Source organism: Molothrus ater, chromosome Z (assembly GCF_012460135.2).
Source record: "Molothrus ater isolate BHLD 08-10-18 breed brown headed cowbird chromosome Z, BPBGC_Mater_1.1, whole genome shotgun sequence".
NCBI classification, from domain to species: Eukaryota; Metazoa; Chordata; class Aves; order Passeriformes; family Icteridae; genus Molothrus; species Molothrus ater.
Genome location: NC_050511.2, coordinates 46,591,759 through 46,653,592, shown reverse-complemented (window position 1 = coordinate 46,653,592; position 61,834 = coordinate 46,591,759). Strand labels below are relative to the sequence as shown.

At 51.2% G+C, this 61,834-nt stretch overlaps 4 protein-coding genes across 4 annotated transcripts in view; all 4 read left to right on the top strand.

Annotated features, from left to right (window-relative positions):
- The first annotated feature begins 1,103 nt into the window (after positions 1-1,103).
- LOC118699671 (serine/threonine-protein kinase PAK 3-like) lies at positions 1,104-10,527 on the top strand. The gene is made up of 13 exons (XM_036403768.1): positions 1,104-1,368; positions 2,295-2,332; positions 2,718-2,840; positions 3,344-3,466; positions 3,693-3,873; positions 4,820-4,883; positions 6,138-6,186; positions 7,316-7,428; positions 7,953-8,070; positions 8,717-8,816; positions 9,246-9,442; positions 9,901-10,038; positions 10,438-10,527. Exons 1-13 carry the CDS (start codon positions 1,104-1,106, stop codon positions 10,525-10,527), a joined length of 1,599 nt encoding a protein of 532 aa, XP_036259661.1.
- A 5,991-nt stretch (positions 10,528-16,518) lies between these two features.
- On the top strand, positions 16,519-27,667 carry LOC118699670 (serine/threonine-protein kinase PAK 3-like). The gene is made up of 13 exons (XM_036403767.1): positions 16,519-16,543; positions 18,409-18,522; positions 19,449-19,486; positions 19,872-19,994; positions 20,847-21,027; positions 21,974-22,037; positions 23,292-23,340; positions 24,470-24,582; positions 25,107-25,224; positions 25,871-25,970; positions 26,400-26,596; positions 27,056-27,193; positions 27,578-27,667. The coding sequence occupies exons 1-13, from the start codon at positions 16,519-16,521 to the stop codon at positions 27,665-27,667; spliced, it is 1,350 nt and encodes a 449-aa protein (XP_036259660.1).
- A 7,733-nt stretch (positions 27,668-35,400) lies between these two features.
- LOC118699669 (serine/threonine-protein kinase PAK 3-like) lies at positions 35,401-44,811 on the top strand. Its single transcript, XM_036403766.1, has 12 exons — positions 35,401-35,665; positions 36,592-36,629; positions 37,015-37,137; positions 37,990-38,170; positions 39,117-39,180; positions 40,435-40,483; positions 41,613-41,725; positions 42,250-42,367; positions 43,014-43,113; positions 43,543-43,739; positions 44,199-44,336; positions 44,722-44,811. The coding sequence occupies exons 1-12, from the start codon at positions 35,401-35,403 to the stop codon at positions 44,809-44,811; spliced, it is 1,476 nt and encodes a 491-aa protein (XP_036259659.1).
- Positions 44,812-52,519: 7,708 nt separating this feature from the next.
- The window catches only part of LOC118699668 (serine/threonine-protein kinase PAK 3-like), a 9,410-nt gene continuing 95 nt past the window's right edge, over positions 52,520-61,834 (top strand). Inside the window, exons 1-11 of the mRNA XM_036403764.1 lie at positions 52,520-52,784; positions 53,711-53,748; positions 54,134-54,256; positions 55,109-55,289; positions 56,236-56,299; positions 57,555-57,603; positions 58,733-58,845; positions 59,370-59,487; positions 60,130-60,229; positions 60,659-60,855; positions 61,314-61,451. Coding sequence (XP_036259657.1) covers positions 52,520-52,784; positions 53,711-53,748; positions 54,134-54,256; positions 55,109-55,289; positions 56,236-56,299; positions 57,555-57,603; positions 58,733-58,845; positions 59,370-59,487; positions 60,130-60,229; positions 60,659-60,855; positions 61,314-61,451 — 1,386 coding nt within the window. The remainder of the gene's footprint in view (positions 52,785-53,710; positions 53,749-54,133; positions 54,257-55,108; positions 55,290-56,235; positions 56,300-57,554; positions 57,604-58,732; positions 58,846-59,369; positions 59,488-60,129; positions 60,230-60,658; positions 60,856-61,313; positions 61,452-61,834) is intronic.

Here is a 61,834-nt window from a genome sequence, read left to right as displayed (position 1 = left end):
CATGGCGTTTCCCTGCTGAAATCCCAGCCACGGCTGTGATGTAAAATGTTTTGAATAACAATGCTGAAAGACGCATGGCCTTGTCTCTGTACCTAGGAGAAAACTCTAAATGTCATTGAAGTCGTGCTTCTCCCTGTTTGCTCTTGGAATCTCTGCTGGTCAGAGTGACCCTGAGATGCGTTAGAAAGTCTCTTTCCCCAGCCCGGCAGTTGAAGAAGGAGTCGGAACTCTTCTGTTCTTGGTCTCAAGGTTGTTTATTGTTTCTTATCTATAATATTCTTTCTCTGACCCGCCAAGGTCTGTCTAGCAGGTTGGGTTGAAGCACACTGCCCACCTCAGAGGCAGTGTTGTCTTTTTATACTAAAAACTATGTGTACACTATTTACAATAACTTCCCAATATCTATCACCTATGTGAGACAGTGAGCTTCTGCTCTAAACCAATCTAAAAGCGCCATCATCACCCAGAAGATGGAGGCTAGGAGGAAGGAGGAAAAAGGACAAGGCACATCCAAATTCCTCCACCTTGAGACCCCCGAGCCGTCACTTTAAAAACCTCAAAAATCTCTTTTTCACCTGGTGACAAACGACCTATTATTCTACTTAAACTCTTTTGACTTGTAATTCTTCTTATCAAGATTGGTGATTGTTTTTTCCAAGGGCTAAATCAAAGGCACAGGCGTCTTGGGCTCTGTGCCAAAGTCTCTGAGCCCCCGGGCAGCGGCTTGAGCCCTCCAGGGCAGGCAGAGGAATTTCCTGGGTTCTGATAGTTTGCTGCTTTCTAGAACTAAGGGAGGTCCCGCTGGAAGAAGCCTTCTGGTTTTTGCTCGGAAGCAATAGTGGCCAAAGAGCACTAATGTGGTTCTTCGCATCCTGCTCCCTTCTCAGTGCTCAGCTTCTCAGTTTGGGCTAGAGGGGCTTAGTGTGTTTTTACTCTTAGATGCCTTGAGCAACAGGTGATGGACTAGGAGGGCTTTTTGTGTGGCTTTGTAGCAGAGGAGAACGCTGCAGGCTTTTTTTGGCATTATCTGTAGAGAAGGTGTGGTTCTGTGCATGAACTCACAAAGCAGCCCAGGGCACTGCTATTGTGATGTCAGCGGCCGCATGGCAGCGTTGTCAGGCAGAGTTGCTGTGCCGAGGCCCGGAAGGGCTCAGTGTGCAGAGCAGCTCTGCGGCACGCTCACTGCAGGGGAACCTGCTGATCGACGAGGTCTCTGCCAGCAGGACTCTGAGTTTTTTGGTTTTCTCCCTACAGGCTTTGTCCCTTGCAGATTGAGCAGCACTGCTCCAGCCATGGAGGGAGTGTGTGCTGCAGCTTTCACGGCTTTTACCGTGGCTTATTCCGGGTACTTTTTCACCCACCTGGCACGTAAGTAGATGTTTTTGTTCAGTGCAGCATATGGAAACCCAAATGCCACACAGAGGCCTTCAGTTGGGTAACGCCCCTGCCCACAGCTCCAGCTAAGAAGGGCGTGTCTCTAGCCAGTGGGGCATGGGCAGCATTTGTGATGTAGCCTGCGGGGATTCCGCTCCTGCCGTGCCACAGCCTGTGGCAATGGAGTCTGGAGTCTCCTCAGATTGCTGGCTCAAGCAAGACAACTTCCAGGATGGGAAGACTGGGAGAGTTTGGCAGGCGTCCTTGTAAAAGCTGTGCACTGCTCTCCAGGACTGAGGCAAAGTCCCTCAGTTCAAGGCTTTTTGTCTGCATTCCCTCATCCCAGCATGTGCCTGTGGAACTTGACACTTCCTGTGCGCTAAAAGAACCATTTGTTCTGTGATGAAATCACAGAATGAGCTTGGTAAAGGCCTCTGAGATAGACATTTCTGAGGAGTCCTTGTATGCTCCCACACACAGGAGCTGTTCCTGTGCTGTGTCATGATAGAACTGCCACCATGGCTCAGAGGGACTTGGGTGAAGCCTCCTTGGGGAAAGGTTTTCAGTAAGCTCACGGCAATTGCTGCATGCAATGTCTTGAGAAGACTGAAATAGAGGAAAGAGAGGAGCTGTAGCCGCTGCCGGGTGAGGTGGGGCAGAAGCAATGAGTGTTAGAGAACCACTTGTAGACTTTCTCAGTCTCAAGTTTCTATGGGTTGAGTGGCCAAAGAGGAGAAAAGGTAGACACCAGGCAGTATTTTGTGCTGCTGTTGTCTTGCTTGCTGTGTGCCACAAGGGATGCTGCTGGAGTGGTGTAGTGAAAGCAGAATGCTCTGTCTTTGGGTTGACTTTTGGGTGGGCATGGCCAGCACAGGCAGTTTTCTTAGAGCATCTGGTTCTTTTTCCCTTGTGTGTTGCAGGTCACATCAGCCGTGCCTGGAGAGAATCTGGTCTTTGGGTGAGTGGCAAAGGAGCCTCTGGCCTTGGTAGCATTTGGCCATTGCGGAGCAAGGTGTGAGCTGGGCCTGTTGCGGTCCGGTGCCAGCCTGGCTGGATGAATGAAAGTACAGCCCAGGCCCTTTGCAGCAACAGCAGCAGCAGGAGGACCCAGGGCTGTTTTCTCCAGTTCCTTTCCAGAACTTTTAAGCAGCTGAAAGTGGTGGCTGCCCTGATGGAATTTCTCCTGTACAAGAGAGCGCAGTGCCATCTAGCTGGCCCATTTTACTGGAGTCTGAGCACCTTAGAATCCCATTTCTCTGCAGATGCTTTCTCCTGAGTGCATCTGGGTCTAGAGCTGAATATAAAGGAGGTTACGTGTCCCTGACGCTGCTGTCTGTCTGCAGAGCCCTAAGGGAACCTCGGAGCCTCCAGTGGCTATGTGTCTTCCTGAAGAAGAGGCCCAAGGGGAGGAAGATGCCCAGCAAAGTGTACCTGCTGCCACTGCAGGGCCTGAGCATGCAGCATCAGTAAGTGGCAGCTCTGGGCAGTCCTGTGGCTGGAGCAAAGCATAGCTGCAAGTTTCTGATCAGACAGCACCTCCCGTGCCTGGCATGGACCATGCTGAGGGCTGGAATCTTTCCTGCCCTTCCCGCAGGCAGTGAGGCCTGGAACTTGGAAGTTCAGGGATCACCTTCCTACTGTTCTGAACGGGGCTGTGAATTTGTCTTAGCAAGAGACAGGAGGTAGCATTAGGATGTCTTGGCATGCTGCTGGGGTACAAGTGAGGCCTTTGGTGGCCAGTGGCTGTGCAGGCTCTGTGTCCCCAGTGAAGAGAGCAGTGCAAAGGTGCAGTTCAGAAGCTTGCAGGATAGGAGGAGACACTGTCCCCAGGAGGGACCTGGCCCTGCGCAGTGAGCAGCTGTCAGTAGCTAAAGGAACAGCTGAGATGCAGCGGGGCCTGTAGCTGAATATAGGTGAGGTGGTGAATGCCAGGTTCTTTCCTGTCCCTCATGCTGCTGTGTGTCCCCAGAGCAGAAGGGCAGCGTCAGCACCTGCTCTGGCTGACTCTGCACCCGAGGAAGAGGCTGAAGAGGAGGAAGGTGCTCATGAACCTGCCCCTGCTGTCAGCCCAGGCCCAGAGCAAACATCATCAGTAAGTGCCTGCTTTGGTTAGCAGTGAGTGTGGTGCCATTTTGTCCGTGGTGTAAAAGCAGCCTTTGGATTTTGGGCCTTGAGCTGGAGAAGCGGGCTGCAAAAGCTGAGAGGTGAAGAGCCCTGGCTGTGGCCAGCAGCATCTTCCCAGGGGCTTGCATTTGAAATGGAATGGCAGGGGCCCCTCTGCCAGGCACATTTGTGACCTCACTCCTTTCTTTTCCCAGAGCTCCACCTCCTCTGTCCTGGCACCTGCAGGAGCTGCAGCAGAAGGCTCTGAAGGAGCCTCCAGTCCCCAGGCTGGCAAGTGCAGCGTGAGCAGCTCGTGCATCTGGAGCACGAGTAGCTCCTCTGGCAGCTGGGAGCAGCTGGGAGAGAGGACAGAGGACAAGTGCCTGGCCATGCTGAGTACGTCCTTTGTGATCCTTGTCTGCTGGAGCAGTGCCCTGTGTGTGCGTGTGTCGGCATGAGCTGTCCCAGCTCCTGTTCCTCCTCAGCTGAGTGCCAGCTCCTGAGGCCTCCACACAGGACCTGTTGTTGTGCTTTGAGGTGGTGAGGGGTCACTGGGGTGTTGCTCCTGCCTCTGAGAGCAGCTCAGCCTGGCTTGGCTTTGCCTGAGCTTCCCTGGAGGCAAAAGGCAAACCAGAGGTTGTTTCTGGCTGAGCAGGAGGCCGTGACCCAGCCAATGAGTAGGCCTCAAGGAGCTCCTGTGGGGCACGGCCAAGGTCATCTTCAGAACTCGGCCTGTCCTAAAGGCTGAGGCACCTCATTCCTAAGGCCCAGCACATTAGTTTGGAACATGAGCTGCTGCTCCTGAAAGGCAGAAGGCCATTGTTTAGGCAGAATTGTCCTGCTTAAAGCTGCAGACTGTGCTTCTACTGGAAGCACTTTGCAATATTCTTGCTGTTCTGCAAAGGGCAGCAGTTGAGAACAATTGATTCCAGGAGCCAAGATGCCTTTGATGTTTGCAAGGATTAAAGCTTTGGTTGAAGGTCACAGAGTGTTGCTTGCCAAGAACAGCAAGGTTTTGTTATTCCTGCTGCCCTTAACATTTCTAGACAACAACCAGTTCTCTTGGTTACAGGTTTCTGATCCCTGTATCCTCTGACTGTTTCTGCACGTGCTTAGATTTTAGTTTAGACTTCTAGTTTGGTGTAGGCCATCTGTGCTGCAGGGCTGCTCGTCTTGCTGCTGTTGTTTCTGAGGTGGTGGCGGTGGTGGTGCGGTGGTGGTGTTGTTTGCCGACTGCCTGAGTTGAAAGGGCCCAGAGTCGCAGAGAGTGGGGCTGCCTTTCTGATCTGCTGCAGGGTGGGATCTCTTTTGAAGTGAGCATCTTTCCTTGGGATTTTTACAGAGATGCTGGTGAGCGAGGGAGATCCTGAGGCTGAGTACACAGAGCTGGAAACCATTGGCAAAGGGTGAGCGCAGCCACAGTTCCTTCTTCAAAGGCAGGGCCTGTGCATTTTGCTGGTGTCACATCTCCCCAGAGCGACGTCAGGCAAGCTCCAAAGCTGTTCAGACACTGCGTTAGGATGATGCCTGATGATCTCTCAGTACTGGTCAGCATTTACAGCTGTGGTCCGAAGGCATGGCGGCAAAGACACCTGGATGCTGGCAATGTCTTTTCTGCGGCAGAAGAAAAGAGCAGCACCTGGCAGATCTCCTGTCCCTCAAGTCTGTTGCACCTGATTGCCGCTCTTCCTAGGAGAAAGCATTTTTGCATGTTTCAAAAGAATACAGAATGCGTGGGAATGAAAGGAGGAGAAACTTTGTTGCCTCAGAGGTCAAGTCAGCAGCTGACAGCTGTCAGGGAACAGCTCTGGGTAACATTTCTTTCCAGTATTTTGCTGAAACCAAGATTCAGTGGTCTGGATGGCCACCACCTAGTCTAGCAGGCAAAAGCAGAAAGGAAAGAAGCAGCTCTCTTTTGTAGCTGAGGTGGCAAAAGACAAAGCTTCAGGGCAATGGCCAGTGCCAATGCACTCCAGAGGAAAAGGCATCATCTGGCTGATGGCAGAACCCTGGTGATCCTGTGGGGTTTAGGCCTTTCCTGCAGAGAATCCACCAAGCTGTTCCCTTTGAAAGCCGGCTCTGCTGACTGGAAATGGGACTGATTTGCAACATTTTCCCTGTGAGAAGGCAAATGTACAAGAAGTCTCCAGAAAAGCAGAGTCCTCCAGGTGTCTGGTGCACCGAAGAGAAGCAGCTGACAACAGCTCTGGACTCAGAACGCCGCTGTCCAAGGATCCTGTGTTTTGAGGACTTCTCCATTTGTGTGTGCAGCAATGGAAGCCTTTCCCTACTCTGGCTGTGGCTGCAGCTGTGGCCGGGCACTAACTTCCTTGCAAGCTGGAGAAGGGATCTGTGTCTGGAGGCTTTCCTCCAATGGCTGTTCCGTGGCCTCAGGCTTCTCAGAAGGCCTCAGTAGTGGGGCTTGAGTTTGGCAGACAGGCTCCAAGGAGAGGTGGGAGAAGGCCCAACTGGCAAGTTCCTGGAAAAATCCCACACACGTATACAGATACAGAAAGAGAAAAGGGGGGAAAGACCCAGACAAGAATCTGTCCTATTCCATTTACTGTTTGCCCCAGGACTTATTTGCCATTGGACTGCAGTGTCTTGCACTGGCAGGGACTAAAGGACTTCTTCTTTCTCCGCTGCTGTTTTGTTTCTAGGGGTTTCGGCACGGTGTGCATGGCAGTGGAGACTGCCACAGGAGAAGAGGTAAGCGCCAAGCAGCACTGCAGCATCTGCAGCTCTCGAGTGCCCTCCCCTCTGCTGTGAGCTGTGGCTGAGCTTTGGGTGGCCAGGAGAGCTTTGCTGCAAAGGAAGATGAAGTGCAGAGCAGTGTCCGCCTGCCAAATACAGTGGGGACAGATTTTGTCCTTCTCAGCTGCCCCTGGGAATGCAAGGAGGCCAGAGGAGGACACGCTGGCTGCGTCTTAGTGCCCAGGTGGTGTCTCAGAGCATGGCACTGCTCTTTGGGGCTGCAGGGTTCCTGAATTCTCTTTTCTGGCTGTTAGCAAATACATGGGAATCGTGCTGGTAGTTCTGTAGGCACCTGCAGTGCTGCCCTTGGAACTGTGCTTAGACAGAGTGGTCTGCAAGGAGACTCTCAAGGGCCTAAGCCCTGCTCGTAGCCCGGTGTATATCCCTAGATGATCATGCCATGGGTTATTTCTTTTTCTAGTCGGGCAGTAAATGCAAATGTCAGTGGTGTGAAGAAAAGTATTTGAGTGGAGCAAAATGAAAATTCCTGAAGTGAGGAAGTGCTTGGATTGTGGTTTTTGGAGGTGTCCTTAATGATGTTTTCATCATCGTGGACTTTTTTCATCGTGAAGTATGTAGGGTTGTATTTCTTAGGAGGAATAGCCCTCAGGATGTTGTTAGGACAGCATTTTATCTGCCACATCTCTAACTGTTTGCTTTGTTGTTGTGCAATGGAGAATGCCAGTGACTGCTGGAGTAATGATCAAATCCCCTAGAAGTGCCAATGGTTTCCCAGCAGTTTTGCTCCATTTTTACTGGCACAAAATGGCTTCCTGCTTGCAAGAGGTGTGTGAATGAGCATGGGGATGATAAAGTAAGGCCATGGGAGAAGACTGGCCCTGGGCACAGTGAGTGTTGTTAGACGGCTGAGGTGGAGAGCTTAGAGCGTGTTTCTGCCAGGTTTCCAGGGCAAAGGGTATGTGGCTCTGTGTCCTGGGAGGTGCCCGAGCAGGCGGTCTGATGTCCTGTCACAAGGCAGCTTGGCCCAGCCCAGCACTATCATCCCATAATCACTGTCTCCATGTTGCCCTTGTGGTCCTGTGCCACAGACTTCTTTGGTTCATGGTTTTCCATGTCGTTTTAGGTGGCCATAAAGAAAATTAGTCTCCTGCAAGAGAGCGGCAGCGAACTGTGCCTGAATGAAATCCAGGTCATGCGTGGCAATAAGCACGCCAACCTTGTCAACTATGTAGACAGGTGAGTGGTTCTGCTGTTCTGCTCTGAAAGGTCATTCACATCCTGCAAGCCAGAGGTTCAACCACTCCTTTGGTGGATGGCAGAGGATGGAGCTGTTCATTCCTGTTTCTGGGCTGATCTACAGTGTCTTGGGAGGAGATTGCATTGGGGCTGCATTACTCTTTCCTGGCATCCCGAGTTTGAAGGGCGCTTTCAAAGGCCAGATTGGCCCTATCTTACTGAGCCAACAGCCTCAAAGTTCCTGTGCTCTCACCCCATGGTTTTGTTGGGTTTGGGGTTGGATTTTTTCCCCATGGGTCTGAAGTGCTGCCAAAGCACTGCAGATTGTATTTCCCTTGGCCTGTTCGTTGGTGTGGATATACCAAGCAGTGTTTTAGACTGCCCAGAGTTCAAGGCCTGTAGAGCGTAGTGAATGACTGCTCAATTCCTCCTGTCTTCCTCTGAGAGAGACACAGAGAAACAAGAATCCATGTGGTGGTTTGAGTGCACGCCTTCATCTCCAGGCTGCTGTTTCCTCCTTTCAGCTACCTGCTGGACGAGGAACTCTGGCTCGTGATGGAATACATGGACGGAGGTTCCTTACACGATGTCATCAGGGAGACTCGCCTGGCAGAAGGAGAGATAGCAGCTGTCTCTCGGGAGGTAAGGGATGGTGCCTCTGCTTCCCACGCCTTGGTCGGGATGGTCCTTCCAAATGGGTGACAAGGAGAGGAGAGATTTCATCTTCTGAGCCTCCTTGCTGCCTTTCTCTTATGACTGGCAGTAGCAAGAGCATCTGAAGTGCCTGCCAGTGTCCCTGCCCTTCTTCTCGTGTGTTTGTGTTTGCCTCTCTAAACTCTTGCCTGGAGCCTGTGTGTGCTGCATTGCTTCCCCGGACGGGCAAAGTTGCTGGTGGCACAATGTAAAATAAGTGGCACAGACAAAGATACACACTGGGCTGTCATGGAGCTCAGCCTCGAAGAGAGCCTTGCACCAAAGGGGTGTTTGCAAAAGCATCCACTCTTGTCTGGCTGGAGAGAGCACAGCCACTGCAGCAGTGCTCCTTCGGTCTGTGGTTGCAGGGCAGTGGCCGGAGGAACAATTGTCCTTTCTCTTTCAGAAGCAAACACACCCTCACTTAGAAAGGCACTGCTGTCCTCGTGTTGGAGCAGCAAGCTCTTGCCCTTGCCAGCAGCCTGTCGTGCCATGGCTCAGCATGGCCCAGGAATGTTGCAGTGTTGCAGATGTGCCACTTCCCCGCTTGTGGGATGAAATCCACTTAGGCTGGTGTTTCTTTTTCCTCTCTCAGTGCCTGCAAGGCCTGGATTTCCTTCACTCCAAGCAAGTGATCCACCGGGACGTCAAAAGCCACAACATTCTCCTGGGTCTGGACGGATCCGTCAAGTTGGGTGGGTGTTGTTGGCCAGGCTCAGCCGTGGCAGGCTGCGGTGTGGGGCTGCCTTTGGGTGACTGCCGGTTCCCTGCAGTGGTGCCTGTGGCAGTCCAGGCTGCCCTGCTGCAAGCACAGAGCACAGCCCCAAGGTGCAGGGAGGTGTTGCTGGGAACAAGGGCTCAGGAGTGCCTTTGGCTTGTGGGTGTGTCCCTTCCCAAGCAAGGCACTTACAGTCTAATAGCTTCAGGGCACTAAAAGCCAGTGCCTGAAACCTGAGGCTTTTGATAAGTGGCCAATTTGGTATTTCCTGGGCTGCAGGCCAGAGGAATGGCAGCATGGCCCCTTGATGGCAGGCGGGTTCCACGCTGCCCTCTTGGACATTGGTACAGTGGGGATTTCTTTGGTTTGCTTTCCTCGTTCACACTGGCCTGTTTTTTCTCCTCAGCTGATTTTGGCCTTGCTGCTCAGCTGACCGCTGAGCAGAGCAAACGGAGATCAGCTGTTGGGACTACTTACTGGATGGCTCCAGAAATCTTCACCAGGAAGCTCTACGGCCCCAAAGTGGACATCTGGTCCTTCGGCATTGTGGGGATCGAGATGGTGGAAGGGGCGCCTCCTTACCGGATGAAAACCTCCCGCACGGTGCGCTGCAACTGCTCTCAGATACTGCTGTCACCCAAACACAATCTGCTCCCATTCTTCTGCCTGGCAAGCTTGCTAACACATGGAAATGAGAGGTTCCAGGCTGCATAGTCTCTCGTGCTCCTTGTCCAGATCGTCCCCTTGCCATTTCAGTGCACGAACCGCACAAAAAATGGTGATGCCTTTTGCTTGACGGAAGCTTTGACAAAAGGGCAAAGCTGGGCTTTTAGTCCCCATCAGCCAGTGAAATCAGGGGTGAAGGCAAGAGCCTTTGCCTATTGGACTGGCTATGGCTGCCTGTGGCTTTGTGTTCTTTCAGTAGGGGTAGGAAAGGTATCTGCCAGGCTCTGGCAGGGAGTAAAGTGCCACGGGAGAGTGGAGCCTGTCCCGTGGGGTGTGTGTGAGCAGTTTGGGGTGCGAAGGAGACAGGTAGAGCGTGGCATTTCCTTCTTCTCTAGGTTCAAGAGCTGATCAGCAGTGGGGGCAGGCCAAAGCTGCAGAATCCCAGGCAACAGTCAGCGTGGTTGCGAGACTTTCTGCACTGCTGCCTGGAGAGGGACGAGGACAGGCGCTGGTCTGCCCAGGAACTGCTGCAGGTAAAAGGCAAAGCGGCTGCAGGCTGCGCCAGCTGCCCGCTGCCAGGGGCTCCTCATCTGCTCAAGTCCAAGGCGTCTGATGGGGCCCGCTCCTAAGAATCTCCTAAGAATTTGGGGGCTTGCAAAGGAAAACAAAGGGGAATCCTGGCCTAGGATGCCTTGCAAGGAGCCTTTCAAGGTCACCTAGACCAAATCTTCTTAAGCTGAAGACATCTGGATTCACGGATTTGTGGGATTGGGAGCCATTTTGCCTCATGTAGCAAGGTCCTGGATGTGGAGACCGTGGTGCCCAGAATGCCCTCCTTTTCTTCTCTCTGTATCTTTCTGGTAGCCAGAGAAAGCCTGTTTCAGCCTGTGAGGAAAGTACAAGTTCATGTTTTTCTTTTTCTCTTTGGGCAGCATCCGTTTGTAACATCAGCCAAGCCGACCTCCGACCTGACGCCTCTGATCATGGCCACGCAGCAGTTTATGGCCAACAGGAGATACTAGCCCTGGAAGAGGCCATTGTTCTTGTTTGCACTTTGTAGTTTGTAGATTATAGCTCGTAGTGTGAAGTTTCTAGTTTCTAGGTCATAGTTCGTAGTCTCTTTATTTTAATAGGCAAAATAAATACTCTAAGAAATAAAACCTTCACTGTGCTGGAAGCTTCCCTTTGTTCTCACCCTGTGAATAAGCTCTAAATTTGCTTCTGAATGGTCAGGTGTTTCTTCGATGTGGGAAGACACATGGATGGGATTTGTGGCACGGTTTGGAAGCGTGCAAAGGTCTTCTTCCTTCAGTGCCTCCAGGCCACAAGCTCTTGTGGAGACACAGGCATTGCAGCTGTGACTAGAGGAGCAGAGTAGGGCAGAATGGAGCAGAGCAGTGGTGTCACTGCTGGGGATGCTGCTGTGGCTGTGGGCAGAGGGGGAGGGAGCCGGGCTTCTCCAGGGGCTCAGGCGCAGGTGAGTGTCCAGCGGGAAGGCAAGTTCTGCCACGGGAACCAAGGCCAACATGAGGGAGTGAAAACTTGTGCAGTTGGGACCTGCCTGAGCCACTGTGGAGGCCTGTGGGCCTGCTAGGGCACTTCCTGGAGCTGTGGCCTGGAAGAATGTCCCCTAGACTTTAACCTCTCCCCTGGTCTCCTGTTTATCGTGTCAATAAACATTTGATACTGTGATTATTGAAAATCATTTACTTTGCTTTGTTTGCTGGTAACTGACGGTATATTTGACTACCATTTAAATTTAAATTTTAGTTGCACAATATTTGATAGACTTCCTTTCCCAGTTTTCCTGTTCCACCCCTGCTTCCTTGAACCCATTGTCCCTGGGAAGGACAGGCCGGGAGATGGAACCTGCTCAAGAGCAAGCACAGGCGAGCCACCAGCCATCTGCCATCTCCCCTCCTCTTCTGACCCCTTGCCAGGATGGCCCTGGCAGGCATCCTGGATTCTACCCTAACCCACTTTCTGACTGCCCTCAACCCTGCCCGCACTTTTCTCTTGTATTAGCAGTCCCCCATTTTTACTGCAATACATATTTCAGAGATAAGAGCTACAATAAATGTTGAGAAAAAAACAGCTGGAGGATCGACTCTGTTGCCCCCACAGGAGTTCTGTGCCCTGCACCACCGGAAGGTTCCCCCATTCTAGTCCCCCATGAAACCTTTTCTTTTGACTTGTGTGTTTGCTGAAGGCCACTTGGGAAAGGTTCCACCATAAGTCTTTTGGCTTTGATTTTGTGTTCTCTTTTGTTTTGTGGGTAAGTGAGGGGGAATGAAGTGGCGGGGAGCCGTCTGGGAGTCAGGCCCCGAGAAGTGAGGGGACATGAAAATTGTATTTACTTATTACTTGGATATGCTCTGCAATATGAACCCACCAGTTTATTTTAATTCTCATACTTAATTAAAATCTATTAAGTATTGTGCTGGTTTTAGTTATGAGAAGAAATGATTTTTACTATAATGGTTATACCATTCATTTTAAATAAAAGAAAAAGCGGTGATCCATGAGAGTTTGTCCTGGAGGGCACAGGCCAAAAATGAGCACACAGCCACACATCAGACAACAATGACCAACACCAAGGCTCAGGAGAAGAGAAGCCACAACGGATGACAGCCAGAAAACTTATGGTGATCTGATCATGAAGTGGAGAGGACTCTGGGGCCAACTGGGAGTGGCCATGCAGATCAACAGCCTGTCTGAACCTGTCTCAGGGCAGAGGGAAAACAGGTGATGGCTTTGAGATGGGCACCCAAAGCTGCCAACACTATCCCCCAATGCACCATCCAGCACCAAGAGAAGACTTGCTTAATTTTTTCAGTATTTTATCCAATTACACTTTTTTTTTTCTTTTAGCTAGTTTCAACTTCTGTACATAGTCCTCTCATTCCTTTGAGATTCCTACCTCTTCCTTTCTTTGCACCTTCCCCTCCCTGATTGTCAGCTGAGCTATTTACAGATGGCTTTTCTCACCTACCTGGTACCTGATGTGTGTGCCAGCACCAAAATAATTCTCCTTATTTTGCCCCTAACTGCCTTCTCATTGGGGCACTGTCACAGCTGGCAAAGCTTCAGTCTTTCACCTGTGTTTTTTGGCCAGTAAGTGGGTAAGGGCTGGCAAAGCAACTTCCTAAGGCCTACAGAGCAATGCACTGCAAGCCAGACCTGTTCTCTTTCAGGCAAGGCTTCTCTGAAAGGACTTCACAATTCCCATCACAGAACTGAGGCACTGTTGACAGAGCACTAGACTGTGAAAGGCTTTGAAAGGGGATAGGAAGCTCAGCTTGCAAATGAGACACAAGAAGCTTTCTCCCCACCAGACTTTTGGCATGCCAATAGCAGTGCTCCACGCTGGCCATGCGTCCCCAGGACATTCCCCATTTGCACACCCCTCCTGCTGGCAATGGACTCACTTTGGCTGTCATGTGGGGCAGAGAAAGGAAGAGGCAGCCAGAGAGGGATCCTCTCACTGTGTTTCAGAAAATGACAGCAGAGCAGCCTTTCTCAGGAAAGTCATCTGAAATGACTTAAGAGTCGCAATAGTCTGGATTGCCTCAGGGGTGGGGCTCAAAGACATCACAAAACTCAAGAGGCTCCAACCTCCTCAGCGTATCATTGCAGTCAAGCTACTGGCTTCAGACCAAATACCTTTCCTGACTTTACCTTACCCTTCAGTGCTTCTCAAACCCAAAATCTTTCTTCTTGTCTTCAGTCAGCCTAACCACTTCTGCCTTCTATGTCCACAGCTGGAGAGAGCTTTCCAGCTGCCACCTCTGCTCCTCTGTCAGCCCCTTTTGTCCCTGCTTCCAGGGGCCACCAACAGTTCCACATGCCTTTCTTCTGCACAATCATGCTCTACACATCCCTCACCAAACCTACACATACTTGCCCTGGTGGAGTAATTTTCTGCTTTGCTCTGAGGCGATAGGAAGAGGTCTCAAAGTTTTCCTAAGAAAAGTTTAGGGAGGAATCTTCCCCACCCCCTGTGGCAACCAGAGAGAAAATACAAAAATTTCTCAATAGTGCTTGCACCAAATGTATATAAAACACATGAACATGAATGTCTTAAAACTTAGCAAGATAAAAACATGGGAACACTCAATGCAGTGAAGAACAGCAGTTCTTCAGTCCTGTACCACTTCATCTTTCCATGAAACACCTCTCAAAGAAGAAAAGTCAGTCCCACTTGGACCTACTTCATACACAGGAACTATCCACTTTTGTGTTCTCTGCCTGAGAAAGTTTTGGTGATGCTTTAATCAAACCTGCAATAAAAGTCTGTATAAAGAAATGTAGAAGACATCAAGAAAGTGACAATCACTAATAAAACTTATTTGGCAAGAGTTATCTTCTTTCAAATATCAAGTACCTTACCAATACTTAGTCCGTTCCCAAGGTATCCTGTATCCTGTTTCCCTCAGGTTTCAGCTAAAAAACCTATCTGCTTCATAACACTGATCACATATACTTTTCCCAACTATCTTCCAAAACTATTGATATATTTACAATTTTGTTAGCACGAATCACAGCCATTTATCACATCAGTGAGACCAAAACAACAAACTTGCACCATGATGAAAGCATTTTCTCCTAAGGGTTACAGATTCTCTAGCAGCAGCATTTCTGCCTCCAGGCTCTGGTGGCAGACAAGGCTCAATGCCCACGGCTGCCAGAAGGAGGCACAGGAGGAGCAGTTTGCAAAGCTTCCTTGAGAATACAGGGAAAATGAGTCTCTACTTATTCCCCAATTTCTTTCCAGAGAGCCTCTTGGGATATTTGAATTCACCACCTTCTCCCAACTCACGTTTTGGAGGTGGTGCCGAGATTTTGTTTTCTCAGCCTACATCCATAAATTTTGAAATAAATTACAATAACACTGAAGGAGGTGAATGGGACATCCCCTGTTTCTCATGCATTGCTTGGGGGTTCTCCCCTCTCCAAGGGGTCCAAACTTTGCAAACCACAGCTTGTTCCCCAGGCAGAAGACCAGGGCTTTTCACCATGTGCTTCCTTCTCCAAAAGATTTATTTCATTCCTCCCCAAGAGAAAAATTCTCAGAACACTCTCTATTTCTTTGGGATCATTGTTAATTTTCCCGTGTAATTCAACCACTTCTGTTGCAGACTGACGTATCACTCACTCCCCGACTCTGCCTCCTGAGGAGCGAATTCCTTCTTTATCCGCGGGGAGGGCTTGGGATGAGAAGGAGGGGAGAAGATTGGCTGTGCACAGCGGAACCTGTCCTGCAGGGAGCAGAGGAAGGTGACATCCCCTCGGCGCCGTCCCGCCTCTGTGTTTGGGAGGGGCGGGCGCAGTTTGGGCTGAGGGGCGAGGTTGGGCTTTGAGGCATTAAAGCCCTGCCAGGGGCTGCGGGGCTGACCTTGCAGTCAGGGAGGCCCGGCTGTTCCTGGAGTCTGGAAAGCGCTGGTTCCAGGCCTTGCCCAGCAGTGTTAAATTGCAGCTCTAAGGCTCTTTGGCTTTGCAGCAGCGTCTTTCAGTGGTTTCTCATGTTTTGGGGGCTGCCTTCACCCCAGCATTCAGTTCCTGCTCTGGCCTGAGGCCGCCTATTGTTTCAGGCTTCTGAGGCAATTTGCAATTGGTTCAGCTCCTTTTCTAGCTGTTGGGCAACATTCAGCTCTCTGAGTCAAACCTCCATGCCTATGGCTACCAGGCATGGTCCTTCCCTGGGAATGTTTAATTTTCTTCTGCCAAAGGTCACCTTTTCTGCACAAGTAACTGTGGATGGTGCCAGTTTCCGTCAGTCCCCCTCTCTCTTTTGTGCTGGGCAAGTTTTTATTGAAGCTTTTAGCAAGTCGGTCACTGGAGAGCAGTTCAGATCAGTTTCTGCGTGGGATTCCATTATTTTGTGCCAGGAAATAGCAGCTTTGACTGAAAATTGATTTCTCCTTTATTATGTCATGAGCAGTTCCTGCTGTATAAAAGGCCCGTGTCACCTCAAGAGTACCCTGCTTGCTGTGCCAATTAAGATGTAAGGCCCCAACAACGTTGCTCTATGAGAGACTTTAAAAGGACTTAAACTTGTTCATGTACTCTGAGTTAGAAAAGCGGGAGAAATACTGACGAGACATTCTCCAGGAGCTGGAACAACAAAAAACTCTTCCCTGGCAACTTTTGAGAATCAGTGAACTTTGAAGGCAAAAAACCCCTTTGAGCAGGATTCAATCAACATAAAACTTTCCATGAAGCATTAACTTAGCCCATTCAGCTTAACAAAGTCTAAGCCTGATAGATTTTAAATTTCTCAAAAATCTGAGAGGATGGAATTGGGAAAAGAAAGAGCAGGAGAGAATGACAGAAAAGAACCAACATAGCTACCACTCCTGGTTCCAGTGGTGTTCAGCTGATAGAAATTCCAAGAGGAGGTAGGGTCAAGAGATGTGGTGGCCACACATCCCGAGGTAAATAGCCTTTGGCTTTCCTGGGGCCTTCCCCCACATGGGGCTCCCACTCACCTGGCCATTTAGGAGCTGGGTTAGGGGCTCCAGACACAGCTGTGGAGCCTTGCCTCTGGTGTGCCAGGGATCAGCGGCCACAGCTGGGCTGGCATGCAGGCCTGGGGGTGTGGGGCGTGCAGAGTAGGGCATCGCCTCAGCAGAGCAAGGCTTGGTCTGCCCCTTTCCCCACCTACAAGCGCCTGAAAGGGCTTGAGCCAGCAATGTCCTCCAGTGTCTCACAACAAGGTTTCCAGGTTCCTGTGCTTCTTGGCTGTCAAGACTCCAGAGATTTGTGGCTGGATATTAAGAAACTTGCACATTTGCTTCCTTCCCAAAGAGGCATCCTGAGCGTTGTTTTTTCTTTCTAAAGCCTTCCCTCCTTTCTATGTCCTCATCATGAGATAGTCCTGGTAAAGCCTCTCCTCTCTCCCCTTCTCCACCACAATGGAGGGGGACAATGGAAAAACCAATCTATGAGAAGCTGAGAATGTTAGAGTTATAATGTAGTGAGGGAAAAAAAAAAAAAAGCAGTTGATGACGACAATGGGAAGAAAATTGTGCGAAAGAGGTAATGGCTTAAGCAAGAAAGGTGCAGTGTCACACGGGGCCGCTGGAGCAAAGACAGGATGGCCAGGGCTTACAGCATGGTTCTGATGGTAGATGGGGGCTGCTGGTGCTGCCTGGAGCAGCTCTGGACCTGCAGTGGCAGTTTGCTGCTCCCTCTCCGCGGCAGTGCTGGTGGCAGTGGCGATGGTGATGGGTGTCTGTCTCTCCCTGCGGAGCTCTGTTTGGCACTGCCGCTGCCATCAGTCCGCCACGCCGGGCGTGTCTGTGGGAATGGGATCTGCCGCTTCGCTGCCTCTTCCTACCAGCCTGCTGGGCTGCACTTGGCTTGGCTGCACTCCTTTGGGCTTGGCTGAACTCACTTGGTATCAGTGTCAGCACTCTGGCTTGCCTTGTTCTGCTGGAGAAGAAAAACAGTCCCACATGCCCCCCTGGCCCTGATGGTTTCAGCTGTGTGTCAGAGCTGTCACTTCAGTGCCACCCATCTCAGCCCTGTGTCCTAAAAATTACTGTGGAAAGACAAAAGTGGGGGGAAAATATGGTGGTGGTGCTTTGGTGCCAAGGCCTCTCTGCTAGAGTGAGTCAGAGAGAAGGATCCTCCTTGCATTTGCTGTCATGGCGTTTCCCTGCTGAAATCCCAGCCACGGCTTTGATGTAAAATGTTTTGAATAACAATGCTGAAAGACGCATGGCCTTGTCTCTGTACCTAGGAGAAAACTCTAAATGTCATTGAAGTCGTGCTTCTCCCTGTTTGCTCTTGGAATCTCTGCTGGTCAGAGTGACCCTGAGATGCGTTAGAAAGTCTCTTTCCCCAGCCCGGCAGTTGAAGAAGGAGTCGGAACTCTTCTGTTCTTGGTCTCAAGGTTGTTTATTGTTTCTTATCTATAATATTCTTTCTCTGACCCGCCAAGGTCTGTCTAGCAGGTTGGGTTGAGGCACACTGCCCACCTCAGAGGCAGTGTTGTCTTTTTATACTAAAAACTATGTGTACACTATTTACAATAACTTCCCAATACCTATCACCTATGTGAGACAGTGAGCTTCTGCTCTAAACCAATCTAAAAGCGCCATCATCACCCAGAAGATGGAGGCTAGGAGGAAGGAGGAAAAAGGACAAGGCACATCCAAATTCCTCCACCTTGAGACCCCCCGAGCCGTTACTTTAAAAACCTCAAAAATCTCTTTTTCACCTGGTGACAAACGACCTATTATTCTACTTAAACTCTTTTGACTTGTAATTCTTCTTATCAAGATTGGTGATTGTTTTTTCCAAGGGCTAAATCAAAGGCACAGGCATCTTGGGCTCTGTGCCAAAGTCTCTGAGCCCCCGGGCAGCGGCTTGAGCCCTCCAGGGCAGGCAGAGGAATTTCCTGGGTTCTGATAGTTTGCTGCTTTCTAGAACTAAGGGAGGTCCCGCTGGAAGAAGCCTTCTGGTTTTTGCTCGGAAGCAATAGTGGCCAAAGAGCACTAATGTGGTTCTTCACATCCTGCTCCCTTCTCAGTGCTCAGCTTCTCAGTTTGGGCTAGAGGGGCTTAGTGTGTTTTTACTCTTAGATGCCTTGAGCAACAGGTGATGGACTAGGAGGGCTTTTTGTGTGGCTTTGTAGCAGAGGAGAACGCTGCAGGCTTTTTTTGGCATTATCTGTAGAGAAGGTGTGGTTCTGTGCATGAACTCACAAAGCAGCCCAGGGCACTGCTATTGTGATGTCAGCGGCCGCATGGCAGCGTTGTCAGGCAGAGTTGCTGTGCCGAGGCCCGGAAGGGCTCAGTGTGCAGAGCAGCTCTGCGGCACGCTCACTGCAGGGGAACCTGCTGATCGACGAGGTCTCTGCCAGCAGGACTCTGAGTTTTTTGGTTTTCTCCCTACAGGCTTTGTCCCTTGCAGATTGAGCAGCACTGCTCCAGCCATGGAGGGAGTGTGTGCTGCAGCTTTCACGGCTTTTACCGTGGCTTATTCCGGGTACTTTTTCACCCACCTGGCACGTAAGTAGATGTTTTTGTTCAGTGCAGCATATGGAAACCCAAATGCCACACAGAGGCCTTCAGTTGGGTAACGCCCCTGCCCACAGCTCCAGCTAAGAAGGGCGTGTCTCTAGCCAGTGGGGCATGGGCAGCATTTGTGATGTAGCCTGCGGGGATTCCGCTCCTGCCGTGCCACAGCCTGTGGCAATGGAGTCTGGAGTCTCCTCAGATTGCTGGCTCAAGCAAGACAACTTCCAGGATGGGAAGACTGGGAGAGTTTGGCAGGCGTCCTTGTAAAAGCTGTGCACTGCTCTCCAGGACTGAGGCAAAGTCCCTCAGTTCAAGGCTTTTTGTCTGCATTCCCTCATCCCAGCATGTGCCTGTGGAACTTGACACTTCCTGTGCGCTAAAAGAACCATTTGTTCTGTGATGAAATCACAGAATGAGCTTGGTAAAGGCCTCTGAGATAGACATTTCTGAGGAGTCCTTGTATGCTCCCACACACAGGAGCTGTTCCTGTGCTGTGTCATGATAGAACTGCCACCATGGCTCAGAGGGACTTGGGTGAAGCCTCCTTGGGAAAAGGTTTTCAGTAAGCTCACGGCAATTGCTGCATGCAATGTCTTGAGAAGACTGAAATAGAGGAAAGAGAGGAGCTGTAGCCGCTGCCGGGTGAGGTGGGGCAGAAGCAATGAGTGTTAGAGAACCACTTGTAGACTTTCTCAGTCTCAAGTTTCTATGGGTTGAGTGGCCAAAGAGGAGAAAAGGTAGACACCAGGCAGTATTTTGTGCTGCTGTTGTCTTGCTTGCTGTGTGCCACAAGGGATGCTGCTGGAGTGGTGTAGTGAAAGCAGAATGCTCTGTCTTTGGGTTGACTTTTGGGTGGGCATGGCCAGCACAGGCAGTTTTCTTAGAGCATCTGGTTCTTTTTCCCTTGTGTGTTGCAGGTCACATCAGCCGTGCCTGGAGAGAATCTGGTCTTTGGGTGAGTGGCAAAGGAGCCTCTGGCCTTGGTAGCATTTGGCCATTGCGGAGCAAGGTGTGAGCTGGGCCTGTTGCGGTCCGGTGCCAGCCTGGCTGGATGAATGAAAGTACAGCCCAGGCCCTTTGCAGCAACAGCAGCAGCAGGAGGACCCAGGGCTGTTTTCTCCAGTTCCTTTCCAGAACTTTTAAGCAGCTGAAAGTGGTGGCTGCCCTGATGGAATTTCTCCTGTACAAGAGAGCGCAGTGCCATCTAGCTGGCCCATTTTACTGGAGTCTGAGCACCTTAGAATCCCATTTCTCTGCAGATGCTTTCTCCTGAGTGCATCTGGGTCTAGAGCTGAATATAAAGGAGGTTACGTGTCCCTGACGCTGCTGTCTGTCTGCAGAGCCCTAAGGGAACCTCGGAGCCTCCAGTGGCTGTGTGTCTTCCTGAAGAAGAGGCCCAAGGGGAGGAAGATGCCCAGCAAAGTGTACCTGCTGCCACTGCAGGGCCTGAGCATGCAGCATCAGTAAGTGGCAGCTCTGGGCAGTCCTGTGGCTGGAGCAAAGCATAGCTGCAAGTTTCTGATCAGACAGCACCTCCCGTGCCTGGCATGGACCATGCTGAGGGCTGGAATCTTTCCTGCCCTTCCCGCAGGCAGTGAGGCCTGGAACTTGGAAGTTCAGGGATCACCTTCCTACTGTTCTGAACGGGGCTGTGAATTTGTCTTAGCAAGAGACGGGAGGTAGCATTAGGATGTCTTGGCATGCTGCTGGGGTACAAGTGAGGCCTTTGGTGGCCAGTGGCTGTGCAGGCTCTGTGTCCCCAGTGAAGAGAGCAGTGCAAAGGTGCAGTTCAGAAGCTTGCAGGATAGGAGGAGACACTGTCCCCAGGAGGGACCTGGCCCTGCGCAGTGAGCAGCTGTCAGTAGCTAAAGAAACAGCTGAGATGCAGCGGGGCCTGTAGCTGAATATAGGTGAGGTGGTGAATGCCAGGTTCTTTCCTGTCCCTCATGCTGCTGTGTGTCCCCAGAGCAGAAGGGCAGCGTCAACACCTGCTCTGGCTGCCTCTGCACCCGAGGAAGAGGCTGAAGAGGAGGAAGGTGCTCATGAACCTGCCCCTGCTGTCAGCCCAGGCCCAGAGCAAACATCATCAGTAAGTGCCTGCTTTGGTTAGCAGTGAGTGTGGTGCCATTTTGTCCGTGGTGTAAAAGCAGCCTTTGGATTTTGGGCCTTGAGCTGGAGAAGCGGGCTGCAAAAGCTGAGAGGTGAAGAGCCCTGGCTGTGGCCAGCAGCATCTTCCCAGGGGCTTGCATTTGAAATGGAATGGCAGGGGCCCCTCTGCCAGGCACATTTGTGACCTCACTCCTTTCTTTTCCCAGAGCTCCACCTCCTCTGTCCTGGCACCTGCAGGAGCTGCAGCAGAAGGCTCTGAAGGAGCCTCCAGTCCCCAGGCTGGCAAGTGCAGCGTGAGCAGCTCGTGCATCTGGAGCACGAGTAGCTCCTCTGGCAGCTGGGAGCAGCTGGGAGAGAGGACAGAGGACAAGTGCCTGGCCATGCTGAGTACGTCCTTTGTGATCCTTGTCTGCTGGAGCAGTGCCCTGTGTGTGCGTGTGTCGGCATGAGCTGTCCCAGCTCCTGTTCCTCCTCAGCTGAGTGCCAGCTCCTGAGGCCTCCACACAGGACCTGTTGTTGTGCTTTGAGGTGGTGAGGGGTCACTGGGGTGTTGCTCCTGCCTCTGAGAGCAGCTCAGCCTGGCTTGGCTTTGCCTGAGCTTCCCTGGAGGCAAAAGGCAAACCAGAGGTTGTTTCTGGCTGAGCAGGAGGCCGTGACCCAGCCAATGAGTAGGCCTCAAGGAGCTCCTGTGGGGCACGGCCAAGGTCATCTTCAGAACTCGGCCTGTCCTAAAGGCTGAGGCACCTCATTCCTAAGGCCCAGCACATTAGTTTGGAACATGAGCTGCTGCTCCTGAAAGGCAGAAGGCCATTGTTTAGGCAGAATTGTCCTGCTTAAAGCTGCAGACTGTGCTTCTACTGGAAGCACTTTGCAATATTCTTGCTGTTCTGCAAAGGGCAGCAGTTGAGAACAATTGATTCCAGGAGCCAAGATGCCTTTGATGTTTGCAAGGATTAAAGCTTTGGTTGAAGGTCACAGAGTGTTGCTTGCCAAGAACAGCAAGGTTTTGTTATTCCTGCTGCCCTTAACATTTCTAGACAACAACCAGTTCTCTTGGTTACAGGTTTCTGATCCCTGTATCCTCTGACTGTTTCTGCACGTGCTTAGATTTTAGTTTAGACTTCTAGTTTGGTGTAGGCCATCTGTGCTGCAGGGCTGCTCGTCTTGCTGCTGTTGTTTCTGAGGTGGTGGCGGTGGTGGTGCGGTGGTGGTGTTGTTTGCCGACTGCCTGAGTTGAAAGGGCCCAGAGTCGCAGAGAGTGGGGCTGCCTTTCTGATCTGCTGCAGGGTGGGATCTCTTTTGAAGTGAGCATCTTTCCTTGGGATTTTTACAGAGATGCTGGTGAGCGAGGGAGATCCTGAGGCTGAGTACACAGAGCTGGAAACCATTGGCAAAGGGTGAGCGCAGCCACAGTTCCTTCTTCAAAGGCAGGGCCTGTGCATTTTGCTGGTGTCACATCTCCCCAGAGCGACGTCAGGCAAGCTCCAAAGCTGTTCAGACACTGCGTTAGGATGATGCCTGATGATCTCTCAGTACTGGTCAGCATTTACAGCTGTGGTCCGAAGGCATGGCGGCAAAGACACCTGGATGCTGGCAATGTCTTTTCTGCGGCAGAAGAAAAGAGCAGCACCTGGCAGATCTCCTGTCCCTCAAGTCTGTTGCACCTGATTGCCGCTCTTCCTAGGAGAAAGCATTTTTGCATGTTTCAAAAGAATACAGAATGCGTGGGAATGAAAGGAGGAGAAACTTTGTTGCCTCAGAGGTCAAGTCAGCAGCTGACAGCTGTCAGGGAACAGCTCTGGGTAACATTTCTTTCCAGTATTTTGCTGAAACCAAGATTCAGTGGTCTGGATGGCCACCACCTAGTCTAGCAGGCAAAAGCAGAAAGGAAAGAAGCAGCTCTCTTTTGTAGCTGAGGTGGCAAAAGACAAAGCTTCAGGGCAATGGCCAGTGCCAATGCACTCCAGAGGAAAAGGCATCATCTGGCTGATGGCAGAACCCTGGTGATCCTGTGGGGTTTAGGCCTTTCCTGCAGAGAATCCACCAAGCTGTTCCCTTTGAAAGCCGGCTCTGCTGACTGGAAATGGGACTGATTTGCAACATTTTCCCTGTGAGAAGGCAAATGTACAAGAAGTCTCCAGAAAAGCAGAGTCCTCCAGGTGTCTGGTGCACCGAAGAGAAGCAGCTGACAACAGCTCTGGACTCAGAACGCCGCTGTCCAAGGATCCTGTGTTTTGAGGACTTCTCCATTTGTGTGTGCAGCAATGGAAGCCTTTCCCTACTCTGGCTGTGGCTGCAGCTGTGGCCGGGCACTAACTTCCTTGCAAGCTGGAGAAGGGATCTGTGTCTGGAGGCTTTCCTCCAATGGCTGTTCCGTGGCCTCAGGCTTCTCAGAAGGCCTCAGTAGTGGGGCTTGAGTTTGGCAGACAGGCTCCAAGGAGAGGTGGGAGAAGGCCCAACTGGCAAGTTCCTGGAAAAATCCCACACACGTATACAGATACAGAAAGAGAAAAGGGGGGAAAGACCCAGACAAGAATCTGTCCTATTCCATTTACTGTTTGCCCCAGGACTTATTTGCCATTGGACTGCAGTGTCTTGCACTGGCAGGGACTAAAGGACTTCTTCTTTCTCCGCTGCTGTTTTGTTTCTAGGGGTTTCGGCACGGTGTGCATGGCAGTGGAGACTGCCACAGGAGAAGAGGTAAGCGCCAAGCAGCGCTGCAGCATCTGCAGCTCTCGAGTGCCCTCCCCTCTGCTGTGAGCTGTGGCTGAGCTTTGGGTGGCCAGGAGAGCTTTGCTGCAAAGGCAGATGAAGTGCAGAGCAGTGTCCGCCTGCCAAATACAGTGGGGACAGATTTTGTCCTTCTCAGCTGCCCCTGGGAATGCAAGGAGGCCAGAGGAGGACACGCTGGCTGCGTCTTAGTGCCCAGGTGGTGTCTCAGAGCATGGCACTGCTCTTTGGGGCTGCAGGGTTCCTGAATTCTCTTTTCTGGCTGTTAGCAAATACATGGGAATCGTGCTGGTAGTTCTGTAGGCACCTGCAGTGCTGCCCTTGGAACTGTGCTTAGACAGAGTGGTCTGCAAGGAGACTCTCAAGGGCCTAAGCCCTGCTCGTAGCCCGGTGTATATCCCTAGAACATCATGGCATGGGTTATTTCTTTTTACAGTTAGGCAGTAATTCCAAATGTCAGTGGTGTGAAGAAAAGTATTTGAGTGGAGCAAAATGAAAATTCCTGAAGTGAGGAAGTGCTTGGATTGTGGTTTTTGGAGGTGTCCTTAATGATGTTTTCATCATCGTGGACTTTTTTCATCGTGAAGTATGTAGGGTTGTATTTCTTAGGAGGAATAGCCCTCAGGATGTTGTTAGGACAGCATTTTATCTGCCACATCTCTAACTGTTTGCTTTGTTGTTGTGCAATGGAGAATGCCAGTGACTGCTGGATTAATGATCAAATCCCCTAGAAGTGCCAATGGTTTCCCAGCAGTTTTGCTCCATTTTTACTGGCACAAAATGGCTTCCTGCTTGCAAGAGGTGTGTGAATGAGCATGGGGATGATAAAGTAAGGCCATGGGAGAAGACTGGCCCTGGGCACAGTGAGTGTTGTTAGACGTCTGAGGTGGAGAGCTTAGAGCGTGTTTCTGCCAGGTTTCCAGGGCAAAGGGTATGTGGCTCTGTGTCCTGGGAGGTGCCCGAGCAGGCGGTCTGATGTCCTGTCACAAGGCAGCTTGGCCCAGCCCAGCACTATCATCCCATAATCACTGTCTCCATGTTGCCCTTGTGGTCCTGTGCCACAGACTTCTTTGGTTCATGGTTTTCCATGTCGTTTTAGGTGGCCATAAAGAAAATTAGTCTCCTGCAAGAGAGCGGCAGCGAACTGTGCCTGAATGAAATCCAGGTCATGCGTGGCAATAAGCACGCCAACCTTGTCAACTATGTAGACAGGTGAGTGGTTCTGCTGTTCTGCTCTGAAAGGTCATTCACATCCTGCAAGCCAGAGGTTCAACCACTCCTTTGGTGGATGGCAGAGGATGGAGCTGTTCATTCCTGTTTCTGGGCTGATCTACAGTGTCTTGGGAGGAGATTGCATTGGGGCTGCATTACTCTTTCCTGGCATCCCGAGTTTGAAGGGCGCTTTCAAAGGCCAGATTGGCCCTATCTTACTGAGCCAACAGCCTCAAAGTTCCTGTGCTCTCACCCCATGGTTTTGTTGGGTTTGGGGTTGGATTTTTTCCCCATGGGTCTGAAGTGTTGCCAAAGCACTGCAGATTGTATTTCCCTTGGCCTGTTCGTTGGTGTGGATATACCAAGCAGTGTTTTAGACTGCCCAGAGTTCAAGGCCTGTAGAGCGTAGTGAATGACTGCTCAATTCCTCCTGTCTTCCTCTGAGAGAGACACAGAGAAACAAGAATCCATGTGGTGGTTTGAGTGCACGCCTTCATCTCCAGGCTGCTGTTTCCTCCTTTCAGCTACCTGCTGGACGAGGAACTCTGGCTCGTGATGGAATACATGGACGGAGGTTCCTTACACGATGTCATCAGGGAGACTCGCCTGGCAGAAGGAGAGATAGCAGCTGTCTCTCGGGAGGTAAGGGATGGTGCCTCTGCTTCCCACGCCTTGGTCGGGATGGTCCTTCCAAATGGGTGACAAGGAGAGGAGAGATTTCATCTTCTGAGCCTCCTTGCTGCCTTTCTCTTATGACTGGCAGTAGCAAGAGCATCTGAAGTGCCTGCCAGTGTCCCTGCCCTTCTTCTCGTGTGTTTGTGTTTGCCTCTCTAAACTCTTGCCTGGAGCCTGTGTGTGCTGCATTGCTTCCCCGGACGGGCAAAGTTGCTGGTGGCACAATGTAAAATAAGTGGCACAGACAAAGATACACACTGGGCTGTCATGGAGCTCAGCCTCGAAGAGAGCCTTGCACCAAAGGGGTGTTTGCAAAAGCATCCACTCTTGTCTGGCTGGAGAGAGCACAGCCACTGCAGCAGTGCTGCTGCAGTCTGTGGTTGCAGGGCAGTGGCCGGAGGAACAATTGTCCTTTCTCTTTCAGAAGCAAACACACCCTCACTTAGAAAGGCACTGCTGTCCTCGTGTTGGAGCAGCAAGCTCTTGCCCTTGCCAGCAGCCTGTCGTGCCATGGCTCAGCATGGCCCAGGAATGTTGCAGTGTTGCAGATGTGCCACTTCCCCGCTTGTGGGATGAAATCCACTTAGGCTGGTGTTTCTTTTTCCTCTCTCAGTGCCTGCAAGGCCTGGATTTCCTTCACTCCAAGCAAGTGATCCACCGGGACGTCAAAAGCCACAACATTCTCCTGGGTCTGGACGGATCCGTCAAGTTGGGTGGGTGTTGTTGGCCAGGCTCAGCCGTGGCAGGCTGCGGTGTGGGGCTGCCTTTGGGTGACTGCCGGTTCCCTGCAGTGGTGCCTGTGGCAGTCCAGGCTGCCCTGCTGCAAGCACAGAGCACAGCCCCAAGGTGCAGGGAGGTGTTGCTGGGAACAAGGGCTCAGGAGTGCCTTTGGCTTGTGGGTGTGTCCCTTCCCAAGCAAGGCACTTACAGTCTAATAGCTTCAGGGCACTAAAAGCCAGTGCCTGAAACCTGGGGCTTTTGATAAGTGGCCAATTTGGTATTTCCTGGGCTGCAGGCCAGAGGAATGGCAGCATGGCCCCTTGATGGCAGGCGGGTTCCACGCTGCCCTCTTGGACATTGGTACAGTGGGGATTTCTTTGGTTTGCTTTCCTCGTTCACACTGGCCTGTTTTTTCTCCTCAGCTGATTTTGGCCTTGCTGCTCAGCTGACCGCTGAGCAGAGCAAACGGAGATCAGCTGTTGGGACCACTTACTGGATGGCTCCAGAAATCTTCACCAGGAAGCTCTACGGCCCCAAAGTGGACATCTGGTCCTTCGGCATTGTGGGGATCGAGATGGTGGAAGGGGCGCCTCCTTACCGGATGAAAACCTCCCGCACGGTGCGCTGCAACTGCTCTCAGATACTGCTGTCACCCAAACACAATCTGCTCCCATTCTTCTGCCTGGCAAGCTTGCTAACACATGGAAATGAGAGGTTCCAGGCTGCATAGTCTCTCGTGCTCCTTGTCCAGATCGTCCCCTTGCCATTTCAGTGCACGAACCGCACAAAAAAATGGTGATGCCTTTTGCTTGATGGAAGCTTTGACAAAAGGGCAAAGCTGGGCTTTTAGTCCCCATCAGCCAGTGAAATCAGGGGTGAAGGCAAGAGCCTTTGCCTATTGGACTGGCTATGGCTGCCTGTGGCTTTGTGTTCTTTCAGTAGGGGTAGGAAAGGTATCTGCCAGGCTCTGGCAGGGAGTAAAGTGCCACGGGAGAGTGGAGCCTGTCCCGTGGGGTGTGTGTGAGCAGTTTGGGGTGCGAAGGAGACAGGTAGAGCGTGGCATTTCCTTCTTCTCTAGGTTCAAGAGCTGATCAGCAGTGGGGGCAGGCCAAAGCTGCAGAATCCCAGGCAACAGTCAGCGTGGTTGCGAGACTTTCTGCACTGCTGCCTGGAGAGGGACGAGGACAGGCGCTGGTCTGCCCAGGAACTGCTGCAGGTAAAAGGCAAAGCGGCTACAGGCTGCGCCAGCTGCCCGCTGCCAGGGGCTCCTCATCTGCTCAAGTCCAAGGCGTCTGATGGGACCCGCTCCTAAGAATCTCCAGTCTGGGGGCTTGCAAAGGAAAACAAAGGAGAATCCTGGCCTAGGATGCCTTGCAAGGAGCCTTTCAAGGTCACCTAGACCAAATCTCCTTAAGCTGAAGACATCTGGATTCACGGATTTGTGGGATTGGGAGCCATTTTGCCTCATGTAGCAAGGTCCTGGGTGTGGAGACAGTGGTGCCCAGAATGCCCTCCTTTTCTTCTTTCTGTGTCTTTCTGGAAGCCAGAGAAAGCCTGTTTCAGCCTGTGAGTTCATGTTTTTCTTTTTCTCTTTGGGCAGCATCCGTTTGTAACATCAGCCAAGCCGACCTCCGACCTGACGCCTCTGATCATGGCCACGCAGCAGTTTATGGCCAACAGGAGATACTAGCCCTGGAAGAGGCCATTGTTGTTTTAGGAGTTTGTAGTTTGTAGATTATAGCTCGTAGTTTGTAGTTTCTAGATTATAGCTCATAGTCTGTAGTTTGTTGAGACTGGTAGTCAAAATAAATACTCTAAGAAATGAAACCTCCATTGTGCTGGAAGCGTCCCTTTGTTCTCACCCTGTGAATAAGCTCTAAATTTGCTTCTGAATGGTCAGGTGTTTCTTCGATGTGGGAAGACACATGGATGGGATTTGTGGCACGGTTTGGAAGCGTGCAAAGGTCTTCTTCCTTCAGTGCCTCCAGGCCACAAGCTCTTGTGGAGATACAGGCATTGCAGCTGTGACTAGAGGAGCAGAGTAGGGCAGAATGGAGCAGAGCAGTGGTGTCACTGCTGGGGATGCTGCTGTGGCTGTGGGCAGAGGGGGAGGGAGCCGGGCTTCTCCAGGGGCTCAGGCGCAGGTGAGTGTCCAGCGGGAAGGCAAGTTCTGCCACGGGAACCAAGGCCAACATGAGGGAGTGAAAACTTGTGCAGTTGGGACCTGCCTGAGCCACTGGGGAGGCCTGTGGGCCTGCTAGGGCACTTCCTGGGGCTGTGGCCTGGAAGAATGTCCCCTAGACTTTAACCTCTCCCCTGGTCTCCTGTTTATCGTTTCAATATACATTTGATACTGTGATTATTGAAAATCATTTACTTTGCTTTGTTTGCTGGTAACTGACGGTATATTTGACTACCATTTAAATTTAAATTTTAGTTGCACAATATTTGATAGACTTCCTTTCCCAGTTTTCCTGTTCCACCCCTGCTTCCTTGAACCCATTGTCCCTGGGAAGGACAGGCCGGGAGATGGAACCTGCTCAAGAGCAAGCACAGGCGAGCCACCAGCCATCTGCCATCTCCCCTCCTCTTCTGACCCCTTGCCAGGATGGCCCTGGCAGGCATCCTGGATTCTACCCTAACCCACTTTCTGACTGCCCTCAACCCTGCCCGCACTTTTCTCTTGCATTAGCAGTCCCCCATTTTTGCTGAAATACGTATTTCCGAGATCAGAGCTACAATAAAAGTTGAGAAAAAAACAGCTGGAGGACCGACTCTGTTGCCCCCACAGGAGTTCTGTGCCCTGCACCACCGGAAGGTTCCCCCATTCTAGTCCCCCATGAAACCTTTTCTTTTGACTTGTGTGTTTGCTGAAGGCCACTTGGGAAAGGTTCCACCATAAGTCTTTTGGCTTTGATTTTCTGTTCTCTTTTGTTTTGTGGGTGAGGGGGAATGAAGTGGTGGGGAGCCGTCTGGGAGTCAGGGCCTGAGAAGTGAGGGGAAATGAAAATTGTATTTACTTCTTGTTTGCTTATGTCTGCAATATCAACCCACCTGTTTATTGTAATTCCCAAGTTTAGTTAAAATCTACTAAGTATTGTGTTGGTTTTAGCTATAAGAAGATATTATTTTTACTATGATTGTTATAACTATCATTTTAAAGAAAACAAAAAAGGGGGAGTGTGGGGGCTTGTCCTGGAGGGCACGGGCCAAAAATGACCACACAGCCACACATCAGACAACAATGACCAACACCAAGGCTCAGGAGAAGAGAAGCCACATCGGAGGACAGCCAGAAAACCTATGGTGAGCTGATCATGAAGTGGAGAGGACTCTGGGGCCAACTGGGAGTGGCCATGCAGATCAACAGCCTGTCTGAACCTGTCTCAGGGCAGAGGGAAAACAGGTGATGGCTTTGGGATGGGCACCCAAAGCTGCCAACACTATCCCCCAATGCACCATCTAGCACCAAGAGAAGACTTGCTTAATTTTTTCACTATTTTATCCAATTACACCTTTTTTTTTCTTTTAGCTAGTTTCAACTTCTGTACATAGTCCTCTCATTCCTTTGAGATTCCTACCTCTTCCTTTCTTTGCACCTTCCCCTCCCTGATTGTCAGCTGAGCTATTTACAGATGGCTTTTCTCACCCACCTGGTACCTGATGTGTGTGCCAGCACCAAAATAATTCTCCTTATTTTGCCCCTAACTGCCTTCTCTTTGGGGCACTGTCACAGCTGGCAAAGCTTCAGTCTTTCACCTGTGTTTTTTGGCCAGTAAGTGGGTAAGGGCTGGCAAAGCAACTTCCTAAGGCCTACAGAGCAATGCACTGCAAGCCAGACCTGTTCTCTTTCAGGCAAGGCTTCTCTGAAAGGACTTCACAATTCCCATCACAGAACTGAGGCACTGTTGACAGAGCACTAGACTGTGAAAGGCTTTGAAAGGGGATAGGAAGCTCAGCTTGCAAACGAGACACAAGAAGCTTTCTCCCCACCAGACTTTTGGCATGCCAATAGCAGTGCTCCACGCTGGCCATGCGTCCCCAGGACATTCCCCATTTGCACACCCCTCCTGCTGGCAATGGACTCACTTTGGCTGTCATGTGGGGCAGAGAAGGGAAGAGGCAGCCAGAGAGGGATCCTCTCACTGTGTTTCAGAAAATGACAGCAGAGCAGCCTTTCTCAGGAAAGTCATCTGAAATGACTTAAGAGTCGCAATAGTCTGGATTGCCTCAGGGGTGGGGCTCAAAGACATCACAAAACTCAAGAGGCTCCAACCTCCTCAGCGTATCATTGCAGTCAAGCTACTGGCTTCAGACCAAATACCTTTCCTGACTTTACCTTACCCTTCAGTGCTTCTCAAACCCAAAATCTTTCTTCTTGTCTTCAGTCAGCCTAACCACTTCTGCCTTCTATGTCCACAGCTGGAGAGAGCTTTCCAGCTGCCACCTCTGCTCCTCTGTCAGCCCCTTTTGTCCCTGCTTCCAGGGGCCACCAACAGTTCCACATGCCTTTCTTCTGCACAATCATGCTCTACACATCCCTCACCAAACCTACACATACTTGCCCTGGTGGAGTAATTTTCTGCTTTGCTCTGAGGCGATAGGAAGAGGTCTCAAAGTTTTCCTAAGAAAAGTTTAGGGAGGAATCTTCCCCACCCCCTGTGGCAACCAGAGAGAAAATACAAAAATTTCTCAATAGTGCTTGCACCAAATGTATATAAAACACATGAACATGAATGTCTTAAAACTTAGCAAGATAAAAACATGGGAACACTCGATGCAGTGAAGAACAGCAGTTCTTCAGTCCTGTACCACTTCATCTTTCCATGAAACACCTCTCAAAAAAGAAAACTCAGTCCCACTTGGACCTACTTCATACACAGGAACTATCCACATTTGTGTTCTCTGCCTGAGAAAGTTTTGGTGATGCTTTAATCAAACCTGCAATAAAAGTCTGTATAAAGAAATGTAGAAGACATCAAGAAAGTGACAATCACTAATAAAACTTATTAGGCAAGAGTTATCTTCTTTCAAATATCAAGTACCTTACCAATACTTAGTCCGTCCCTAAGGTGAAATCCAATCCCTGTATCCTGTTTCCCTCAGGTATCAGCTAAAAAACCTATCTGCTTCATAACACTGATCACATATACTTTTCCCAACTATCTTCCAAAACTATTGATATATTTACAATTTTGTTAGCACGAATCACAGCCATTTATCACATCAGTGAGACCAAAACAACAAACTTGCACCATGATGAAAGCATTTTCTCCTAAGGGTTACAGATTCTCTAGCAGCAGCATTTCTGCCTCCAGGCTCTGGTGGCAGACAAGGCTCAATGCCCACGGCTGCCAGAAGGAGGCACAGGAGGAGCAGTTTGCAAAGCTTCCTTGAGAATACAGGGAAAATGAGTCTCTACTTATTCCCCAATTTCTTTCCAGAGAGCCTCTTGGGATATTTGAATTCACCACCTTCTCCCAACTCACGTTTTGGAGGTGGTGCCGAGATTTTGTTTTCTCAGCCTACATCCATAAATTTTGAAATAAATTACAATTAACACTGAAGGAGGTGAACGGGACATCCCCTGTTTCTCATGCATTGCTTGGGGGTTCTCCCCTCTCCAAGGGGTCCAAACTTTGCAAACCACAGCTTGTTCCCCAGGCAGAAGACCAGGGCTTTTCACCATGTGCTTCCTTCTCCAAAAGATTTATTTCATTCCTCCCCAGGAGAAAAATTCCCCAAACATTCTCCATTTCTTTAGGATCATTGTTAATTTTCCCGTGTAATTCAACCACTTCTGTTGCAGACTGACGTATCACTCACTCCCCGACTCTGCCTCCTGAGGAGCGAATTCCTTCTTTATCCGCGGGGAGGGCTTGGGATGAGAAGGAGGGGAGAAGATTGGCTGTGCACAGCGGAACCTGTCCTGCAGGGAGCAGAGGAAGGTGACATCCCCTCGGCGCCGTCCCGCCTCTGTGTTTGGGAGGGGCGGGCGCAGTTTGGGCTGAGGGGCGCGGTTGGGCTTTGAGGCATTAAAGCCCTGCCAGGGGCTGCGGGGCTGACCTTGCAGTCAGGGAGGCCCGGCTGTTCCTGGAGTCTGGAAAGCGCTGGTTCCAGGCCTTGCCCAGCAGTGTTAAATTGCAGCTCTAAGGCTCTTTGGCTTTGCAGCAGCGTCTTTCAGTGGTTTCTCATGTTTTGGGGGCTGCCTTCACCCCAGCATTCAGTTCCTGCTCTGGCCTGAGGCCGCCTATTGTTTCAGGCTTCTGAGGCAATTTGCAATTGGTTCAGCTCCTTTTCTAGCTGTTGGGCAACATTCAGCTCTCTGAGTCAAACCTCCATGCCTATGGCTACCAGGCATGGTCCTTCCCTGGGAATGTTTAATTTTCTTCTGCCAAAGGTCACCTTTTCTGCACAAGTAACTGCGGATGGTGCCAGTTTCCCTCAGTCCCCCTCTCTCTTTCGTGCTGGGCAAGTTTTTATTGAAGCTTTTAGCAAGTCGGTCACTGGAGAGCAGTTCAGATCAGTTTCTGCGTAGGATTCCATTACTTTTCTGCCAGGAAATAGCAGCTTTGACTGAAAATTGATTTCTCCTTTATTATGTCATGAGCAGTTCCTGCTGTATAAAAGGCCCGTGTCACCTCAAGAGTACCCTGCTTGCTGTGCCAATTAAGATGTAAGGCCCCAACAACGTTGCTCTATGAGAGACTTTAAAAGGACTTAAACTTGTTCATGTACTCTGAGTTAGAAAAGCGGGAGAAATACTGACGAGACATTCTCCAGGAGCTGGAACAACAAAAAACTCTTCCCTGGCAACTTTTGAGAATCAGTGAACTTTGAAGGCAAAAAACCCCTTTGAGCAGGATTCAATCAACATAAAACTTTCCATGAAGCATTAACTTAGCCCATTCAGCTTAACAAAGTCTAAGCCTGATAGATTTTAAATTTCTCAAAAATCTGAGAGGATGGAATTGGGAAAAGAAAGAGCAGGAGAGAATGACAGAAAAGAACCAACATAGCTACCACTCCTGGTTCCAGTGGTGTTCAGCTGATAGAAATTCCAAGAGGAGGTAGGGTCAAGAGATGTGGTGGCCACACATCCCGAGGTAAATAGCCTTTGGCTTTCCTGGGGCCTTCCCCCACATGGGGCTCCCACTCACCTGGCCATTTAGGAGCTGGGTTAGGGGCTCCAGACACAGCTGTGGAGCCTTGCCTCTGGTGTGCCAGGGATCAGCGGCCACAGCTGGGCTGGCATGCAGGCCTGGGGGTGTGGGGCGTGCAGAGTAGGGCATCGCCTCAGCAGAGCAAGGCTTGGTCTGCCCCTTTCCCCACCTACAAGCGCCTGAAAGGGCTTGAGCCAGCAATGTCCTCCAGTGTCTCACAACAAGGTTTCCAGGTTCCTGTGCTTCTTGGCTGTCAAGACTCCAGAGATTTGTGGCTGGATATTAAGAAATTGCACATTTTCTTCCTTCCCAAAGAGGCATCCTGAGTGTTGTTTTTTCTTTCTAAGGCCTTCCCTCCTTTCTATGTCCTCATCTTGAGATAGTCCTGGGAAAGCCTCTCCTCTCTCCCCTTCTCCACCACAATGGAGGGCGACCATGGAAAAACCAATCTATGAGAAGCTGAGAATGTTAGAGTTATAATGTAGTGAGGGGAAAAACAAAAAAAAAAAGCAGTAGACGACAATAGGAAGAAAATGGTGCGAAAGAGGTAATGGCTTAAGCAAGAAAGGTGCAGTGTCACACGGGGCCGCTGGAGCAAAGACAGGATGGCCAGGGCTTACAGCATGGTTCTGATGGTAGATGGGGGCTGCTGGTGCTGCCTGGAGCAGCTCTGGACCTGCAGTGGCAGTTTGCTGCTCCCTCTCTGCGGCAGTGCTGGTGGCAGTGGCGATGGTGATGGGTGTCTGTCTCTCCCTGCGGAGCTCTGTTTGGCACTGCCGCTGCCATCAGTCCGCCACGCCGGGCGTGTCCGTGGGAATGGGATCTGCCGCTTCGCTGCCTCTTCCTACCAGCCTGCTGGGCTGCACTTGGCTTGGCTGCACTCCTTTGGGCTTGGCTGAACTCACTTGGTATCAGTGTCAGCACTCTGGCTTGCCTTGTTCTGCTGGAGAAGAAAAACAGTCCCACATGCCCCCCTGGCCCTGATGGTTTCAGCTGTGTGTCAGAGCTGTCACTTCAGTGCCACCCATCTCAGCCCTGTGTCCTAAAAATTACTGTGGAAGGACAAAAGTGGGGGGAAAATATGGTGGTGGTGCTTTGGTGCCAAGGCCTCTCTGCTAGAGTGAGTCAGAGAGAAGGATCCTCCTTGCATTTCCTGTCATGGCGTTTCCCTGCTGAAATCCCAGCCACGGCTTTGATGTAAAATGTTTTGAATAACAATGCTGAAAGACGCATGGCCTTGTCTCTGTACCTAGGAGAAAACTCTAAATGTCATTGAAGTCGTGCTTCTCCCTGTTTGCTCTTGGAATCTCTGCTGGTCAGAGTGACCCTGAGATGCGTTAGAAAGTCTCTTTCCCCAGCCCGGCAGTTGAAGAAGGAGTCGGAACTCTTCTGTTCTTGGTCTCAAGGTTGTTTATTGTTTCTTATCTATAATATTCTTTCTCTGACCCGCCAAGGTCTGTCTAGCAGGTTGGGTTGAGGCACACTGCCCACCTCAGAGGCAGTGTTGTCTTTTTATACTAAAAACTATGTGTACACTATTTACAATAACTTCCCAATACCTATCACCTATGTGAGACAGTGAGCTTCTGCTCTAAACCAATCTAAAAGCGCCATCATCACCCAGAAGATGGAGGCTAGGAGGAAGGAGGAAAAAGGACAAGGCACATCCAAATTCCTCCACCTTGAGACCCCCGAGCCGTCACTTTAAAAACCTCAAAAATCTCTTTTTCACCTGGTGACAAACGACCTATTATTCTACTTAAACTCTTTTGACTTGTAATTCTTCTTATCAAGATTGGTGATTGTTTTTTCCAAGGGCTAAATCAAAGGCACAGGCGTCTTGGGCTCTGTGCCAAAGTCTCTGAGCCCCCGGGCAGCGGCTTGAGCCCTCCAGGGCAGGCAGAGGAATTTCCTGGGTTCTGATAGTTTGCTGCTTTCTAGAACTAAGGGAGGTCCCGCTGGAAGAAGCCTTCTGGTTTTTGCTCGGAAGCAATAGTGGCCAAAGAGCACTAATGTGGTTCTTCGCATCCTGCTCCCTTCTCAGTGCTCAGCTTCTCAGTTTGGGCTAGAGGGGCTTAGTGTGTTTTTACTCTTAGATGCCTTGAGCAACAGGTGATGGACTAGGAGGGCTTTTTGTGTGGCTTTGTAGCAGAGGAGAACGCTGCAGGCTTTTTTTGGCATTATCTGTAGAGAAGGTGTGGTTCTGTGCATGAACTCACAAAGCAGCCCAGGGCACTGCTATTGTGATGTCAGCGGCCGCATGGCAGCGTTGTCAGGCAGAGTTGCTGTGCCGAGGCCCGGAAGGGCTCAGTGTGCAGAGCAGCTCTGCGGCACGCTCACTGCAGGGGAACCTGCTGATCGACGAGGTCTCTGCCAGCAGGACTCTGAGTTTTTTGGTTTTCTCCCTACAGGCTTTGTCCCTTGCAGATTGAGCAGCACTGCTCCAGCCATGGAGGGAGTGTGTGCTGCAGCTTTCACGGCTTTTACCGTGGCTTATTCCGGGTACTTTTTCACCCACCTGGCACGTAAGTAGATGTTTTTGTTCAGTGCAGCATATGGAAACCCAAATGCCACACAGAGGCCTTCAGTTGGGTAACGCCCCTGCCCACAGCTCCAGCTAAGAAGGGCGTGTCTCTAGCCAGTGGGGCATGGGCAGCATTTGTGATGTAGCCTGCGGGGATTCCGCTCCTGCCGTGCCACAGCCTGTGGCAATGGAGTCTGGAGTCTCCTCAGATTGCTGGCTCAAGCAAGACAACTTCCAGGATGGGAAGACTGGGAGAGTTTGGCAGGCGTCCTTGTAAAAGCTGTGCACTGCTCTCCAGGACTGAGGCAAAGTCCCTCAGTTCAAGGCTTTTTGTCTGCATTCCCTCATCCCAGCATGTGCCTGTGGAACTTGACACTTCCTGTGCGCTAAAAGAACCATTTGTTCTGTGATGAAATCACAGAATGAGCTTGGTAAAGGCCTCTGAGATAGACATTTCTGAGGAGTCCTTGTATGCTCCCACACACAGGAGCTGTTCCTGTGCTGTGTCATGATAGAACTGCCACCATGGCTCAGAGGGACTTGGGTGAAGCCTCCTTGGGGAAAGGTTTTCAGTAAGCTCACGGCAATTGCTGCATGCAATGTCTTGAGAAGACTGAAATAGAGGAAAGAGAGGAGCTGTAGCCGCTGCCGGGTGAGGTGGGGCAGAAGCAATGAGTGTTAGAGAACCACTTGTAGACTTTCTCAGTCTCAAGTTTCTATGGGTTGAGTGGCCAAAGAGGAGAAAAGGTAGACACCAGGCAGTATTTTGTGCTGCTGTTGTCTTGCTTGCTGTGTGCCACAAGGGATGCTGCTGGAGTGGTGTAGTGAAAGCAGAATGCTCTGTCTTTGGGTTGACTTTTGGGTGGGCATGGCCAGCACAGGCAGTTTTCTTAGAGCATCTGGTTCTTTTTCCCTTGTGTGTTGCAGGTCACATCAGCCGTGCCTGGAGAGAATCCGGTCTTTGGGTGAGTGGCAAAGGAGCCTCTGGCCTTGGTAGCATTTGGCCATTGCGGAGCAAGGTGTGAGCTGGGCCTGTTGCGGTCCGGTGCCAGCCTGGCTGGATGAATGAAAGTACAGCCCAGGCCCTTTGCAGCAACAGCAGCAGCAGGAGGACCCAGGGCTGTTTTCTCCAGTTCCTTTCCAGAACTTTTAAGCAGCTGAAAGTGGTGGCTGCCCTGATGGAATTTCTCCTGTACAAGAGAGCGCAGTGCCATCTAGCTGGCCCATTTTACTGGAGTCTGAGCACCTTAGAATCCCATTTCTCTGCAGATGCTTTCTCCTGAGTGCATCTGGGTCTAGAGCTGAATATAAAGGAGGTTACGTGTCCCTGACGCTGCTGTCTGTCTGCAGAGCCCTAAGGGAACCTCGGAGCCTCCAGTGGCTGTGTGTCTTCCTGAAGAAGAGGCCCAAGGGGAGGAAGATGCCCAGCAAAGTGTACCTGCTGCCACTGCAGGGCCTGAGCATGCAGCATCAGTAAGTGGCAGCTCTGGGCAGTCCTGTGGCTGGAGCAAAGCATAGCTGCAAGTTTCTGATCAGACAGCACCTCCCGTGCCTGGCATGGACCATGCTGAGGGCTGGAATCTTTCCTGCCCTTCCCGCAGGCAGTGAGGCCTGGAACTTGGAAGTTCAGGGATCACCTTCCTACTGTTCTGAACGGGGCTGTGAATTTGTCTTAGCAAGAGACGGGAGGTAGCATTAGGATGTCTTGGCATGCTGCTGGGGTACAAGTGAGGCCTTTGGTGGCCAGTGGCTGTGCAGGCTCTGTGTCCCCAGTGAAGAGAGCAGTGCAAAGGTGCAGTTCAGAAGCTTGCAGGATAGGAGGAGACACTGTCCCCAGGAGGGACCTGGCCCTGCGCAGTGAGCAGCTGTCAGTAGCTAAAGAAACAGCTGAGATGCAGCGGGGCCTGTAGCTGAATATAGGTGAGGTGGTGAATGCCAGGTTCTTTCCTGTCCCTCATGCTGCTGTGTGTCCCCAGAGCAGAAGGGCAGCGTCAACACCTGCTCTGGCTGCCTCTGCACCCGAGGAAGAGGCTGAAGAGGAGGAAGGTGCTCATGAACCTGCCCCTGCTGTCAGCCCAGGCCCAGAGCAAACATCATCAGTAAGTGCCTGCTTTGGTTAGCAGTGAGTGTGGTGCCATTTTGTCCGTGGTGTAAAAGCAGCCTTTGGATTTTGGGCCTTGAGCTGGAGAAGCGGGCTGCAAAAGCTGAGAGGTGAAGAGCCCTGGCTGTGGCCAGCAGCATCTTCCCAGGGGCTTGCATTTGAAATGGAATGGCAGGGGCCCCTCTGCCAGGCACATTTGTGACCTCACTCCTTTCTTTTCCCAGAGCTCCACCTCCTCTGTCCTGGCACCTGCAGGAGCTGCAGCAGAAGGCTCTGAAGGAGCCTCCAGTCCCCAGGCTGGCAAGTGCAGCGTGAGCAGCTCGTGCATCTGGAGCACGAGTAGCTCCTCTGGCAGCTGGGAGCAGCTGGGAGAGAGGACAGAGGACAAGTGCCTGGCCATGCTGAGTACGTCCTTTGTGATCCTTGTCTGCTGGAGCAGTGCCCTGTGTGTGCGTGTGTCGGCATGAGCTGTCCCAGCTCCTGTTCCTCCTCAGCTGAGTGCCAGCTCCTGAGGCCTCCACACAGGACCTGTTGTTGTGCTTTGAGGTGGTGAGGGGTCACTGGGGTGTTGCTCCTGCCTCTGAGAGCAGCTCAGCCTGGCTTGGCTTTGCCTGAGCTTCCCTGGAGGCAAAAGGCAAACCAGAGGTTGTTTCTGGCTGAGCAGGAGGCCGTGACCCAGCCAATGAGTAGGCCTCAAGGAGCTCCTGTGGGGCACGGCCAAGGTCATCTTCAGAACTCGGCCTGTCCTAAAGGCTGAGGCACCTCATTCCTAAGGCCCAGCACATTAGTTTGGAACATGAGCTGCTGCTCCTGAAAGGCAGAAGGCCATTGTTTAGGCAGAATTGTCCTGCTTAAAGCTGCAGACTGTGCTTCTACTGGAAGCACTTTGCAATATTCTTGCTGTTCTGCAAAGGGCAGCAGTTGAGAACAATTGATTCCAGGAGCCAAGATGCCTTTGATGTTTGCAAGGATTAAAGCTTTGGTTGAAGGTCACAGAGTGTTGCTTGCCAAGAACAGCAAGGTTTTGTTATTCCTGCTGCCCTTAACATTTCTAGACAACAACCAGTTCTCTTGGTTACAGGTTTCTGATCCCTGTATCCTCTGACTGTTTCTGCACGTGCTTAGATTTTAGTTTAGACTTCTAGTTTGGTGTAGGCCATCTGTGCTGCAGGGCTGCTCGTCTTGCTGCTGTTGTTTCTGAGGTGGTGGCGGTGGTGGTGCGGTGGTGGTGTTGTTTGCCGACTGCCTGAGTTGAAAGGGCCCAGAGTCGCAGAGAGTGGGGCTGCCTTTCTGATCTGCTGCAGGGTGGGATCTCTTTTGAAGTGAGCATCTTTCCTTGGGATTTTTACAGAGATGCTGGTGAGCGAGGGAGATCCTGAGGCTGAGTACACAGAGCTGGAAACCATTGGCAAAGGGTGAGCGCAGCCACAGTTCCTTCTTCAAAGGCAGGGCCTGTGCATTTTGCTGGTGTCACATCTCCCCAGAGCGACGTCAGGCAAGCTCCAAAGCTGTTCAGACACTGCGTTAGGATGATGCCTGATGATCTCTCAGTACTGGTCAGCATTTACAGCTGTGGTCCGAAGGCATGGCGGCAAAGACACCTGGATGCTGGCAATGTCTTTTCTGCGGCAGAAGAAAAGAGCAGCACCTGGCAGATCTCCTGTCCCTCAAGTCTGTTGCACCTGATTGCCGCTCTTCCTAGGAGAAAGCATTTTTGCATGTTTCAAAAGAATACAGAATGCGTGGGAATGAAAGGAGGAGAAACTTTGTTGCCTCAGAGGTCAAGTCAGCAGCTGACAGCTGTCAGGGAACAGCTCTGGGTAACATTTCTTTCCAGTATTTTGCTGAAACCAAGATTCAGTGGTCTGGATGGCCACCACCTAGTCTAGCAGGCAAAAGCAGAAAGGAAAGAAGCAGCTCTCTTTTGTAGCTGAGGTGGCAAAAGACAAAGCTTCAGGGCAATGGCCAGTGCCAATGCACTCCAGAGGAAAAGGCATCATCTGGCTGATGGCAGAACCCTGGTGATCCTGTGGGGTTTAGGCCTTTCCTGCAGAGAATCCACCAAGCTGTTCCCTTTGAAAGCCGGCTCTGCTGACTGGAAATGGGACTGATTTGCAACATTTTCCCTGTGAGAAGGCAAATGTACAAGAAGTCTCCAGAAAAGCAGAGTCCTCCAGGTGTCTGGTGCACCGAAGAGAAGCAGCTGACAACAGCTCTGGACTCAGAACGCCGCTGTCCAAGGATCCTGTGTTTTGAGGACTTCTCCATTTGTGTGTGCAGCAATGGAAGCCTTTCCCTACTCTGGCTGTGGCTGCAGCTGTGGCCGGGCACTAACTTCCTTGCAAGCTGGAGAAGGGATCTGTGTCTGGAGGCTTTCCTCCAATGGCTGTTCCGTGGCCTCAGGCTTCTCAGAAGGCCTCAGTAGTGGGGCTTGAGTTTGGCAGACAGGCTCCAAGGAGAGGTGGGAGAAGGCCCAACTGGCAAGTTCCTGGAAAAATCCCACACACGTATACAGATACAGAAAGAGAAAAGGGGGGAAAGACCCAGACAAGAATCTGTCCTATTCCATTTACTGTTTGCCCCAGGACTTATTTGCCATTGGACTGCAGTGTCTTGCACTGGCAGGGACTAAAGGACTTCTTCTTTCTCCGCTGCTGTTTTGTTTCTAGGGGTTTCGGCACGGTGTGCATGGCAGTGGAGACTGCCACAGGAGAAGAGGTAAGCGCCAAGCAGCGCTGCAGCATCTGCAGCTCTCGAGTGCCCTCCCCTCTGCTGTGAGCTGTGGCTGAGCTTTGGGTGGCCAGGAGAGCTTTGCTGCAAAGGCAGATGAAGTGCAGAGCAGTGTCCGCCTGCCAAATACAGTGGGGACAGATTTTGTCCTTCTCAGCTGCCCCTGGGAATGCAAGGAGGCCAGAGGAGGACACGCTGGCTGCGTCTTAGTGCCCAGGTGGTGTCTCAGAGCATGGCACTGCTCTTTGGGGCTGCAGGGTTCCTGAATTCTCTTTTCTGGCTGTTAGCAAATACATGGGAATCGTGCTGGTAGTTCTGTAGGCACCTGCAGTGCTGCCCTTGGAACTGTGCTTAGACAGAGTGGTCTGCAAGGAGACTCTCAAGGGCCTAAGCCCTGCTCGTAGCCCGGTGTATATCCCTAGATGATCATGGCATGGGTTATTTCTTTTTCTAGTTAGGCAGTAATTCCAAATGTCAGTGGTGTGAAGAAAAGTATTTGAGTGGAGCAAAATGAAAATTCCTGAAGTGAGGAAGTGCTTGGATTGTGGTTTTTGGAGGTGTCCTTAATGATGTTTTCATCATCGTGGACTTTTTTCATCGTGAAGTATGTAGGGTTGTATTTCTTAGGAGGAATAGCCCTCAGGATGTTGTTAGGACAGCATTTTATCTGCCACATCTCTAACTGTTTGCTTTGTTGTTGTGCAATGGAGAATGCCAGTGACTGCTGGATTAATGATCAAATCCCCTAGAAGTGCCAATGGTTTCCCAGCAGTTTTGCTCCATTTTTACTGGCACAAAATGGCTTCCTGCTTGCAAGAGGTGTGTGAATGAGCATGGGGATGATAAAGTAAGGCCATGGGAGAAGACTGGCCCTGGGCACAGTGAGTGTTGTTAGACCTCTGAGGTGGAGAGCTTAGAGCGTGTTTCTGCCAGGTTTCCAGGGCAAAGGGTATGTGGCTCTGTGTCCTGGGAGGTGCCCGAGCAGGCGGTCTGATGTCCTGTCACAAGGCAGCTTGGCCCAGCCCAGCACTATCATCCCATAATCACTGTCTCCATGTTGCCCTTGTGGTCCTGTGCCACAGACTTCTTTGGTTCATGGTTTTCCATGTCGTTTTAGGTGGCCATAAAGAAAATTAGTCTCCTGCAAGAGAGCGGCAGCGAACTGTGCCTGAATGAAATCCAGGTCATGCGTGGCAATAAGCACGCCAACCTTGTCAACTATGTAGACAGGTGAGTGGTTCTGCTGTTCTGCTCTGAAAGGTCATTCACATCCTGCAAGCCAGAGGTTCAACCACTCCTTTGGTGGATGGCAGAGGATGGAGCTGTTCATTCCTGTTTCTGGGCTGATCTACAGTGTCTTGGGAGGAGATTGCATTGGGGCTGCATTACTCTTTCCTGGCATCCCGAGTTTGAAGGGCGCTTTCAAAGGCCAGATTGGCCCTATCTTACTGAGCCAACAGCCTCAAAGTTCCTGTGCTCTCACCCCATGGTTTTGTTGGGTTTGGGGTTGGATTTTTTCCCCATGGGTCTGAAGTGTTGCCAAAGCACTGCAGATTGTATTTCCCTTGGCCTGTTCGTTGGTGTGGATATACCAAGCAGTGTTTTAGACTGCCCAGAGTTCAAGGCCTGTAGAGCGTAGTGAATGACTGCTCAATTCCTCCTGTCTTCCTCTGAGAGAGACACAGAGAAACAAGAATCCATGTGGTGGTTTGAGTGCACGCCTTCATCTCCAGGCTGCTGTTTCCTCCTTTCAGCTACCTGCTGGACGAGGAACTCTGGCTCGTGATGGAATACATGGACGGAGGTTCCTTACACGATGTCATCAGGGAGACTCGCCTGGCAGAAGGAGAGATAGCAGCTGTCTCTCGGGAGGTAAGGGATGGTGCCTCTGCTTCCCACGCCTTGGTCGGGATGGTCCTTCCAAATGGGTGACAAGGAGAGGAGAGATTTCATCTTCTGAGCCTCCTTGCTGCCTTTCTCTTATGACTGGCAGTAGCAAGAGCATCTGAAGTGCCTGCCAGTGTCCCTGCCCTTCTTCTCGTGTGTTTGTGTTTGCCTCTCTAAACTCTTGCCTGGAGCCTGTGTGTGCTGCATTGCTTCCCCGGACGGGCAAAGTTGCTGGTGGCACAATGTAAAATAAGTGGCACAGACAAAGATACACACTGGGCTGTCATGGAGCTCAGCCTCGAAGAGAGCCTTGCACCAAAGGGGTGTTTGCAAAAGCATCCACTCTTGTCTGGCTGGAGAGAGCACAGCCACTGCAGCAGTGCTGCTGCAGTCTGTGGTTGCAGGGCAGTGGCCGGAGGAACAATTGTCCTTTCTCTTTCAGAAGCAAACACACCCTCACTTAGAAAGGCACTGCTGTCCTCGTGTTGGAGCAGCAAGCTCTTGCCCTTGCCAGCAGCCTGTCGTGCCATGGCTCAGCATGGCCCAGGAATGTTGCAGTGTTGCAGATGTGCCACTTCCCCGCTTGTGGGATGAAATCCACTTAGGCTGGTGTTTCTTTTTCCTCTCTCAGTGCCTGCAAGGCCTGGATTTCCTTCACTCCAAGCAAGTGATCCACCGGGACGTCAAAAGCCACAACATTCTCCTGGGTCTGGACGGATCCGTCAAGTTGGGTGGGTGTTGTTGGCCAGGCTCAGCCGTGGCAGGCTGCGGTGTGGGGCTGCCTTTGGGTGACTGCCGGTTCCCTGCAGTGGTGCCTGTGGCAGTCCAGGCTGCCCTGCTGCAAGCACAGAGCACAGCCCCAAGGTGCAGGGAGGTGTTGCTGGGAACAAGGGCTCAGGAGTGCCTTTGGCTTGTGGGTGTGTCCCTTCCCAAGCAAGGCACTTACAGTCTAATAGCTTCAGGGCACTAAAAGCCAGTGCCTGAAACCTGGGGCTTTTGATAAGTGGCCAATTTGGTATTTCCTGGGCTGCAGGCCAGAGGAATGGCAGCATGGCCCCTTGATGGCAGGCGGGTTCCACGCTGCCCTCTTGGACATTGGTACAGTGGGGATTTCTTTGGTTTGCTTTCCTCGTTCACACTGGCCTGTTTTTTCTCCTCAGCTGATTTTGGCCTTGCTGCTCAGCTGACCGCTGAGCAGAGCAAACGGAGATCAGCTGTTGGGACCACTTACTGGATGGCTCCAGAAATCTTCACCAGGAAGCTCTACGGCCCCAAAGTGGACATCTGGTCCTTCGGCATTGTGGGGATCGAGATGGTGGAAGGGGCGCCTCCTTACCGGATGAAAACCTCCCGCACGGTGCGCTGCAACTGCTCTCAGATACTGCTGTCACCCAAACACAATCTGCTCCCATTCTTCTGCCTGGCAAGCTTGCTAACACATGGAAATGAGAGGTTCCAGGCTGCATAGTCTCTCGTGCTCCTTGTCCAGATCGTCCCCTTGCCATTTCAGTGCACGAACCGCACAAAAAAATGGTGATGCCTTTTGCTTGATGGAAGCTTTGACAAAAGGGCAAAGCTGGGCTTTTAGTCCCCATCAGCCAGTGAAATCAGGGGTGAAGGCAAGAGCCTTTGCCTATTGGACTGGCTATGGCTGCCTGTGGCTTTGTGTTCTTTCAGTAGGGGTAGGAAAGGTATCTGCCAGGCTCTGGCAGGGAGTAAAGTGCCACGGGAGAGTGGAGCCTGTCCCGTGGGGTGTGTGTGAGCAGTTTGGGGTGCGAAGGAGACAGGTAGAGCGTGGCATTTCCTTCTTCTCTAGGTTCAAGAGCTGATCAGCAGTGGGGGCAGGCCAAAGCTGCAGAATCCCAGGCAACAGTCAGCGTGGTTGCGAGACTTTCTGCACTGCTGCCTGGAGAGGGACGAGGACAGGCGCTGGTCTGCCCAGGAACTGCTGCAGGTAAAAGGCAAAGCGGCTACAGGCTGCGCCAGCTGCCCGCTGCCAGGGGCTCCTCATCTGCTCAAGTCCAAGGCGTCTGATGGGACCCGCTCCTAAGAATCTCCTAGTCTGGGGGCTTGCAAAGGAAAACAAAGGAGAATCCTGGCCTAGGATGCCTTGCAAGGAGCCTTTCAAGGTCACCTAGACCAAATCTCCTTAAGCTGAAGACATCTGGATTCACGGATTTGTGGGATTGGGAGCCATTTTGCCTCATGTAGCAAGGTCCTGGGTGTGGAGACAGTGGTGCCCAGAATGCCCTCCTTTTCTTCTTTCTGTGTCTTTCTGGAAGCCAGAGAAAGCCTGTTTCAGCCTGTGAGTTCATGTTTTTCTTTTTCTCTTTGGGCAGCATCCGTTTGTAACATCAGCCAAGCCGACCTCCGACCTGACGCCTCTGATCATGGCCACGCAGCAGTTTATGGCCAACAGGAGATACTAGCCCTGGAAGAGGCCATTGTTGTTTTAGGAGTTTGTAGTTTGTAGATTATAGCTCGTAGTTTGTAGTTTCTAGATTATAGCTCATAGTCTGTAGTTTGTTGAGACTGGTAGTCAAAATAAATACTCTAAGAAATGAAACCTCCATTGTGCTGGAAGCGTCCCTTTGTTCTCACCCTGTGAATAAGCTCTAAATTTGCTTCTGAATGGTCAGGTGTTTCTTCGATGTGGGAAGACACATGGATGGGATTTGTGGCACGGTTTGGAAGCGTGCAAAGGTCTTCTTCCTTCAGTGCCTCCAGGCCACAAGCTCTTGTGGAGATACAGGCATTGCAGCTGTGACTAGAGGAGCAGAGTAGGGCAGAATGGAGCAGAGCAGTGGTGTCACTGCTGGGGATGCTGCTGTGGCTGTGGGCAGAGGGGGAGGGAGCCGGGCTTCTCCAGGGGCTCAGGCGCAGGTGAGTGTCCAGCGGGAAGGCAAGTTCTGCCACGGGAACCAAGGCCAACATGAGGGAGTGAAAACTTGTGCAGTTGGGACCTGCCTGAGCCACTGGGGAGGCCTGTGGGCCTGCTAGGGCACTTCCTGGGGCTGTGGCCTGGAAGAATGTCCCCTAGACTTTAACCTCTCCCCTGGTCTCCTGTTTATCGTTTCAATATACATTTGATACTGTGATTATTGAAAATCATTTACTTTGCTTTGTTTGCTGGTAACTGACGGTATATTTGACTACCATTTAAATTTAAATTTTAGTTGCACAATATTTGATAGACTTCCTTTCCCAGTTTTCCTGTTCCACCCCTGCTTCCTTGAACCCATTGTCCCTGGGAAGGACAGGCCGGGAGATGGAACCTGCTCAAGAGCAAGCACAGGCGAGCCACCAGCCATCTGCCATCTCCCCTCCTCTTCTGACCCCTTGCCAGGATGGCCCTGGCAGGCATCCTGGATTCTACCCTAACCCACTTTCTGACTGCCCTCAACCCTGCCCGCACTTTTCTCTTGCATTAGCAGTCCCCCATTTTTGCTGAAATACGTATTTCCGAGATCAGAGCTACAATAAAAGTTGAGAAAAAAACAGCTGGAGGACCGACTCTGTTGCCCCCACAGGAGTTCTGTGCCCTGCACCACCGGAAGGTTCCCCCATTCTAGTCCCCCATGAAACCTTTTCTTTTGACTTGTGTGTTTGCTGAAGGCCACTTGGGAAAGGTTCCACCATAAGTCTTTTGGCTTTGATTTTCTGTTCTCTTTTGTTTTGTGGGTAAGTGAGGGGGAATGAAGTGGCGGGGAGCCGTCTGGGACTCAGGGCCTGAGAAGTGAGGGGAAATGAAAATTGTATTTACTTCTTGTTTGCTTATGTCTGCAATATCAACCCACCTGTTTATTGTAATTCCCAAGTTTAGTTAAAATCTACTGAGTATTGTGTTGGTTTTAGCTATAAGAAGATATTATTTTTACTATGATTGTTATACCTTTCATTTGAAATAAAACAAAAAAGGGGGAGTGTGGGGGCTTGTCCTGGAGGGCACAGGCCAAAAATGAGCACACAGCCACACATCAGACAACAATGACCAACACCAAGGCTCAGGAGAAGAGAAGCCACATTGGATGACAGCCAGAAAACTTATGGTGAGCTGATCATGAAGTGGAGAGGACTCTGGGGCCAACTGGGAGTGGCCATGCAGATCAACAGCCTGTCTGAACCTGTCTCAGGGCAGAGGGAAAACAGGTGATGGCTTTGGGATGGGCACCCAAAGCTGCCAACACTATCCCCCAATGCACCATCCAGCACCAAGAGAAGACTTGCTTAATTTTTTCACTATTTTATCCAATTACACCTTTTTTTTTCTTTTAGCTAGTTTCAACTTCTGTACATAGTCCTCTCATTCCTTTGAGATTCCTACCTCTTCCTTTCTTTGCACCTTCCCCTCCCTGATTGTCAGCTGAGCTATTTACAGATGGCTTTTCTCACCCACCTGGTACCTGATGTGTGTGCCAGCACCAAAATAATTCTCCTTATTTTGCCCCTAACTGCCTTCTCTTTGGGGCACTGTCACAGCTGGCAAAGCTTCAGTCTTTCACCTGTGTTTTTTGGCCAGTAAGTGGGTAAGGGCTGGCAAAGCAACTTCCTAAGGCCTACAGAGCAATGCACTGCAAGCCAGACCTGTTCTCTTTCAGGCAAGGCTTCTCTGAAAGGACTTCACAATTCCCATCACAGAACTGAGGCACTGTTGACAGAGCACTAGACTGTGAAAGGCTTTGAAAGGGGATGGGAATCTCAGCTTGCAAACGAGACACAAGAAGCTTTCTCCCCACCAGACTTTTGGCATGCCAATAGCAGTGCTCCACGCTGGCCATGCGTCCCCAGGACATTCCCCATTTGCACACCCCTCCTGCTGGCAATGGACTCACTTTGGCTGTCATGTGGGGCAGAGAAAGGAAGAGGCAGCCAGAGAGGGATCCTCTCACTGTGTTTCAGAAAATGACAGCAGAGCAGCCTTTCTCAGGAACGTCATCGGAAATGACTTAAGAGTCGCAATAGTCTGGATTGCCTCAGGGGTGGGGCTCAAAGACATCACAAAACTCAAGAGGCTCCAACCTCCTCAGCGTATCATTGCAGTCAAGCTACTGGCTTCAGACCAAATACCTTTCCTGACTTCACCTAACCCTTCAGTGCTTCTCAAACCCAAAATCTTTCTTCTTGTCTTCAGTCAGCCTAACCACTTCTGCCTTCTATGTCAGCTGGAGAGAGCTTTCCAGCTGCCACCTCTGCTCCTCTGTCAGCCCCTTTTGTCCCTGCTTCCAGGGGCCACCAACAGTTCCACATGCCTTTCTTCTGCACAATCATGCTCTACACATCCCCCACCAAACCTACACATACTTGCCCTGGTGGAGTAATTTTCTGCTTTGCTCTGAGGCGATAGGAAGATGTCTCAAAGTTTTCCTATGAAAAGTTTAGGGAGGAATCTTCCCCACCCCCTGTGGCAACCAGAGAGAAAATACAAAAATTTCTCAATAGTGCTTGCACCAAACGTATATAAAACACATGAACATGAATGTCTTAAAACTTAGCAAGATAAAAACATGGGAACACTCGATGCAGTGAAGAACAGCAGTTCTTCAGTCCTGTACTACTTCATCTTTCCATGAAACACCTCTCAAAGAAGAAAACTCACTTGGACCTACTTCATACACAGGAACTATCCACTTTTGTGTTCTCTGCCTGAGAAAGTTTTGGTGATGCTTTAATCAAACCTGCAATTAAAGTCTGTATAAAGAAATGTAGAAGACATCAAGAAAGTGACAATCACTAATAAAACTTATTTGGCAAGAGTTATCTTCTTTCAAATATCAAGTACCTTACCAATACTTAGTCCGTCCCTAAGGTGAAATCCAATCCCTGTATCCTGTTTCCCTCAGGTATCAGCTAAAAAACCTATCTGCTTCATAACACTGATCACATATACTTTTCCCAACTATCTTCCAAAACTATTGATATATTTACAATTTTGTTAGCACGAATCACAGCCATTTATCACATCAGTGAGACCAAAACAACAAACTTGCACCATGATGAAAGCATTTTCTCCTAAGGGTTACAGATTCTCTAGCAGCAGCATTTCTGCCTCCAGGCTCTGGTGGCAGACAAGGCTCAATGCCCACGGCTGCCAGAAGGAGGCACAGGAGGAGCAGTTTGCAAAGCTTCCTTGAGAATACAGGGAAAATGAGTCTCTACTTATTCCCCAATTTCTTTCCAGAGAGCCTCTTGGGATATTTGAATTCACCACCTTCTCCCAACTCACTTTTTGGAGGTGGTGCCGAGATTTTGTTTTCTCAGCCTTCATCCATAAATTTTGAAATAAATTACAATTAACACTGAAGGAGGTGAACGGGACATCCCCTGTTTCTCATGCATTGCTTGGGGGTTCTCCCCTCTCCAAGGGGTCCAAACTTTGCAAACCACAGCTTGTTCCCCAGGCAGAAGACCAGGGCTTTTCACCATGTGCTTCCTTCTCCAAAAGATTTATTTCATTCCTCCCCAAGAGAAAAATTCTCAGAACACTCTCTATTTCTTTGGGATCATTGTTAATTTTCCCGTGTAATTCAACCACTTCTGTTGCAGACTGACGTATCACTCACTCCCCGACTCTGCCTCCTGAGGAGTGAATTCCTTCTTTATCCGCGGGGAGGGCTTGGGATGAGAAGGAGGGGAGAAGATTGGCTGTGCACAGCGGAACCTGTCCTGCAGGGAGCAGAGGAAGGTGACATCCCCTCGGCGCCGTCCCGCCTCTGTGTTTGGGAGGGGCGGGCGCAGTTTGGGCTTTGAGGCATTAAAGCCCTGCCAGGGGCTGCGGGGCTGACCTTGCAGTCAGGGAGGCCCGGCTGTTCCTGGAGTCTGGAAAGCGCTGGTTCCAGGCCTTGCTCAGCAGTGTTAAATTGCAGCTCTAAGGCTCTTTGGCTTTGCAGCAGCGTCTTTCAGTGGTTTCTCATGTTTTGGGGGCTGCCTTCACCCCAGCATTCAGTTCCTGCTCTGGCCTGAGGCCGCCTATTGTTCAGGCGCTGAGGCAATTTGCAATTGGTTCAGCTCCTTTTCTAGCTGTTGGGCAACATTCAGCTCTCTGAGTCAAACCTCCATGCCTATGGCTACCAGGCATGGTCCTTCCCTGGGAATGTTTAATTTTCTTCTGCCAAAGGTCACCTTTTCTGCACAAGTAACTGCGGATGGTGCCAGTTTCCCTCAGTCCCCCTCTCTCTTTCGTGCTGGGCAAGTTTTTATTGAAGCTTTTAGCAAGTCGGTCACTGGAGAGCAGTTCAGATCAGTTTCTGCGTAGGATTCCATTACTTTTCTGCCAGGAAATAGCAGCTTTGACTGAAAATTGATTTCTCCTTTATTATGTCATGAGCAGTTCCTGCTGTATAAAAGGCCCGTGTCACCTCAAGAGTACCCTGCTTGCTGTGCCAATTAAGATGTAAGGCCCCAACAACGTGCTCTATGAGAGACTTTAAAAGGACTTAAACTTGTTCATGTACTCTGAGTTAGAAAAGCGGGAGAAATACTGACGAGACGTTCTCCAGGAGCTGGAACAACAAAAAACGCTTCCCTGGCAACTTTTGAGAATCAGAGAACTTAGAAGGCAAAAAAAACCCTTTGAGCAGGATTCAATCAACATAAAACTTTCCATGAAGCATTAACTTAGCCCATTCAGCTTAACAAAGTCTAAGCCTGATAGATTTTAAATTTCTCAAAAATCTGAGAGGATGGAATTGAGAAAAGAAAGAGCAGGAGAGAATGACAGAAAAGAACCAACATAGCTACCACTCCTGGTTCCAGTGGTGTTCAGCTGATAGAAATTCCAAGAGGAGGTAGGGTCAAGAGATGTGGTGGCCACACATCCCGAGGTAAATAGCCTTTGGCTTTCCTGGGGCCTTCCCCCACATGGGGCTCCCACTCACCTGGCCATTTAGGAGCTGAGTTAGGGGCTCCAGACACAGCTGTGGAGCCTTGCCTCTGGTGTGCCAGGGATCAGCGGCCACAGCTGGGCTGGCATGCAGGCCTGGGGGTGTGGGGCGTGCAGAGTAGGGCATCGCCTCAGCAGAGCAAGGCTTGGTCTGCCCCTTTCCCCACCTACAAGCGCCTGAAAGGGCTTGAGCCAGCAATGTCCTCCAGTGTCTCACAACAAGGTTTCCAGGTTCCTGTGCTTCTTGGCTGTCAAGACTCCAGAGATTTGTGGCTGGATATTAAGAAACTTGCACATTTGCTTCCTTCCCAAAGAGGCATCCTGAGCGTTGTTTTTTCTTTCTAAGGCCTTCCCTCCTTTCTATGTCCTCATCTTGAGATAGTCCCGGGAAAGCCTCTCCTCTCTCCCCTTCTCCACCACAATGGAGGGCGACCATGGAAAAACCAATCTATGAGAAGCTGAGAATGTTAGAGTTATAATGTAGTGAGGGAAAAAAAAAAAAAAGCAGTTGATGACGACAATGGGAAGAAAATTGTGCGAAAGAGGTAATGGCTTAAGCAAGAAAGGTGCAGTGTCACATGGGGCCGCTGGAGCAAAGACAGGATGGCCAGGGCTTACAGCATGGTTCTGATGGTAGATGGGGGCTGCTGGTGCTGCCTGGAGCAGCTCTGGACCTGCAGTGGCAGTTTGCTGCTCCCTCTCCGCGGCAGTGCTGGTGGCAGTGGCGATGGTGATGGGTGTCTGTCTCTCCCTGCGGAGCTCTGTTTGGCACTGCCGCTGCCATCAGTCCGCCACGCCGGGCGTGTCCGTGGGAATGGGATCTGCCGCTTCGCTGCCCCTTCCTACCAGCCTGCTGGGCTGCACTTGGCTTGGCTGCACTCCTTTGGGCTTGGCTGAACTCACTTGGTATCAGTGTCAGCACTCTGGCTTGCCTTGTTCTGCTGGCGAAGAAAAACAGTCCCACATGCCCCCCTGGCCCTGATGGTTTCAGCTGTGTGTCAGAGCTGTCACTTCAGTGCCACCCATCTCAGCCCTGTGTCCTAAAAATTACTGTGGAAGGACAAAAGTGGGGGGAAAATATGGTGGTGGTGCTTTGGTGCCAAGGCCTCTCTGCTAGAGTGAGTCAGAGAGAAGGATCCTCCTTGCATTTCCTGTCATGGCGTTTCCCTGCTGAAATCCCAGCCACGGCTTTGATGTAAAATGTTTTGAATAACAATGCTGAAAGACGCATGGCCTTGTCTCTGTACCTAGGAGAAAACTCTAAATGTCATTGAAGTCGTGCTTCTCCCTGTTTGCTCTTGGAATCTCTGCTGGTCAGAGTGACCCTGAGATGCGTTAGAAAGTCTCTTTCCCCAGCCCGGCAGTTGAAGAAGGAGTCGGAACTCTTCTGTTCTTGGTCTCAAGGTTGTTTATTGTTTCTTATCTATAATATTCTTTCTCTGACCCGCCAAGGTCTGTCTAGCAGGTTGGGTTGAGGCACACTGCCCACCTCAGAGGCAGTGTTGTCTTTTTATACTAAAAACTATGTGTACACTATTTACAATAACTTCCCAATACCTATCACCTATGTGAGACAGTGAGCTTCTGCTCTAAACCAATCTAAAAGCGCCATCATCACCCAGAAGATGGAGGCTAGGAGGAAGGAGGAAAAAGGACAAGGCACATCCAAATTCCTCCATCTTGAGACCCCCGAGCCGTCACTTTAAAAACCTCAAAAATCTCTTTTTCACCTGGTGACAAACGACCTATTATTCTACTTAAACTCTTTTGACTTGTAATTCTTCTTATCAAGATTGGTGATTGTTTTTTCCAAGGGCTAAATCAAAGGCACAGGCATCTTGGGCTCTGTGCCAAAGTCTCTGAGCCCCCGGGCAGCGGCTTGAGCCCTCCAGGGCAGGCAGAGGAATTTCCTGGGTTCTGATAGTTTGCTGCTTTCTAGAACTAAGGGAGGTCCCGCTGGAAGAAGCCTTCTGGTTTTTGCTCGGAAGCAATAGTGGCCAAAGAGCACTAATGTGGTTCTTCACATCCTGCTCCCTTCTCAGTGCTCAGCTTCTCAGTTTGGGCTAGAGGGGCTTAGTGTGTTTTTACTCTTAGATGCCTTGAGCAACAGGTGATGGACTAGGAGGGCTTTTTGTGTGGCTTTGTAGCAGAGGAGAACGCTGCAGGCTTTTTTTGGCATTATCTGTAGAGAAGGTGTGGTTCTGTGCATGAACTCACAAAGCAGCCCAGGGCACTGCTATTGTGATGTCAGCGGCCGCATGGCAGCGTTGTCAGGCAGAGTTGCTGTGCCGAGGCCCGGAAGGGCTCAGTGTGCAGAGCAGCTCTGCGGCACGCTCACTGCAGGGGAACCTGCTGATCGACGAGGTCTCTGCCAGCAGGACTCTGAGTTTTTTGGTTTTCTCCCTACAGGCTTTGTCCCTTGCAGATTGAGCAGCACTGCTCCAGCCATGGAGGGAGTGTGTGCTGCAGCTTTCACGGCTTTTACCGTGGCTTATTCCGGGTACTTTTTCACCCACCTGGCACGTAAGTAGATGTTTTTGTTCAGTGCAGCATATGGAAACCCAAATGCCACACAGAGGCCTTCAGTTGGGTAACGCCCCTGCCCACAGCTCCAGCTAAGAAGGGCGTGTCTCTAGCCAGTGGGGCATGGGCAGCATTTGTGATGTAGCCTGCGGGGATTCCGCTCCTGCCGTGCCACAGCCTGTGGCAATGGAGTCTGGAGTCTCCTCAGTTTGCTGGCTCAAGCAAGACAACTTCCAGGATGGGAAGACTGGGAGAGTTTGGCAGGCGTCCTTGTAAAAGCTGTGCACTGCTCTCCAGGACTGAGGCAAAGTCCCTCAGTTCAAGGCTTCTTGTCTGCATTCCCTCATCCCAGCATGTGCCTGTGGAACTTGACACTTCCTGTGCGCTAAAAGAGCCATTTGTTCTGTGATGAAATCACAGAATGAGCTTGGTAAAGGCCTCTGAGATAGACATTTCTGAGGAGTCCTTGTATGCTCCCACACACAGGAGCTGTTCCTGTGCTGTGTCATGATAGAACTGCCACCATGGCTCAGAGGGACTTGGGTGAAGCCTCCTTGGGGAAAGGTTTTCAGTAAGCTCACGGCAATTGCTGCATGCAATGTCTTGAGAAGACTGAAATAGAGGAAAGAGAGGAGCTGTAGCCGCTGCTGGCTGAGGTGGGGCAGAAGCAATGAGTGTTAGAGAACCACTTGTAGACTTTCTCAGTCTCAAGTTTCTATGGGTTGAGTGGCCAAAGAGGAGAAAAGGTAGACACCAGGCAGTATTTTGTGCTGCTGTTGTCTTGCTTGCTGTGTGCCACAAGGGATGCTGCTGGAGTGGTGTAGTGAAAGCAGAATGCTCTGTCTTTGGGTTGACTTTTGGGTGGGCATGGCCAGCACAGGCAGTTTTCTTAGAGCATCTGGTTCTTTTTCCCTTGTGTGTTGCAGGTCACATCAGCCGTGCCTGGAGAGAATCCGGTCTTTGGGTGAGTGGCAAAGGAGCCTCTGGCCTTGGTAGCATTTGGCCATTGCGGAGCAAGGTGTGAGCTGGGCCTGTTGCGGTCCGGTGCCAGCCTGGCTGGATGAATGAAAGTACAGCCCAGGCCCTTTGCAGCAACAGCAGCAGCAGGAGGACCCAGGGCTGTTTTCTCCAGTTCCTTTCCAGAACTTTTAAGCAGCTGAAAGTGGTGGCTGCCCTGATGGAATTTCTCCTGTACAAGAGAGCGCAGTGCCATCTAGCTGGCCCATTTTACTGGAGTCTGAGCACCTTAGAATCCCATTTCTCTGCAGATGCTTTCTCCTGAGTGCATCTGGGTCTAGAGCTGAATATAAAGGAGGTTACGTGTCCCTGACGCTGCTGTCTGTCTGCAGAGCCCTAAGGGAACCTCGGAGCCTCCAGTGGCTGTGTGTCTTCCTGAAGAAGAGGCCCAAGGGGAGGAAGATGCCCAGCAAAGTGTACCTGCTGCCACTGCAGGGCCTGAGCATGCAGCATCAGTAAGTGGCAGCTCTGGGCAGTCCTGTGGCTGGAGCAAAGCATAGCTGCAAGTTTCTGATCAGACAGCACCTCCCGTGCCTGGCATGGACCATGCTGAGGGCTGGAATCTTTCCTGCCCTTCCCGCAGGCAGTGAGGCCTGGAACTTGGAAGTTCAGGGATCACCTTCCTACTGTTCTGAACGGGGCTGTGAATTTGTCTTAGCAAGAGACAGGAGGTAGCATTAGGATGTCTTGGCATGCTGCTGGGGTACAAGTGAGGCCTTTGGTGGCCAGTGGCTGTGCAGGCTCTGTGTCCCCAGTGAAGAGAGCAGTGCAAAGGTGCAGTTCAGAAGCTTGCAGGATAGGAGGAGACACTGTCCCCAGGAGGGACCTGGCCCTGCGCAGTGAGCAGCTGTCAGTAGCTAAAGGAACAGCTGAGATGCAGCGGGGCCTGTAGCTGAATATAGGTGAGGTGGTGAATGCCAGGTTCTTTCCTGTCCCTCATGCTGCTGTGTGTCCCCAGAGCAGAAGGGCAGCGTCAACACCTGCTCTGGCTGCCTCTGCACCCGAGGAAGAGGCTGAAGAGGAGGAAGGTGCTCATGAACCTGCCCCTGCTGTCAGCCCAGTGCCAGAGCAAACATCATCAGTAAGTGCCTGCTTTGGTTAGCAGTGAGTGTGGTGCCATTTTGTCCGTGGTGTAAAAGCAGCCTTTGGATTTTGGGCCTTGAGCTGGAGAAGCGGGCTGCAAAAGCTGAGAGGTGAAGAGCCCTGGCTGTGGCCAGCAGCATCTTCCCAGGGGCTTGCATTTGAAATGGAATGGCAGGGGCCCCTCTGCCAGGCACATTTGTGACCTCACTCCTTTCTTTTCCCAGAGCTCCACCTCCTCTGTCCTGGCACCTGCAGGAGCTGCAGCAGAAGGCTCTGAAGGAGCCTCCAGTCCCCAGGCTGGCAAGTGCAGCGTGAGCAGCTCGTGCATCTGGAGCACGAGTAGCTCCTCTGGCAGCTGGGAGCAGCTGGGAGAGAGGACAGAGGACAAGTGCCTGGCCATGCTGAGTACGTCCTTTGTGATCCTTGTCTGCTGGAGCAGTGCCCTGTGTGTGCGTGTGTCGGCATGAGCTGTCCCAGCTCCTGTTCCTCCTCAGCTGAGTGCCAGCTCCTGAGGCCTCCACACAGGACCTGTTGTTGTGCTTTGAGGTGGTGAGGGGTCACCGGGGTGTTGCTCCTGCCTCTGAGAGCAGCTCAGCCTGGCTTGGCTTTGCCTAAGCTTCCCTGGAGGCAAAAGGCAAACCAGAGGTTGTTTCTGGCTGAGCAGGAGGCCGTGACCCAGCCAATGAGTAGGCCTCAAGGAGCTCCTGTGGGGCACAGCCAAGGTCATCTTCAGAACTCGGCCTGTCCTAAAGGCTGAGGCACCTCATTCCTAAGGCCCAGCACAGTAGTTTGGAACATGAGCTGCTGCTCCTGAAAGGCAGAAGGCCATTGTTTAGGCAGAATTGTCCTGCTTAAAGCTGCAGACTGTGCTTCTACTGGAAGCACTTTGCAATATTCTTGCTGTTCTGCAAAGGGCAGCAGTTGAGAACAATTGATTCCAGGAGCCAAGATGCCTTTGATGTTTGCAAGGATTAAAGCTTTGGTTGAAGGTCACAGAGTGTTGCTTGCCAAGAACAGCAAGGTTTTGTTATTCCTGCTGCCCTTAACATTTCTAGACAACAACCAGTTCTCTTGGTTACAGGTTTCTGATCCCTGTATCCTCTGACTGTTTCTGCACGTGCTTAGATTTTAGTTTAGACTTCTAGTTTGGTGTAGGCCATCTGTGCTGCAGGGCTGCTCGTCTTGCTGCTGTTGTTTCTGAGGTGGTGGCGGTGGTGGTGCGGTGGTGGTGTTGTTTGCCGACTGCCTGAGTTGAAAGGGCCCAGAGTCGCAGAGAGTGGGGCTGCCTTTCTGATCTGCTGCAGGGTGGGATCTCTTTTGAAGTGAGCATCTTTCCTTGGGATTTTTACAGAGATGCTGGTGAGCGAGGGAGATCCTGAGGCTGAGTACACAGAGCTGGAAACCATTGGCAAAGGGTGAGCGCAGCCACAGTTCCTTCTTCAAAGGCAGGGCCTGTGCATTTTGCTGGTGTCACATCTCCCCAGAGCGACGTCAGGCAAGCTCCAAAGCTGTTCAGACACTGCGTTAGGATGATGCCTGATGATCTCTCAGTACTGGTCAGCATTTACAGCTGTGGTCCGAAGGCATGGCGGCAAAGACACCTGGATGCTGGCAATGTCTTTTCTGCGGCAGAAGAAAAGAGCAGCACCTGGCAGATCTCCTGTCCCTCAAGTCTGTTGCACCTGATTGCCGCTCTTCCTAGGAGAAAGCATTTTTGCATGTCTCAAAAGAATACAGAATGCGTGGGAATGAGAGGAGGAGAAACTTTGTTGCCTCAGAGGTCAAGTCAGCAGCTGACAGCTGTCAGGGAACAGCTCTGGGTAACATTTCTTTCCAGTATTTTGCTGAAACCAAGATTCAGTGGTCTGGATGGCCACCACCTAGTCTAGCAGGCAAAAGCAGAAATGAAAGAAGCAGCTCTCTTTTGTAGCTGAGGTGGCAAAAGACAAAGCTTCAGGGCAATGGCCAGTGCCAATGCACTCCAGAGGAAAAGGCATCATCTGGCTGATGGCAGAACCCTGGTGGATCCTGTGGGGTTTAGGCCTTTCCTGCAAAGAATCCACCAAGCTGTTCCCTTTGAAAGCCGGCTCTGCTGACTGGAAATGGGACTGATTTGCAACATTTTCCCTGTGAGAAGGCAAATGTACAAGAAGTCTCCAGAAAAGCAGAGTCCTCCAGGTGTCTGGTGCACCGAAGAGAAGCAGCTGACAACAGCTCCGGACTCAGAACGCCGCTGTCCAAGGATCCTGTGTTTTGAGGACTTCTCCATTTGTGTGTGCAGCAATGGAAGCCTTTCCCTGCTCTGGCTGTGGCTGCAGCTGTGGCCGGGCACTAACTTCCTTGCAAGCTGGAGAAGGGATCTGTGTCTGGAGGCTTTCCTCCAATGGCTGTTCCGTGGCCTCAGGCTTCTCAGAAGGCCTCAGTAGTGGGGCTTGAGTTTGGCAGACAGGCTCCAGGGAGAGGTGGGAGAAGGCCCAACTGGCAAGTTCCTGGAAAAATCCCACACACGTATACAGATACAGAAAGAGAAAAGGGGGGAAAGACCCAGACAAGAATCTGTCCTATTCCATTTACTGTTTGCCCCAGGACTTATTTGCCATTGGACTGCAGTGTCTTGCACTGGCAGGGACTAAAGGACTTCTTCTTTCTCCGCTGCTGTTTTGTTTCTAGGGGTTTCGGCACGGTGTGCATGGCAGTGGAGACTGCCACAGGAGAAGAGGTAAGCGCCAAGCAGCGCCGCAGCTTCTGCAGCTCTCGAGTGCCCTCCCCTCTGCTGTGAGCTGTGGCTGAGCTTTGGGTGGCCAGGAGAGCTTTGCTGCAAAGGCAGATGAAGTGCAGAGCAGTGTCCGCCTGCCAAATACAGTGGGGACAGATTTTGTCCTTCTCAGCTGCCCCTGGGAATGCAAGGAGGCCAGAGGAGGACACGCTGGCTGCGTCTTAGTGCCCAGGTGGTGTCTCAGAGCATGGCACTGCTCTTTGGGGCTGCAGGGTTCCTGAATTCTCTTTTCTGGCTGTTAGCAAATACATGGGAATCATGCTGGTAGTTCTGTAGGCACCTGCAGTGCTGCCCTTGGAACTGTGCTTAGACAGAGTGGTCTGCAAGGAGACTCTCAAGGGCCTAAGCCCTGCTCGTAGCCCGGTGTATATCCCTAGATGATCAAGCCATGGGTTATTTCCTTTTCTAGTCAGGGAGTAAATGCAAACGTCAGTGGTGTGAAGAAAAGTATTTGAGTGGAGCAAAATGAAAATTCCTGGAGTGAGGAAGTGCTAGGATTGTGGTTTTTGGAGGTGTCCTTAATGATGTTTTCATCATCGTGGACTTTTTTCATCGTGAAGTATGTAGGGTTGTATTTCTTAGGAGGAATAGCCCTCAGGATGTTGTTAGGACAGCATTTTATCTGCCACATCTCTAACTGTTTGCTGTGTTGTTGTGCAATGGAGAATGCCAGTGACTGCTGGAGTAATGATCAAATCCCCTAGAAGTGCCAATGGTTTCCCAGCAGTTTTGCTCCATTTTTACTGGCACAAAATGGCTTCCTGCTTGCAAGAGGTGTGTGAATGAGCATGGGGATGATAAAGTAAGGCCATGGGAGAAGACTGGCCCTGGGCACAGTGAGTGTTGTTAGACCTCTGAGGTGGAGAGCTTAGAGCGTGATTCTGCCAGGTTTCCAAGGCAAAGGGTATGTGGCTCTGTGTCCTGGGAGGTGCCCGAGCAGGCGGTCTGATGTCCTGTCACAAGGCAGCTTGGCCCAGCCCAGCACTATCATCCCATAATCACTGTCTCCATGTTGCCCTTGTGGTCCTGTGCCACAGACTTCTTTGGTTCATGGTTTTCCATGTCGTTTTAGGTGGCCATAAAGAAAATTAGTCTCCTGCAAGAGAGCGGCAGCGAACTGTGCCTGAATGAAATCCAGGTCATGCGTGGCAATAAGCACGCCAACCTTGTCAACTATGTAGACAGGTGAGTGGTTCTGCTGTTCTGCTCTGAAAGGTCATTCACATCCTGCAAGCCAGAGGTTCAACCACTCCTTTGGTGGATGGCAGAGGATGGAGCTGTTCATTCCTGTTTCTGGGCTGATCTACAGTGTCTTGGGAGGAGATTGCATTGGGGCTGCATTACTCTTTCCTGGCATCCCGAGTTTGAAGGGCGCTTTCAAAGGCCGGACTTGGCCCTATCTTACTGAACCAACAGCCTTAAAGTTCCTGTGCTCTCACCCCATGGTTTTGTTGGGTTTGGGGTTGGATTTTTCCCCATGGGTCTGAAGTGCTGCCAAAGCACTGCAGATTGTATTTCCCTTGGCCTGTTCGTTGGTGTGGATATACCAAGCAGTGTTTTAGACTGCCCAGAGTTCAAGGCCTGTAGAGCGTAGTGAATGACTGCTCAATTCCTCCTGTCTTCCTCTGAGAGAGACACAGAAAAACAAGAATCCATCTGGTGGTGTGAGTGCACGCCTTCATCTCCAGGCTGTTGTTTCCTCCTTTCAGCTACCTGCTGGACGAGGAACTCTGGCTTGTGATGGAATACATGGACGGAGGTTCCTTACACGATGTCATCAGGGAGACTCGCCTGGCAGAAGGAGAGATAGCAGCTGTCTCTCGGGAGGTAAGGGATGGTGCCTGTGCTTCCCATGCCTTGGTCAGGATGGTCCTTCCAAATGGGTGACAAGGAGAGGAGAGATTTCATCTTCTGAGCCTCCTTGCTGCCTTTCTCTTATGACTGGCAGTAGCAAGAGCATCTGAAGTGCCTTCCAGTGTCCCTGCCCTTCTTCTCGTGTGTTTGTGTTTGCCTCTCTAAACACTTGCCTGGAGCCTGTGTGTGCTGCATTCCTTCCCCGGACGGGCAAAGTTGCTGGTGGCACAATGTAAAATAAGTGGCACAAAGATACACACTGGGCTGTCATGGAGCTCAGCCTCGAAGAGAGCCTTGCACCAAAGGGGTGTTTGCAAAAGCATCCACTCTTGTCTGGCTGGAGAGAGCACAGCCACTGCAGCAGTGCTCCTTCGGTCTGTGGTTGCAGGGCAGTGGCCGGAGGAACAATTGTCCTTTCTCTTTCAGAAGCAAACACACCCTCACTTAGAAAGGCACTGCTGTCCTCGTGTTGGAGCAGCAAGCTCTTGCCCTTGCCAGCAGCCTGTCGTGCCATGGCTCAGCATGGCCCAGGAATGTTGCAGTGTTGCAGATGTGCCACTTCCCCGCTTGTGGGATGAAATCCACTTAGGCTGGTGTTTCTTTTTCCTCTCTCAGTGCCTGCAAGGCCTGGATTTCCTTCACTCCAAGCAAGTGATCCACCGAGACGTCAAAAGCCACAACATTCTCCTGGGTCTGGACGGATCCGTCAAGTTGGGTGGGTGTTGTTGGCCAGGCTCAGCCGTGGCAGGCTGCGGTGTGGGGCTGCCTTTGGGTGACTGCCGGTTCCCTGCAGTGGTGCCTGTGGCAGTCCAGGCTGCCCTGCTGCAAGCACAGAGCACAGCCCCAAGGTGCAGGGAGGTGTTGCTGGGAACAAGGGCTCAGGAGTGCCTTTGGCTTGTGGGTGTGTCCCTTCCCAAGCAAGGCACTTACAGTCTAATAGCTTCAGGGCACTAAAAGCCACTGCCTGAAAGCTGGGGCTTTTGCTAAGTGGCCAATTCGGTAATTCCTGGGCTGCAGGCCGGAGGAATGGCAGCATGGCCCCTTGATGGCAGCCGGGTTCCACGCTGCCCTCTTGGACATTGGTACAGTGGGGATTTCTTTGGTTTGCTTTCCTCGTTCACGCTGGCCTGTTTTTTCTCCTCAGCTGATTTTGGCCTTGCTGCTCAGCTGACCGCTGAGCAGAGCAAACGGAGATCAGCTGTTGGGACCACTTACTGGATGGCTCCAGAAATCTTCACCAGGAAGCTCTATGGCCCCAAAGTGGACATCTGGTCCTTTGGCATTGTGGGGATCGAGATGGTGGAAGGGGCGCCTCCTTACCGGATGAAAACCTCCCGCACGGTGCGCTGCAACTGCTCTCAGATACTGCTGTCACCCAAACACAATCTGCTCCCATTCTTCTGCCTGGCAAGCTTGCTAACACCTGGAAATGAGAGGTTCCAGGCTGCATAGTCTCTCGTGCTCCTTGTCCAGATCGTCCCTTTGCCATTTCAGTGCACGAACCGCACAAAAAATGGTGATGCCATTTGCTTGACGGAAGCTTTGACAAAAGGGCAAAGCTGGGCTTTTAGTCCCCATCAGCCAGTGAAATCAGGGGTGAAGGCAAGAGCCTTTGCCTATTGGACTGGCTATGGCGGCCTGTGGCTTTGCATTCTTTCAGTAGGGGTAGGAAAGGTATCTGCCAGGCTCTGGCAGGGAGTAAAGTGCCACGGGAGAGTGGAGCCTGTCCCGTGGGGTGTGTGTGAGCAGTTTGGGGTGCAAAGGAGACCGGTAGAGCGTGGCATTTCCTTCTTCTCTAGGTTCAAGAGCTGATCAGCAGTGGGGGCAGGCCAAAGCTGCAGAATCCCAGGCAACAGTCAGCGTGGTTGCGAGACTTTCTGCACTGCTGCCTGGAGAGGGACGAGGACAGGCGCTGGTCTGCCCAGGAACTGCTGCAGGTAAAAGGCAAAGTGGCTGCAGGCTGCGCCAGCTGCCCACTGCCAGGGTCTCCTCATCTGCTCAAGTCCAAGGCGTCTGATGGGGCCCGCTCCTAAGAATCTCCTAAGATTCTGGGGGCTTGCAAAGGAAAACAAAGGAGAATCCTGGCCTAGGATGCCTTGGAAGGAGCCTTTCAAGGTCACCTAGACCAAATCTTCTTAAGCTGAAGACATCTGGATTCACGGATTTGTGGGATTGGGAGCCATTTTGCCTCATGTAGCAAGGTTCTGGGTGTGGAGACAGTGGTGCCCAGAATGCCCTCCTTTTCTTCTCTCTGTATCTTTCTGGTAGCCAGAGAAAGCCTGTTTCAGCCTGTGAGTTCATGTTTTTCTTTTTCTCTTTG

Excerpts from the sequence above, each read along its gene's own strand:
- LOC118699671 (XM_036403768.1), top strand. The coding sequence starts at position 1,104 with ATGGCAGCGTTGTCAGGCAGAGTTGCTGTGCCGAGGCCCGGAAGGGCT. Across the intron at positions 4,884-6,137 it reads CTGGAAACCATTGGCAAAGG|GGGTTTCGGCACGGTGTGCA; the intron begins GTGAGCGCAGCC and ends TTTTGTTTCTAG. Across the intron at positions 8,817-9,245 it reads GGACGGATCCGTCAAGTTGG|CTGATTTTGGCCTTGCTGCT; the intron begins GTGGGTGTTGTT and ends TTTTCTCCTCAG.
- LOC118699670 (XM_036403767.1), top strand. The coding sequence starts at position 16,519 with ATGGGAAGAAAATTGTGCGAAAGAG. Across the intron at positions 21,028-21,973 it reads CAAGTGCCTGGCCATGCTGA|AGATGCTGGTGAGCGAGGGA; the intron begins GTACGTCCTTTG and ends GGATTTTTACAG. Across the intron at positions 27,194-27,577 it reads CTGCCCAGGAACTGCTGCAG|CATCCGTTTGTAACATCAGC; the intron begins GTAAAAGGCAAA and ends CTCTTTGGGCAG.
- LOC118699669 (XM_036403766.1), top strand. The coding sequence starts at position 35,401 with ATGGCAGCGTTGTCAGGCAGAGTTGCTGTGCCGAGGCCCGGAAGGGCT. Across the intron at positions 37,138-37,989 it reads GGCCTGAGCATGCAGCATCA|AGCTCCACCTCCTCTGTCCT; the intron begins GTAAGTGGCAGC and ends TTCTTTTCCCAG. Across the intron at positions 43,114-43,542 it reads GGACGGATCCGTCAAGTTGG|CTGATTTTGGCCTTGCTGCT; the intron begins GTGGGTGTTGTT and ends TTTTCTCCTCAG.